The following is a 72,089-nucleotide window of genomic DNA, read 5'->3' on the forward strand; positions in this document are numbered from 1 at the left end:
GAAACCTCCGCTGGACCCACAAAGTTTCCAGAAGCAGAAGGAACAACTGGGTGCAACCCTTCTGTTGTATTTTCCCAAATGCGTGCAAAAAGAAAGATTTTAAAGAATTTTACTGGAATAAAGCTGTTTTTTTTTTCAGACTTTCCCACTCGATTTCCATTGCTTCAAATAAAGAACTGACAGGGTTTTAAAAACAAACAAATATATCGTTCCATATAAAGAACCAAACATAAAACCAGCCATTGAAAGACAAACTAATTCTGCAGTGGTACTTAACTCAGTGCATATATTGACTTTAATAGGCCAGAAAGAAACTTTTTACAGTCAGTAAGACAAAAAGTTAAGCAAGCTGCTAGCTGCTGCTGACATTTCCTTGAGTGCAGCTGACTGACTGCTGATCATTTCCTAATAGTCTGATTGATGTAATGCTCTTGTTGACTTAGCTGAGGTAGCTCATCGAGGTATGTACAGTATAAGGAACCCAATTTCTAGAAAGTGAGCAAACAAGAACAAAAAAGGTTTGCTGGCAGGGGAAATGCAACTTCAAAGGAATGCAACTTCTCCAAGTCACTGCCACCTGGAAATGGGCCGCTGGAAGGCTGTGGAAGCATCCCCCAGCCTCAAATCTGGGTGGCAACTTGGAAAAGGCCGTCGGCACATGGATCGGACCTCCAGAGGGACACAGAAGTGTCCCCTGGCCTCAGATCCAGGCGGCAGCAGCCTGAAAAAGGCCTCAGACATCCTGATCCAGCATCTGGAGGCATGCAAAAACATCCCCTGGTTCTGTTCTTTGTTGCAGAGGCCTAAAGTACCATGAGATCACACGAGATCAGCATCATGAGATCTCACCCCACTGATCTCCTATGATCTTGCGTTACTTTAGGCCTCCTTGATGACTCAGGGCACAGCACAGAGGCAATGCAGTCAGCTGGCAATTCAAACCGCCCTTTAATTGCTCCAAATTTCCCCCAAATGCTCCCATGTTTCTGGCAAGCCTCCAAACAAAGGAACACACACACACCTTCAGTCGCCTCTGGCTGCAAGTAGTTTCACATATAGTCTGATTAGGAGAGGAATTTACTCAAGGCCACGGAGATAACAAGGAATGATACATACATCATAAACCTAATGAGTCTGTGTGAATACACGCTTGCCTGAGCAGTTTCAAAAGGGAAGCCAAAATACAGTTCAAGATCTTTGAACATCCAAGCAATGTTGTCAGCTAGTCCAATGGTCAGAGTTTCTGGGTTTCCAAGCAGAAGTCACAGAACAAGAGATCAGCAATAACACATACAAAACTCCAAGGAATCAGTGTTTGTTCCCGACAAATGCCTCTCCCCACAGCATCTCCTTAAATCTCAGTCTCCAGGTGTGCCTTGTGGAGAGGGGCGGGATGCTTTACTTCTGAGTAGTTGAGCCTGCCTACGTTGTTCCCTCCTTCTCTCCACTCTCTGTGCTCTAGGATCAGGTGGAGGTGGACCTTGCTCATCGCCTGAACTCTGTCTCTCCTGTTCATCCACTCCCAATCCTGAAGGGCCCTGGCCTGCCTCGGCCTGCTCTTCCCCACATTCCTCTGAAACCACAGAAATCTCTCCCTCAACCTCCATAGGGTCCCATTTCAGCTCATTTTCCTCCGCAGATTCAGGCTCTAATGGAGGCATGACACCTCCATTCTCTGCAAATGCACCAAAGGCCTGGAGCAGCCGAGAAAGCGAAGGATCTCGAGCTTCACAGCGTGAGTATTTAAGGCCTAGTGCCTAGGGAGACCAGGGGCGGGGATAGGAAGGGAGGGAATAACCAGGGTGAATGTTGCAGAGCCTCTGCAGTCGCTCATAAGGGCAAACGACTGCCGTGGTGCTGCAATATTTTTAATTTTGGGACTTGCTCGTAAGCACTAGGAGGTGCTTATCGTGTAACTTCGAACAAGCGTTAAGTGAACGCTTGTAATTTGGGGATTAGTTGTACTGCTGGCTGGTGTTTTCTAGGTGTTTTGCAAGTGTCCCTTGGCTCTAGCCTGAGCTGCTGTGGAGACTTTTGGAATCTCCTAGTTTCAGCCTGAAGCAGAAGAAGTTTATTTGTTACAAGGTTGTTGCTGTTCCTTTAGAGGTTAGCATGGCTTCAGGGCTCTGCCTCTCTGCTCAGTTTGCAACTGCTTACACAAACAAGCCACTTCTACTCATTCTGTGCCTCCATTTGCCCATTATTTACAAGCTCTAGTTCCACCCATCCATTAAACTAGATTCTCCCTGGAAATCTTGTGTTTTGTTCTTATTTGCGACTTTTGCTTGTGGAATTCTCCTTTCTCATTTTTCTCCAACACACACACTTGCAGAGGGCAATTTTCATTATCTCAATATCCACTGAAAGTCTGAATCTGCCAAGTGAAATGTCCAACTCATTTTTGTCCTCTCTTGCTGATAATGTGTCAGAAAGTGGAAGAAAGAACAAGGGGGAGGCTGGTGTCTGCCATCCTGAATTAACCCCTCATCATCAAGGAGGAGTTGGTTGAAAAATACCTTTTCGGCATCTTGGGGATGGTGGGGGAAGTTTTGTCCTTGAATTCATGATATCAGTGGAGAAACTGAGGAGTGGCATACAGAAGAACAGCTTCTGACATATTCTAAAGCAGACATGTCAAACACAAGGCCCGGGGGCCGGATGCGGCCCGCAAAGTGGTTTCATGTGGCCCGTGAAGCCATCCTGGAAACAGTGAGGGAACGGCCCCCTCTGCCTTGGTCCTGGCCCAGGCCAGCCGGGAGCCAATGTACAATTTTGTGGTGGCCATCTATGCTGAAACGCATTCAGTCTTAGCTCCACAAGGCCATCTGGAAACAGCAAGGAACCAGCCCCTGCTGTGTCGGCCCAGCCCCCTAGGTGCATGCTGGGGAGGTGTCACCCTTTGTGAGGAATGAAGAAATGCACCATGCCTTGGCACTTGCCCCGGTCCCACCCCCTTCTGCCAGAGACCCTCAGATCTGTCCCACTTCTGCCCAGGCCCCCACAGGCACCATTGACGCGAACAATGTAGAGCTGGCCATGCCCACCCAGTAGGCCACACCCACTCCATCCACGCCCACCCAGTAGGCCGCACCCACCCTGGCGACACCCTGAGGGCAACCGCAATGCTGATGCGCCCCTCAATGAAATTGAGTTTGACACCCCTGTTCTAAAGGAAGATGGGTCAGATTCAGTGGTTTGGAAGAACACAACCAGGAAGAGTGGGAAACCCTATTAAAATGCTGAAGGTGTAATTTGCAAAGAATTTTCACAAGAAAGAAAAGGGGGAAGAAATTGAAAGAGGCCACAGGGGGTGCAGGCAAAACTTTCAAAAATGCCAAAGAGTAAAAAGGAGATTTACAGATTACAGGAATGAGAGGAGCATGATCGAGAATGTGTGGTGGTCTCCAAAAAACTACAGAAACTGTTAGACTAGCCCTGAAAAAAAGCTGAGGCTTACAAGAGATAAAACAGTGAAAAAAAAGTACTTCAGATATGTTGGAATAAAAAGGAAGGCCAAAGAGCAGCGGTTCTCAACCTATGGGTTGCAACCCCATTTGGGGTCAATCGACCATTTCATGGGGGTCGCCAAGCAAGGCTGTCCGCCATTTTTCCCCCCTTTTCCGGCGGGTGCCTTACCTCCCTTGAGCTGGGCCAGCTGGTGGTCGGCCTGCTCCGTCTCTGCCGCTTACCAGCTACGCCTCGGCCGGTGCAGGGGGCGGAACCACGCATGCGTGGCGCTCCCGGGCAGGGAAAGTCCTCGACTTACGACCGGTTGGGTAGTCCTCGACTTACTACCGGTTTAGTCCTCGACTTACTACCGGTTTAGTCCTCGACTTACGACCGGTTGGGGTCGCGGCATTAAAAAAGTTGAGAACCACTGCCAAAGAGGATATGGTGAGTTGATAATGAGTGGTGGGAAGGAACATTTATTAACACTGATTTTGAATGTTTTCTCTCAAAAGAGAAATGTAGCCCTAGTAGTCAGCATTATGCTATTAGGGGTGGGGAGAGGAATGGCTGCAGCTTAAATCAGGCAAGGAGAGAATTTTGCTATTTTAACTGAATTCATATCTCCAGTGATACATGGATTATAGTCTAAAGCAGCGGTCTGGGACTGCTTACCAAGTTTGCAGATGACACAGTGCAGAAAAGAGAGAGATAATATTCAAAAAGATACAGGTAGACTTAAGAAATGGATTGAAATGAATATGCTGTGTCTTAGCAATAGTCTATATAAAAGGGATCTGGAAGTTCTTGCAGACCACAAGTTAAACATAAGCCACAAGTATGATGCAGCGGTTGGAAAAATAAATGCGGCATTGGGTGCATTTACAGGACCAGAGTCAAGATCATGAGAAGTAATCGTTCCATTCTACTCTCCTCTGCTGCATCCAGTTCTGGGCACCAGAATTAAAAAAAATATAGTGATAAATTGGAGGAACTTCTGTAACAACTTAGAATAAATATGATAGCAGTCTTCAAACTTGCCAAATATCCCTCCATCATACTGTATATTGATAACACTACAAGAAACTTGGTTTGGATCAGGTGTCAGAAAGAAATTCTTGATTGTATTAGCTGTCAGCAAATTTATAAATTGCCACATTAGCTGGAGTTTTCTTTTATAAGAGATCTTGAACAGAAGTTGGATGGGCATCTGTCAGAGACTCAAATGAATTCTGTGGTATTAACCGTGGCTGTTTCGTCGTGTGTAATGAAAAAAATACCCACACATTATTAAAATGATTTCTTTTAATTAAAGTTAGTTGAATTACAGTACATACAGTAAAATAGTGTTAATTCTTTTTTGTAATATTAGGTCTCATTCAGAACAATTACAATTTTAGCACAAGTGCTTCGAAGAGTTCCGTTGTAGGAGTAGTATATAATATTAGATTTCTATGAGTATTTTCCTTTAACAATCAGAAAATGCCACAGATTTCTGACTCACAGCCTGAAGTTATTGCACATGTTCCATTTTGCCATGTAGTATTTGATCCATTAAGTAAACAAGTGTCTGGAAAAGACAGAAGAAATGCCACATGCAGGGTGACGGGGAGACATTGTGTGTATGAAGTTGCATTCACACACTGCACTCCCATAAGGACATTTCCCTCAGAGTGGTCACGTGCAAGGAACCCCATGTGTGAGCAAGGGCCACATATTAAAGACCTGCAAAATACTTCTAGATAAATAGACTAGCAATCAAGGGAACAATATTTAATGCTTTAAGTGAGCACATGAATATGTAATTGATGCAAAACACTGTTTAAAGCAAATTTCAGTTCATTTTCACATGCTGAATTTAGGATAAACAGAGCTCTGCCTTTATCAGATTATCTTATTGTGGTAAACTTAATAGGTATCAAATACAGTATTAAAATGTGTGTGTCCATAAAGCTATCGTTGACCTTTATTAAAATGTGTTGTAGTTTCAATCTCCTTTGGGATTAATACAGAACCCTTAAATCAGAATTGCTCTACTAAAAATCCCTAAATCTGTATAAAGTGCATTTGGAATACAAATTTATGGGGTAAGGAAGTTCAAAAATTGTCTAAAGTAAATCCAATATAAAATGGACCATTGTTTTTATTAAAACCCTAAAGATGGTGAAGAGGAATCATTTTGTTCAAACCGAAAAGTACTCAGTGGTGTTATTGATAGCATGATATTTTTTTCTACAGAACATGATTGTGTTATATCATTTATACAGGAAGGACTTCAGCTTTACACAAATAAAACTCAGGAGACTGGAACATTACTTGAATCCTGAACATTGTACAGCAGATATAGCAAAACCACAGGAGATAAAACTCAAAAGACAGCAACCTTTTTAAAAAAGAAAACAAAGCCAAATATATGAACTGGATAAGAGAGAACACCACAACATCAATAACATTAGGCTTTCTTTGTTTCTAAGCATAAGATTTTGAGCTAAACGTGATCCCCAAATCTTGAATGTCTAACCAACACTGTTTCAGTGTTTACTCAGAACTAAGTCTTTCTGTTTTCAGTGGGATTTTGTCTCTAGCATATGTGTGGCAAAACACATCTATGGGCATGTCTGTTGACTGCAACATGCTGTATAATGTATAAGGCAGGAGTCCAAAACCCAAACCTTAAAATATATTTCTAAAGTTGTCAAACTGTTATTACCTTACATTATTTGGACCAAATTAATTTAAACCAAAGAATCTGCTTCTTTTCTATGAACAAAGCATACCCTCAGTTTCAATAAAAGCAGTGCTCTTGTTAATGAACAAGAAGTGCTTTTATAATGGTAGTTCACCGTACCATAATAGGAGTTGTGACTCATAACTAGGAAAGTGTGACTTGGTCCAGCGTGGAATAGCCAGTTGCAGGTGGATCAGTTTGGGGGAAGGAGACAGGAAAGATCCCAGGCTATTGACCATAGGTAAAGGGGGGTAAGGAAAGTGCTGGGAAGATCAGCAGTGGTCCAGCATATAGGCAATGCAGAAGACAAAGAGAGGGAGGGAGGGAGGAAGAGAGGGAGGAAGGTGGGGTTCACTAGTTTTGCCCGATTCGCCTCATAAGTACCCTCCAGATTGTTTTTGACTAAAACCTGGAACAATCAAAATGTTCTGAGTTTTGGTTCTCCCAAAATACATTTTACCAAGAACCATTTGGCAAATCTCCCAAAATACTAAAGAATTGAAAACAAAGCTCTCTCTCTCTGTGTGTGTGTGTGTGTGTGTGTGTGTGTGTGTTTTGTGATGCACACATCTACCTATTACATACTGAACACTATTATTATTAAATGTCAAAATGCATATATAGTAGTTGAAACTTGAGTATTCCCAGTGCTTTTTTTCTAAAAAAAAAAAAAGGTGCCGGAACTCATACACGTCATACAACCCGCCTTGCCTACTCTACAAGGTTCCATCCAAAAAAGGTGCCGGAACTCCGTTCTGGGCATTCTATGAGAAAAAAAGCCCGGAGTATTCCTATACTAAAAGAAAATCATTATGTCCTTGAAGCGTCATGCTCCTCCTTGGGGATTTTCTGATTTTTGAACCCTGCCAAAGTCTCAGTGTCCACTAAGAGGTATATGAGATGCTGACAGTAAAAAATGTACCCACCCGAGCACAGAAATACTTCTTGATTTTAAAAAATGGGAAATTGTGTTTTGGACATTGCATTTAAACCAAGGGGTCGGACAAGCTCATGTTTTTGGCGCAGTTATTTTGAATGCAGAGATCTCTACTGTAACCAGTTGCATTTTCCCCCAATTATTTATTTATAATTTATTTATTTATTTATAATTTGATTTGTATCCCGCCCTTCTCCTCACCGGACTCAGGGCGGCTTAACTCTCACCTCTGTTTAAACCTCTCTTCTTTAACAACAAAGTGGTTGTTGCAAATAAACAAAACAAAACTTACTTAAATACAAAATGTAAACATACTGAATTCTCAATATCAAAGACAAAATAAATCAAAGCAGCATTTAATGAGAATAAAGGCTTTGCACTCTTTCCATCCCTATGCCCAGACTTAGACATGTCATTCAGATACAACATGCAGAAGCTTAGGTGCAATCACCATCAAGAAAACCAGTTTCTGCCTGCTGCAGCAGCAGCACCACCACCATTACAATCACAAGCTGGTCTGATCTTAAGTGATGCGTGAACTAGGCAGAAGAAACCTGCCTCCAGAAATAAGGGAAAACAGCTATGATTTTTAAAAGCTTAAAAGTCAACATTTGAAGCCTGAGTTTGAATCACAAAACTGAGCCAGCAAATATTGAAAATGAAATTGCATCATTTTGGGGGGTGAATGTGTAGGAATGTGGGTGTGTGTAACAGAAAGAGAGGGAGATGTAATGTTTTATTACAAAATAACTTCTAATATTCCTTCATTCAAGGAACCTTGTATTGTGCTGCCATTTTAGATGCTTGCTGTTGCTAGAGATTGCTGCATGCCAACACTGAAAGGCAGCCAAGAAGTGACAGGGTATGAAGCATTCATAAAGAGTTCCTTGGTTTTACCAAGAAAAAAATATATCTGCAAGCTGCTTCGTGGTATACATGCTTGGCAAGCGCCCCAGCCACATGTATATCATCTAAAAGGATCATTATCAAAGCAGAATTTGTACCAATTCCCCACCTCCATGCCATATGCTTGAAAAACATTTCCTAAGCCAGATCGAAAGACAGTAATACAATTTAATTATACTTTTGACATTAACAAGACAAAATTCAATCTGTACGTTTTTTAAAAATTTGCACATTTCAAAAAGGCAGCATTACTTATATTTAAGGAAAATCTTAGAAACAACTGCCACCCCCGGGGTTCCAATACTGTTGTACTTTAATCCATGTATCCTGCGAGCTTGCAGACAGAGGGCTAACCCATCACAGTTGGCATACAACAGTCAGCGCTGGTAAGATGGGGAAAACAAATAATACACAAAAGCTTTATTTGCAATTATTTTTTGTTTCTGTGCATCCCACAGGTGGGAGGAACAACGAAAGATATGCAAGTATTCTCAGCACAGGCCCACAAAGTCTTTGTTGGTGCGTGCTGCTACTCGCTGAATTCCAGTAATTGACAATGCCCTGGACAGTTGGGAGTCACGTTTTCTAAAAGCCAAATTAGAATTCTTTTAACAGAAGATGGTGCCAAAAGCAGAATTTTCTGGAGTGGAGGAAAAATAGAGCTTAACAGTACGTTCCTATTACCTGGGAGCCTATTTACTAATTCTACTAGATTGTGGGTTTCTGGACTGATGAGCTACATTTGCGTTGCACAATTAACCCAGCCTAATGCTATCCTCTCTGAATGTCTATAAGCCAGCAGCAGACTACCAGTCAGGCAGTCTCACCTCAATAAGTGACCATCACTTCCTGCTTTTTAAAGTCAGGTTCTTTATGTCCATTTTATCCTACATGGCTGCAATCTGAGCATTAGAGGCAGAGAAAGTAGAAACAAGAAAAATAATCAGGAAGTACCTAGAATGTGCCCTGACAGTGCAGCCAGCATGGAGACATGTTTAACCCTCTTTTTCACAGCCACGGTACAGGGCTGACTTGGAATACCTGGTTTAAGACACAACCACCATGGGATAGGTGGGTTAGGATGCATTATTTGTGTATTATTTATCTCTCCACCAGCACCAGTATTACTACCCCTTCCCCTCTTACTTCACAGCTAGTTCTCGATTTATGTTCAGAATTGGGATCAGAATTCCCATTGTTAAGCAAGATGGGTTTTTATGTGAGTCATGCCTGACTTTACAATCCATTTTTTTTTTGCCATGAATGCTAAGTGAATCATGGGGACATTAAGCAAACACAGCTTTCCCCATTGCCTTTGCTTGTTGGAAGCTGGCTGGGAAGGTTGCAAATGGAGTTCACCTGATCCCAGGACGCTGAACCACTGCAAATGCAAACTAATTGCTAAGCACCTAAATTTTTATTACATGACCAAGGGAATGCTGTAACAGTTGTTAAGTACGAGGAGCACTTGTAAATCGCTTTATGTGGTGCTTTTTTAGCTTCAAATGATTTCTAAACGAATGGTTGTAAGTTGAGAACTGCCTGTAGTTTAGCATGTCATGCAAACAGTCCTTGAGCTTGTGGGACAAAAGCACTAACACATACACACAAGCTCTTTCCTGTTCTTAACCCAAACTAATATCACAAATAAGCCCAATCATGTAGATTGCCATTTTATTAAATGTCTCCTCTTTTCATCTACAAGGTTTTTTGATTTGGGGAAGGATAATTAAACTGTATATATTAAGAGTGTTATAATTATGACTTTGATGGAGAGGTATGTTGACTCACTAGGAGGCCCTGTGACTTTGAAAAAGAATCTTCCTAGCTCTGGCAAGGTCTTTTGAGTCCTTTGCATTAATAGACTTCAACTTTTAGACATGTAACTCCTTCCCTGGGAATACTTCCTGGGTCAGAGGTGAAGAGAGGGAGAAGCAAGCAAGAGAACAGTGAGATGCCTTGTGCAAATATCAACATGCTGAGAAGGATTTCCTGCAGTACACTCCCAACAGTGAAATTATTGGTAGGAATTTTCAGGAAGGCTGGCAGAAAAATAAGATGAACGCTCCTATCTATAAAGGGCTTTTGTAAATCCGTTCTGAAATTATAGGAAGGTCATATTTAAAATAGTGTTTTTCTGTCCTAGAAAAGCTGGATACACATTTTTTTTTTTGGTCTTTGCAACATTTAAATTTTCCTGTTTTATACGAAAGCCTTTATCCACAGGAATGAAACCCCTCAAGGGGAATGATTCCCTCCTATCAGTGATTGCTCCAGATACTGAAGTAAACATGGACGAAATGCTTACCTTCATTCTCAGAGGTGTGCAACTCCATGCAAAGAATGACAACAAAAAGGGAGGGGGATGAAGTGAGATAATAAATAATGGAAAGCAGAAAGCATGCAAGCAGAATATATTTTACCCCATTTTATATTCACAGGAACTTTGCTGATGTGTCATCACGATAAATGAGTATTCCCTTCCCAAGATTTCATTTGGAATATTGTACCTGAGCAAGGTGTTATTATTTTAAAACATTTAAATACTGTATACCATATTCTCGTTAACAGCTCTGAATCCTATTTTTCCAACACTTCATTCAGTGCATTGTGTTAAAAGGAGATATCAAGAGAAATGGCAATAACAAACTGTAAGCGTATGTCAGGAGGCTGGTATGCAAATGGTAGCAATTTGCTACTTTGCTGTATTTTCTCATTAATAACCTAGGGAAATTAATTACGAGTTCTAATAGTCAAGCTTGAAAAGGAGCTGAATTAATATAGTTTGCCCGGTGTGATTCAAGGCTGTGCTTGACTTTAGCTCAAATCTCTGAGGTCCACTTTCTGTGTTAAATAAGAATACGTCTAAATTCCAATTTTTAAGCAGTGGTAGGCACTCTAAATATTAGCATAGTTATCTGCTGAAGAGACACTAACTTTGGCTCCTTGGAAGTCTATCTTGCATCCTTATTTTGAAAACAAAACCTTAAGAGTTAATTAAAAGAGTTTAAATAAAATACACAATAAAAATAAATGTTAGATTTTTATGCATAGGAAACAGATTTAAAGGAAGTTTTTTTTCTTGGACTTAAGCAATATGCAGTTTGTAAGCTTAATACACAGCTGGGAGAAGTACAAACCGTGAACAAATTAAAGAAGCCACAGCCCCACAGAGGCTAAGCTGATGTAGCCAGCACTGGATCCAATATCAAAGACCTCTTCTCGTTCCTTAACAATTTTCTACAAGTGAAAAACCATTTTGTCACAAGCAGTAGAAGATTTCACTCTTTATTTCTTACAGATGAGCTTGCCAGGTTTTTATCCTTACATATATTGTCTTGCATATCTGATGACATATTTGTTGAATTGTTTTTAGTCTCACATGAATCTTTTTCTGTATCTTCCAAATGTTTGCAGTCTTGGCTAACGTTTTCCTTGTTTTTGCCTTTATGTTTTTTTAAGTGAGAAATAGTCTCCTTCTGATTCAAAGGCTCGACAATGTCCATTTTAGAGTTCTGACACTCAGCACTACTATTTTTTACCACACTGCCCTGCTTAACAACTTCGGGGGAGCTGGTTTTCTTACTCTGATCACTATCTGTACCATTTTTAATATGCTCTGTCTTTTTCTCGTCATTGGTTTTATTCCTCGAGTTACAAATTTCAGACACGTTCTTAAGATCTTTTGTCTTTTTATGTTTACAAGTAGAGCTGTTACGAAGGGACACGGGTGAAGCCAGCTTTTTACTTGGTTTGCTTCCTTCCGGCTTCTGTTTCCTCGGTGGCCCCCATATGAAATGGTCAGAAGGCGTGTAGTGCTGTTGGGCAAACCGTAGGAGCTTTCTCCTCTCTCTTCGATCTCTAATGGTGTACACAAAATATTCCAGAGCACTCTGTTTAATATTGGGGATGGTTTCTTCCACCAGAGCCTCGTGAAGAATCAATTTCACAAGAGGAGGCTTGAAACTCTCATAACCAAGTTCACCGAGGCTCTTCAGAATCCGGGTGATTCTCAGGTAATTATGTTGGGATCTGCAAAGAAAGATAAACCGGATTCAAAATGACAGTTGGAAAAAAAAAATCTCAGGAGGAAAAAATATAGCTGAAAAATCATCACTGCTGGTACCCTTGACAAAAGAAGGACTAAATATCAAGTATCAAAAGAAAAGTCTCACCTTGATAGATAAATTTCAATCATCTGCTTATACATGTTATGGAATATAAAAGCTGACAAAAGCAGCATTCCTATCTTGAACCCCCCTCTTTTCTTGATTGACCGATGTCAGAGACCGATAAACAACGAAAAGAGAACTTAGAACTATATGATAAACTGGATTTGAAACAATTGGTACTAAAAAGGGGGTATCAGGTGAATTTCTGCAAGCTAGAGTTGTTAAAAACTTGGCAACCTTTTTAGCGGTTGCCATATTGCTTTTGCAGAGGGAAATCAGAAACCTATTAGTCAAATGACTAAGATTTCCGACAACCGGGTTTTTGCCAAATGTTATGAGTGAGTGAATAGCAATTTAACAGAATATAACTCAGTGACTCATCCTCCGTGTTTGAACATACACAAATATGGTTATCATACGGAAGACTAATGTATCTGCCTATTGCCATCCTAATAGGCAATACGTCATTTTAGGCCAATGTAAAAAAAGAACCCTCCTGTGAGGAACATGCAAAATGTTATAAAAATGTCTAAGGATTGTCCAAGAGGGATCAGCAATTGCGTGATAATGAAAATGAGTAAATTCAGCTCTTGTCATGTTGAAGACCTAAATGCCAAATCCTCCATAATCAAAGCTTTGGTGGTCCACAATATAGCAAATCAGGGTCAGTTTGCCTGCCTACAGATGCTCTCCAGAACATTATTTTCAATGAGAAACTGACATGGCATATTCTTAGGCAGGCCTCAAGTGAGATACAGCCATACATACCATGTAAGGGCTTTGAAGGTTGAGAGAGGAATCTGAAGAACAGTTTTTAGAAGTATAGACTGAATAGCTTCCAAGAGAGGGGGGTAAACCTATACCTGGGCACCATATATCAGCAAGCCCACAATCTTGGCTTTATATAATTTAATGGCTGCAGGAATGCAATTATTGATTTGATGGTTTGTATATTTAAGTATCCCACTGGGGGGCTCTTATACAACATTCATATAATTGATTATTCCAACAGCGGAAAGTTAGAAATGAATGATTAAATAGTAAAATATCAAGTCCTTAATTTGGACAAATGCTCTATTATTAATTTTCTACCTAGTTGAGACCAAAACCTATTTTTGAATAGTTAATTTCAAGAGATTTCCTAAAGCAGAAGATCACCAGTGCTGCTAAGCATCTATAGAGCCGGTATGTGTCATAAATGGGACGGCTGCATAATCTGTATGATTGATTCTTGTAAGTAAGAATGGAAATTGATCAATGGGCAAGAGATGGAGGACAAAAATCTAGCTCAGCAAAGGCCATGACTATGGCATGAATATAGAAGTTAAAACAACAAAGTGAATAGTTAGAAGCAGTTGAACCAGATGCTTCTGGAGAACATCCTGGTCCCTGAACAGATAGTATTCAGATCAGGTTAGGTCTGTAACATTTAGCTGAGAAATAGTTTAGTCTTTCTAACTTTTATGCTGCTGCCGAGTCAAGGACAACACTTGAATTTATTCTTCCTAAAAGACTTTGGAGAAAATTAGCACCATTGCTAACTGCATTCTGTCTGAGAGGTATAACCTCTTGAACCTGCCTTCCAACATTTGCTTATCCTAGGCACAGCCAATGATGCATAGACAAGCAAAGGTTATGGTTACAATATCACTGTTCAAGCCAAATATCATGATCAACAAATGAGGGACAAGTATTCAGGGTCTCCATTATGGAAACAGTCCCATGTTTCCCAGAAGTGCCTTTCTAATCTCATACAGATATAGAATATGTATTCATTGTATTCTACATCTTAATAAAACTGATATTACAGCTGCATCTCTTTCTATTTTTTTTAATGTGGGAGAGAATGTTACTATATGAAAAGAAGAGAATTGCATTCAGAAAAAAAGGTGAGGAAACAAGATAAATCTTGCCTACTTCCTCTGCCTTTGATATCATTGAGTAGCTTCATACATGTACTCCTTGACTTATGACCACTTACAGTTCTAACGGATCTAACTTGGGGCTACTTACGACCTGGATTTGAAGTCTGAACGGTTGTGTTCCTCCCATGGTCATGTGACCAAACTTTAGGCACTTGGCAACATGTCCACATTTATGTCCGTTTGTAGCGTTCCACAGTCACATAATTACATTTTTGCCAAAAAATTGGCACTTACTGTACATCTGTTTTTAGCAAAACTGTGCCCATAGTGAACCACTGGTTTGCTTAATGACCACCCTATTTTACAACCATCACAACTTACGACCAAGAGGGGAAGAAAAGTGTAATAACTGCTTAGAAAAACAAATCTGGAGAGAATCAAGCATCTTCTGAAGACCTTACTTACTCATTCAAGTGCTGGAATCTTTCTTGCCAGTTAGCAGCTCGTGCCACATTCCCAGTTTTATCGATTAATTTTATCCCAAAAAACTCCAGCATCAACTTGTAAGCTAACAGGAATCTTCGGATCGCTTCTTTCGTTTTTTTGAACTCCTGTAACAGATTTTTTTGCAAGAACACACAAACACCAAGAGCATTAAATATACAAAGTTATTCTAGTTCAAATGATTAAATATTAGCATTACACTATGAATTAGATGCTTTACCTCAATTTCACAGGTTGTTAATTCTTTTGCATAGAAATTCAGTCCTTGCTCTCTGAGTGGAAACAGCCTACATTTAAAACAGATTTACAAGTTTTTCTGAAACTGAAATGACTTTAACCAATTTATTAAAAAGAAATTAAAAAGTAAAAGATACCAACCATTGTATGTAAGTGTGATTGTGTTCCAACTTTTCATAATCTCCTTTCCATTTATTCAGGACCTCTTCGATATAAACCCCTATAAATATACCAAGCAACATAACCTTCTAAATACCATTCAGGAATTCAGTGTAAATGTAAGTACAAGTAAAAATCTAAAAAAAGCAATTTTTAGATTAGTTTTAGTACTTATTGTTTAGTATTTAATTGTTTTAGTACTTATTGTTAAAATGAACACATTAATATTCTTTCAATGGTTGAAGGACAAGGAAATATATGGGATTAACTATTGCCAAAGATCAAACAATGTCCTTTACCCTTCTTTACCTGTTGAAGACCACCAAGGTCCCTTCCATCTCTATGATTCTATGATACTAAGTACACAGACTCTCAGTGATGCAAAGCTAACTTTAGAATCATGGTGTCTCAAAGACCTTCAAAAGGGCATGAGATTTCCTAAAACTTCTAGAAACCTAAGGTGAATCACAGCTGAATCACTTCTTTCCTCCATCATGTAGGACAGCAAATCCTCATTGCAGTCACACACATTGATGTTCTGAGTCTTAAACTCATGGTAATGCCTCAAAGACATATTTTGGCGATAAAGTCATGATGAGAATCCTTGCAAACAAGGTGAAGGAGAAATAAACTCAACTTAACATGTCTTATTTCCATCTCAATATGCACAAATACAGATCTATAAAATCAAATGCAAAATAGAACTAGTTTGGGCCATCTGATTTATATACATCTGAAATTGAACTAGGTATAAATGATACATTGATCATGGTACCAGTTACTTACCATCAGGTTTAAAGGGAATTTTGTTCTTGTAAAAGCGGAGGTTGCACAAATCATTCTGGTATCTCAATTCTTTAAAGTTCTGCTGAGCAGAAAGGAAGACAAATGCAAAAATACTCCATAAGAAATAGTCTATAACCAAAATTATTACAGGTATGTTTTTACGTAATACAAAGTACAATTTTGCTAGACTAGACTAGAAACAAGATAGATGGATAAAATGTAACAAGATAGACAGATTAAACTTTTTAGGCAATTTGATATCACATAGATATCATAGATAAGCCAAAAATATATAATAATTGTAAATGTATAATTTGAGTTACTAATAGAAGAGAATATTTGTAGCTCAGGGATGAACTGTGGGTTCCTTGGTGCTCTCTGAGCTTGGTTGTTTTCTTGCAGACATTTAATTACCCAACTATGTAACATCATCAGTGCTAGAAGGGCTTGCTTTCTATTTTTATACTCATAGCATCTCCTGTTGGTGGGTATGCTCTTGATGGTTCTTTAATCAGGGTATTCTTTACTGCTTCATTGTTGGTCTAGTATTAATCTTGGTATATAGTATGAATTATTAGGCTACCATCCTATACTCCCTTATTTAGAAGTGAGTCTCACTAAGTTGAGCAAGACTGATTTTTGAATAGTTACTTACAGTGTAGAATTGCCCTATTTAGCTTTAAGTAAAATCTCTTAAACAATCTCAGAAACATAAGAGTATATCTAAGTGGTTGCCAGGAGTTGAACTTGATGACACATAATCAATCAATGAATCTAAAACATGTTCACAAAATAAAGAAAACCACTGAAGTTAAAAAAAAAATCTTGCTTTCAAGTAAACATATATCTAAAATAGCTGATACATAAAATCAGTGGTAAAGTGATTACAAGCTCTTTTCATTTCAGTTTCTTTTTTAGTTTGTCATTTTTTTTTATTTCCATGTGATATGTAACAGAGGCAAATTAGTAATTGCACTGTAAGAGTTGTGTTATATAATTCATTTGCTGTTGAGTTCTCTATACAGGTGTCATTAAGAAAAACAATTAACCAATAAACATTTGAAATAAAATATAGTTATATTTTAATAACCCCCATCAAAATGGCAATTATGGGGGCTGGTAGAGTTCACCAATATCTCCCATTATCCATCTTTCAAGGCCACTATAATTTTTTTCTAAAAAATTAAGGGTCTCCACTGGAACTGCAAAAGCCTTTATTTTAATAAAAGCTCCCAGAATACAAAATGTTCTTACTGGATATTGATGACGATATTTATATAAGTCTCTTGCAGCATAAAAACTTCTCTTTGGTTTAGCCGTTGCATCAACTGAATCATCCCCCTGAAAGAGAAAAAAAATCTCAGTGAGAAGCGGCAGAATGAGCATAACCATTTAAGGTAAATCCTCATACCGGTAATCCTCGATTTACGACCACAATTGGGACTGGAATTTCCATTGCTAAGAAGATGGTTGTTAAATGAGTCGAGGGGAATATACTATAGCAGTGGTGGCGAACCTATGGCACGGGTGCCAGAGGCGGCACTCAGAGCCCTCTGTGGGCACACATGCCGTTGCCCCAGCCTTGCCTCCCCCGCGACCCCCTCCTCTCCAGCAGCCCCCCTGAAGGAGAGTCGCCCTTGTGTGTGGCCCACATGGAGCAGCGCAGCCAAGGACATGGCAGCCAGGCAGCATAGACAAGACTCTGCCCTCACATCCCATCATGCAGTTGATGCTGCAGGGCACGGGCAGAGGGTGTGGCCGCCATAGCGCTGCTGGGCTGCCTGGCCGATCTGTGGCAGGCCCTGGAGGCGGTGAGTGATCCTGTGGGCAGGCTGGGGGATGGGGGGGCAGAACGGGTCCTGTGGGCAGGCAGGGGGATGGGGGGACAGAGCAGGAGGTGGGGCAGGGGGTGGGGCCAGGTTTTGGGCACTCGGGTCTCTAAAAGGTTCGCCATCACTGTATTATAGCAAGCCTAAGAGCGAGAATCGGTCATAAATTACTTTTTTTCAGTGCCACTGTAATTTCACACAATCACTAAATAAATGGTTGCAAGTTGAGGACTACCTGTATATGGAACATTTGGCAGCACAAACGTAATATTATTTCTACATCACCACTTGAATTATTTATACATCTCCACCCTTCCATTTTCCCACCCTGGTTCTTTTTCTTTTGTTTCTGAGTTCCTCTCCAACCATGATTCTTATATCCTCCACCCCAGATCTCCTGCAGTTTGGAGGATCTTCCAAAAGAACTCTACTTGATGTCTACCAATTCCAGGTATGACTGCTCCAACAAAATGTTAATGAACACCACCAGTAGGCAACCTGGAAGTTTTACAACCATGTGTATCAGTAAGCTTTTTCAAGGAATCTTATTTGTCTTCAAGACGAAGATTTGATGTTTCCCATTCTATTCAGTCTGGTTACTTCTCTAAAAAAAAGTTACTTGAGCAAACTAGCTTGGGTTAAGATTATACACTGTGCTAAGTCGCATACAATGCTTATAATCTAGACCAGGGGTAGGCAACCTTGACTCTTTTATGACTCATGGACTTCAACTCCCAGAATTTCTGAGCCAGCATGGCTGGCTCAGGAATTCTGGGAGTTGAAGTCCACGAGTCATAAAAGAGCCAAGGTTGCCTACTCCTGATCTAGACTGTAACATACTAAGCTAAACAGTGTAAGAGAGTGGTTGAAGAAATTGAATAAATAGTTATTCGAGAGCAACTGTCCCAATTCCAGCAGGGAATTAGTCTGGACTCATTATGTAAACACAAGAGGGCAAGATCTGACCCCCATCTCCAATGCATTTGAACCTTATCTAGTCTTTCCCAGGTGAAAGCTGTCAGTCTGGAGAGATTCCTATGAATTAGGCATAGAACAATAAAATAGCTAGACGGTCACACATGAGGGTCTGGTTGTATGTACCTGACATGAACCCAGTTTTTATATAAACCAAGATGTAAATATTATAGATTTTATTGTGGTATTCCTACTTTTTGAAACCACTGTCATTATGGGAATCAGAAGACCTGTATGTATCTAATTAATGTAGGAACTATCACATATTCATTGTCATATAATTTTCATATAACTGTGTCTTTGCAGGCAGTCCTGCAAAATCCTGGGAAGATTAAGTCAGTACAACTAAGCACCAATGTTTGAGTAATCACTGAGCAGTTATGTTAAAAGAATGAAACTGTTCTTTATTACAAATTAACATGACATATTTCTTTATTAACAAATTTAAAAAACATGTAAGAATTATGTTGCATTATTATGATCTTAGTTCTAGATACAGCTTTTAAAATATTTGATAAATTTCTTTTTTTCTCAACTCTTCTTCTAGAATATTAAGATACTTAGAATGCTTGTCTATAATCTGCTGGTTACTAATATTTTTTCTTCAATTGGGATGGGGGGAATATTAATGAGGTTATCCGGGGGGAATATTAATGGGGTTATCCGTGGGAACGCCTTTTCCAAGAGTCTCTATTTATCCAAATCAATCTACCCGAATGAGCATGCTGCATATCCATCAGCCAAAGAGTGTCGACTGATGGGGACAAGATGAGCTTTTCCTACAGTGGCCTCTGTTGTTTGAAACGTCCTTCCTTTACAGCAGGGGTCCCCAACCTATGGGAATGGCTGGCTGGTGCATGCACATGTGTGCGCGCACTCCCCACCACTCATGCTAGCGTCCATGGCCCCATTTGCCCATGCACATGGGCACGAATGGGGCTAGCGCTGGGGGAGTGTATGCAGCCCATTTGCGAATGCGTGAATGGGGCTGCTAGTGGTCTCCTTCCCTCTGGGCCGCGAGCCCAGAAAGGTTGGAGACCTCTGCTTTAGAGATTAGAATGGCCCCAACCTTGCCAGCCTTTCGTTAAGGCCCTAATAACCTGCCTATGCTCCTGAGCCTGAGGTGCTGAATGCCCCCCCCCCCAGCTTTTCCTAACTTTATTGCTAACTGGCCAAGTATCTCAGCTACATGTGTATTTATTTTGGATGTTTTTGTTTTTTAAATTTTTTATTGTTTTAAAATGTTTTTAGTATTTTTATCGTAATATTTTTTGAACTGTAAGTCACCCAGAGCCATTGACTGAGATGAGCAGCTATAGAAATTGACCGACCGACCGACCGACCGAATGAATGAATGAATGAATGAATGAAGTGACAATTTCTGGTCCTGAAGCAGCATAATAAAGCTAACTAAAGTAATTGTTCATGGATAGCCAAATGCTACAACTTACATCAATTTAAAGGAGCTTTGTGATCTGTGTGAGTCCAAATGGTGTCATTCAATACCTTCCAATAACTAAGCTATTTTAGACACTCTAAGTATCTCATAACATGGAAATATGACAGAACTGATGCCATCAAATGGAATACAGGTAGTCCTCGACTTATAACAGTTCATTCAATGACCGTTCAAAGTTACAACAGCATTGAAAAAAAGTGATTTATGAAGGTTTTTCACACCGTTCCAGAATCCTCATGGTCATGTGATCAAAATCCAGATGCTTGGCAACTGACTCGTATTTATGACAGTTGTAATGTTCTGGGTTCATGTGATCACCTTTTGTGACTTTCTGACAAGCAAAGTCAATGAGGAAGCCAGATTCATTTAACAACCGTGTTGCTAACCTAACAACTGCAGTGATTCACTTAACAATTGTGGCAAGAAAGATCGTAAAATGCAGCAAATCTCACTTAACAACTGTCTCACTTAGCAACAGAAATTTTGGGCTCAATTGTGGTCATAAGTTAAGGACTATCTGAACCAACTGAAAATAATTATCATCCATGGAAAAAATCATACACTAATAGCTTATAAAATGTGATATCTATCTTATCTTATCTTATCTTATCTTATCTTATCTTATCTTATCTTATCTTATCTTATCTTATCTTATCTTATCTTATCTATCCATCCAGTATGCTGTCCATCTCACCAGAGGTGAAGGATTCAGTGAATTTTTGTGCTGTTGATGTTGGTTTGTGTCGATAGAACAAGCTACACTTTCTCTGTTCTGGAGGTTTGGAGATGCTTCAGAACAAATCTCAGAAAGTATGAGGTGAGTTACAAAGAGATCAGGAGCAGAAATCATATTGTACAGTTACATCGTATTGGAAAAAACTTAACTAAAAAGCTAAGTTTGCAAAATTGTATCTCAGTTTAAAAAACAGATAACATTAAGATCAATATGAAAGCTGTAGGAGGTAAGAGTCTTTTGTGCCAGGCAATGGCTAGAGTACAGTTAGACTTTTGTAAAACAATATTCAAATATACAGAATTGGCTGTGAAATCTCAGAGCAATCTTTGGAATGTCACTGTTTGCCATTACTGTTTGTCAGTAATCATGCCTCATAGTCTGAGAAATATTTTTAAAACGTTGGAACTGTTCACATGCAGAGAACTACTATGAAAACAACTCCTAAATCTTTTTCTGCATACTAAAGGAGACAGGCTTCCACTGGAGAAAGCTTCACAAAATTCAACACAATAAACTTTAAAATAGCAGTGTAAAGTTGAATATTGCCAAGTCGAAGCTGGAAACACACACTCGTTATCTGGAAAAAGGTGAATCAAATTTTAGAGAGGAATCTAATGCATGAACCTTAAAAACACAGAACTGCAATATACCTTGGTGCACCTGTTCCCCTACTCAAAGCTAACTTGAATAAACAGCATAAAACAACAGATACAAACAAGCCTGTTCACAAAGGATTATTTCATTTCCTTATTATACTGTGGACCTCATTTTAATATGTGCAGTAAGTTGTGGGTGTAGGACTGAGACACTGGATCAAAACATTAACTACGGCAATTCCAAACCAACTGAATTGTTCAACATTTTTGCACCATTCATTTCCTACTCCATTTACACACACAGACCTAATCAATTAAGTGTAGGGGCACATGAAGTTTTGTAATTATGTGCTTGTAATCACCAAATATTTTCCTGACAATATCTATAGAAGATAAATACTTTAAAAATAGGTGTCTTTCTTGTATTCTTGAGAACCTATTTGATGCCACTGCCATTTTCTGCCCTCGGCTGATTTAGGCAAAAAAATGGTCACGAAGAAATAGCAAGGTTGTAGACTAGATCAGAAGTCCCCAACCTTTTGGGCACCAGGGACCGGTTACATGACGAGAGGTTTTTCTACGGACTGGAGGGGGTGTGGTTTTGTGTGTTGCCTGCATCTCGCGGACAGGGCTTTTCTTGTTTGTGTGGCCCGGTTGCTGGCATGCTGTGGACCGGTACCGGTCCACGGACCGGCGGTTGAGCACCCCTGGGCTAGATTGCAAAAATTAAAAATCTATCCCAGAAGAAACCAATGGGAACCAAGTTATCTACAGTTGCCAAGAAAATTATATTAATGTGTCTATGAACTCACCAGTGAAATTTGGTTCAAAGTAACTTTTCCTTTTAACATGATGTTGCATGTATTTTATCCAACAAGAGGAAAATCTCCCTAAACAAAATAACATACCATAAACGCTCTAGTGATTGAACCCATATTCTTGTTTATCTTTCATACAGAGAAAGTGGGACTGATGATGACACAAACAAATTAGGTTTTCTAAACTACAGGTTGTCCTTGACTTACAACCATTCATTTAGTGACAGTATGAAATTACAACGGCACTGAAAAAAGTGACTTAAGACCATTTTTCCCACTTAAGACCGTTGCAGCATATCCGTGGTTGCATGGTCAAAATTCAGAGGCTTGGCAAATAGTTCATATTAAGACAGTTGCAGTATTGCAGGGTCACCTTTTGCAACCTCCTGACAAGCAAAGTCAATGGGGGAAGCCAGATTCACTTAACAACTGTGTTACTAACTCAACTGCAGTGATTCACTTAACAGCTGTGTCAAGAAAGGTCGTAAAATGAGGCAAAACTCTTTCAACAACCATCACGCTTAGCAACAGAAATTTTGGGCTCAAGTGTAGTCATAAGTCAAGGACTACCTTATTAGTTATTCTGATGGGCATCAAGACATTAAATAAGATGTGCATGTGTATTGCCTGGTGCCCTAAACTGACACTAGTGCAGGGGTAGGCAACCTTGGCTCTTTTATGACTCGTGGACTTCAACTCCCAGAATTCCTGAGCTTGGCTGGCTCAGGAATTCTGGGAGTTGAAGTCCACGAGTCATAAAAGAGCCAAGGTTGCCTACCCCTGCACTAGTGCAATAAACACTTTGATTGAAATATCTGTAAATATTAAAAACGCTTGAATGAAGACTTTAAACTATTTATGGAGGGTTTAAGAAAGAATATGGAACTGCATATCCAGAATCAGGGTTGATGTTTTCTGATGTTAGCAGCATTCACACAGACTTCAGCTGGGGTTTGGTTCAGAGCTGCAGATTAGGAAATAATAAGCATCCTTACAGTGCAATGCTGCCATACAGTATATCTATTCAGAAATCAGACACATTGTTTTCAAGAAGGCTTACTCCCACGTAAGTGCACACAGGCTGGCATCCATTCTGTTTTAGTGGCTCTTCTTTTCATTAGTCATACTTCTATTCTTAACCACATTGTATTAGATAAAGCACGTTAATCATTATCCATCATTTTTACAGACTGGAGCCTCCCAGAGATCCAGAATAAATCTGAGAGAGAGATTTGCATCTCTGCATCTCAACAATATTGAGCTAGTCAGGAACTTTACCAACTACATAAGAAGATGCCCAGGCTGCATTATTACTGTATTGTGTATTGTACTGCATTATAATCTTATTATTTCTGTAACAGTTTTATTAGTTTCTTTTACAATTAAAGTAACACTAATTATTTTTCTCATTATCTAGAGTAGCTGGGAATTGGGCAATGTTGAATTAAAATATCTACCTATTGCAGACAACTTGGAATGAAGACTGTTTTATGCATGTGTTTCTTGGGGATGCATCTTTTAAGAAATATATAGCTATTACCAAAGACATAGTTAATACCAATCTTTAGCTATAAATTGTGTTTTGTTCTCTCAGTATTTCTGGGCAGTGGTTACTTTCAGTGGCCAGGTTTCGACTAGCATCCAGCCCCTTACAAACTAGTATGTGGTAAATGAAAGAAATGAGTGAGGATTACAAAATGATTCTAGTACCATTAACATTATGCAAGTGGATTTAAAATGATTACTGAAATAGAAGTGCATGCCAGAAGAAAGGTAGCAAGTTTATAATGCCAGTCTTTTGCCTGAATAATCCCAACGTCCTTAAGCCTAATGCAAACACAGTTCCACAGATTATTTGGTACAGTCAACTCAAGTGAAATCCAAGTTGAATTCAAATCTTGAATACTTTGTGGACTCATCTATGAAGTTTTCTCAATAGCAACTGTGTATATATCCTGCCTTTCTACCCATGATCAAAAGGTGAACTATTTAAAGCATCTATAATGTTTTTTTTTAAAAAGGATGCAGTAATTTAAATGCACTGATGTTGTGAAGTAGAGTGAAGAGTAGTAGTTGCACAGGAACTCGTAATTCAGTGTAGAAGTTATATTTTCAAAATTAAGTTTTCTTACACCTAAAATTCAAATTTAGAAACTACATCATAGTTTGAAAACTGCAATACTGTTATAATTTTTCAAGTTTAATAAAACAAAAACCAAAGGAGATGTGTACAGAAGACAGAACTGCTGGAAAATAATTATTAAATATAAATAGTGAAAAGTGTACAGTACAGCCTTTTTATAGAATGTTTTCTTTCCATATTTTAAGAAAAAAATGCTAATCTCTGAATTCTATCAACACACAAAATGATACAGATTTCTTATTATATATTTTTGTCCTTTGTTAAATTCCAGAAATGTTTTAATTAAAAATGTATCTCTATCCAAAAGACATCATTTATGTGTATGTCCATTAAATTTAGTGGGACTTCCTGTTGAGACCTATACAGGATTGCACTGCAAAGCACTTATTGGAATGATCCAGACAGATGTTTCCAATGTGCAACCAGAACACACACACAGACACACACACATCCCTATATATCCCTGTGTATGTATGTGCCTAGGAGAAACTTGAATGTAAAGTTCTCTGAAATTTGGCTGTTTCCTATACTCCTATACTTTACAGCAGTCATTCTAACATTCTGTATTCAAATAGTCATGTGATTACTTTTTCTTTTAACATGCTGTTAAGATTGTGAATTGAAAACACTATTGAAAACTAACCTCCTGCCAGAAGAGTATAAAAATAAAAATATATCCATTTTGAGGGGTTTTTTTTAAAAAAGAAAAGAAACCATCAGAGAATTTGATAAAAGCAGGAGAGAACCCCAATATATTATCTCTCTTGAAGGCTCTTTTATTAGTTATTTTAGTTTATCTAGACAGTGAAACTCGTATCCCATAGGTAAAAGCATAGAGATGGTGCGCTCAACCGTCAGACCCTCAAGCAAATCCCAGTTCTGAAACTGCATTTTGTCTTCACACACACGATTCTCTGAAGTAGAGGTTGCAGAGGGAAAGCAACTAGGATTAGGCATGTCTTGCGATTCTTAACCGTTAAAATCGTCAGGACCTTTTCAACAGAGGACACCAGGCCGGTTTGTTCAGTCTGCCAAGGAGGAATGCAACAAACCCCAACCTCCCTCTACAACAGCTCCCCTTTTCCACACCCCGGCACGGGCGCAACAGGAAGGGAAAACCAAACCTAAACGGAATTACCAGGCTGGGGCAAGAGATTGCAAACTCACCCCACGCTCCGGGCATTTCCCTCAACCTCGCCTACCCGTCGAGCCCATTTTCTAACACCGGGGTGGTGGTGGTGGTGGTGGGGATGCTATAGGCACGCCTAGCTTCCAAGTCACAAAGCATGCAAATATTTCCAGGGGTGGGGAGGGAGGCAGCGAAGGAGAAAAGCAAGGGTGCGGGAGAAAAGGAGTCCGAAATCCCACGGGGAGCCTTGTAACCTTGGCTTCCGCGCCCCGCCATCCGTGGCAAGCCCGCACAGGGAAGCGGCGGCCAACCTTGGAGAGACCCCGGCGCTTTCCAAGGTGAGCGCCAACGGCCCCGCGTCCAGCGCGCCCCTCCGCCCGCCAACCCCCGGCAGAAGTTTGCAGGGGTCCTGGGTTACCTGTTCGGGCCCGGGGGCTTCGGTCTCTCCCTGCTCCCTGCCCTCGGCTTCGTCTTCTTCGGCCACCCCGTCTCCTCCTGCCTTCTCCTCCTCCTCCTTCTCCACCTCCTCCTTCTCCTCTTCCACGGCAGCCCCTTCGCGGTTCTCGGCGGCTTCCGGCCGGTCGCCTGTCGCAGGGAGCGGTTCCTCTGGCGGCGGCGGCTGCTGCTGCTGCTGTTGCTGTCGCCGCCGCTGCTGCCGGTCATCCGCTGGGTCGTCGTCGCCCTCGCCGCCGCCGCCGCCCTCCTGCTCCAGCGGTGGCCCTTCTTCCCCGCCGGGGTCCTGCAGCTCCGGCTCCGAATCCGTCTCCCAGGTCGAGTCACAGTCCTCCACCGTGGTGGGCTCCTTGAAGCTGACTCCGCTCAGCAAACTGCCCATCGGAGAAGCACTGCGGGAGCTCGGCGACCCCCCCTCCCCGCTGCCCACTCTTTCCTCCCCTCCGGAGACGCAAAGGGGGGCGCGCGCGCGCGCGGGGTGGGGTGGGGGGAGATCGGCCGGTCCAGAAGCGGGCTCGGAAGAACGCTGCTCCTGGAAGCCGGAGGGGGGGGGGGTGGCCGCGCCGGGACGCCAAAGCCGAGCGGCCGAAAGCCACAAGGCGGTCGGGCAGGGGGAGGGGGGCGGCGGTCAGACGCAGAAGGGAGAAGCGACAACAGCCAACAGCTCTGCTCCTTCCTCCCTTCCTTCCTCAGTCCCCAACCCGCAAACACGCGCGGGGGTGGGGAGGAATCGAGAGGAGGAGCTGAATGCTCCGGGATTTCCACAGGAAACACTGAAGCCGGCCCTCCCTTGGCCGCTGCAGCAGCGGCGGCGGCGGCGGCGGTAGCAGGTGCTTGCCTGAAGGAGGAAGCCGAACGGAGCGTTTCGCCGCCGAGCAAGTCGCGGAGGTGCGCGGCGAGTTTGGCGACGCACGTGCCCGCCTCTAGAACTTCTCTCCCCCGCTCGCCGCCCCTCGTCGCGGCTGCCTTGAGGTTGGGGCCGTAGGCCTCTGACGAGCCTTGGAGAGCCCGAAGAGAGGAGGGGAGGGAGGACGGGAAGGAGGCGGTGTTGCAACACCCGGCAGACCCTCAACTCGCTGCCTTCTCCCCCCCCCCCCCCGCCGGCTTGAATCTCATTGACTTCTAGGGAAAGCCCCGCTGATCCCGCGCAGAGGGGAGCAAGGGCGCCGAGTGGGACACTTGGTCCCTCAGGCAGTGGAGGTGTTTTTTTGGGGGGGGGGCGGCTGCTGCTGGGTGGAGATACTGGGAACTGAAATGCAGATGGCTCAACTTTGGTGGCCAAAAGACGGCAGGAGCGCTTTTATTGGCAGGGCTCTTCGCGCGTTTACCTCTAACTCGGTGGGTGGGAAATCAACAGGTGCCTCTTCATTCTTGGAAAACGGAGTTTGTCGTTAACCCGCAGCTGTTAAAATGTGGGGAGGGACAGCTTGAGCTCTGCGTGGCTTCCAAATATTGCCTTTTAATTAATGGCCTGCTGTAACTTGCCCACTATATTCCTTCAGTAGCAATAACAATTCGTTACAGAAACTGGTGGGTTTTTTTTTTGTTGTTGTTTTGAGTCTGTTCCAATATGCAGATTTTTCTTCCCAAGCATAGTCATCCGTAGAACAAGGGAAATGGCACTCTAGGAAGAATGCAGAAATTCAGCATCTTTATGATGCTGTTCGGTTCAAAATAGCCGACAAGTCAAAATGGTATTTTAAGAAATTGAGCAAGATAGGACTATATTGATATTTGAATGGGAGACTATCAACAAATCCCAAGACCCTCCCCTGCTTTCATGGGCACGCCCATGAAGTCACCAGATGTCAAACTATTTAGTAAGCAGGTGCTGAAATGCCTGTGAAAACACAGAAAGCAGATAACATTTACCTGGCATGATGATGGTGGCAGACTCCGCACTAAGAAATCCTCAAATCAGCTACGAATACCAGCTTCACTACTGCGCGTGTTGCCTAGAGTCTATATAGGCAATCTAGACAGTAGGGAAGATGACCTTGATGGAAATCTGCAAGAATTTTACCTAGAGACAAACAGGGCTGAAATATTTTGTAAGTGCAGAGCAATGAGATCATAGTCAGAGCTTAATCTCTATTCTCTTTGTACAATTCAGTAAATATCTATCCTTGCTTTGGCTTCTCTATCTTCTGTTCTCCTGTGTAGATGAAACCTTAGACAAAGGAACAATTCAGGACTAAGGATGCAGTGCTGTGTTCTCTGGGAGGACATACCAAGAAAAATAGGATAACCTGGATATCTTTTTTCTATAGGTAGAAAGAACTATCTAGGTGCCAACCTTGCAAGTCTCTTCCGGGAGACTTGAATCTGGAAGGGAGGGAGGGAGGAAGGGAGGAAGACTCTCCATGCAGATAATATTTGCCTTGCTGGAGGCAAAAAAAAAATTAAAATATTACAATACAGTTACAATCCTTTCACTTGATCTGTTCAGTTACTAGATATCGTTTGTATAAATTACCAGTTCTTTAAGTGCTAAAGAATAAAATTAAATCTGAGAAGGAATATCTGGTTTCTGATGCTTAGGAACAATTTGAGAAGTTATTAAGAAGCTTTTGTAAAGTCAGACTGACTATGAATCAAATAAGACCTTTAAGTTACATTTGGTTACTTACTGTTGGTCTTGTGGAATTTGTTAAAAGAAAGAGATGTCCCAGAAGGTTTTGGAAAATAAATGGCCATTATTTTAGTGATGCTTGCGTTTTTATTGGCCTTTATGTTGCAAACCACCAATACCAGGAGTCATTTTTGTTGAATCCATTGCTATAGAAACACAAGTAAATAAAGAAATAAGCAAGGGTGCACACACAGTGGTAAGAAATGGATGATTGTATGATAAAAATTATATCCATATGAAGGCATAGGGAGGCAATAATACATTGTTAAGTACTGTATGTCGTTTTCTAAAAAAGATGGGCTCCTTCGAGTCAGGGTTGTTGTTTTTTTACTCTGAATGACTGCAGTGACTAGTCTCTGCAGTTTTCTTGGCAAGGTTTTTCAGAAGTGGTTTACCATTGCCACTTTCCTAGGGCTGAGAGAGAATGAGTGGCTCAAGATCACTCAATTGGCTTTGTGTTTAAGGCAGGATTAGAATTCATGATCTCCTGGTTTCTAGCTTTACAGTTTGCCTTAAACACCACACAAAGCTGGCTTTCTAATATGTGTTATAACCCAGTACACAATTGCAAGAGATACTAAATACAGCATCAAGGAAGGATGCTGTATTATAATAGTTAATTAAAGGCAAACATCGGAATAATAGGAGAATTTGTAGTCACATAAACATTTGCATAGAGCCAATGCAACAATGCAGGCAGTAAGGACAACATTAGAATCAAAATGGATATATAAAAGAAACAAATGGAGAGATTCAGTTCATTCGGCCAAGACACCTCCGGGGCAGATTGTGGAATAGACCGGAACTTACTAATGTCAAATACTTGGGTTAAATTAAGAGAGGTATGGGAACATATATGTAGTCAGTGTGCAGAGCCCTACTGATATATTAAACCAAAATGTGGAATACCACTCACAAAAAATGATAAACTACTATAAGAATGGGTTTTTTAAAAAAATAAGTGGTTCAAAACAAAGAAGGATGTACCGTATGTTGTTTCCACATTGGATGACCTTATACGGTAAACATAATCACAAGTTTAGAAGAGGTGACAACTTGGATCAAAATTAGAGATCAAAAATCTAATTATTGGCAATATACAGATGACATCACCTTGTTGAAAATAAAGAAGAATTAGAAGAGCTCATTGTGAAAACAATGAAAAGTGAAACGCTGAGATATTAAAAATTAAGGTGAAAATGTAATGTCAGTCAGCAAGCTTAGCCAATTCACAGTTGACAGTGAGGAAATGAAGATGTTAGACAAATTTTATTTTTGTTGAGTCAAGAATATTAAAAAAAATGGACTGTGCTAGAAAAGTAAAGAGAAATAATTCCTTGAAGAGGAATGCAAGCACAGGCAAGATAATAGAGGATACAAATGTTTAATTGGTGACACACAATGTTTAAAGCACTGATCTTTCCAATGGTACCATCTGGTTGTAAAAGATGGACATTGAAAAAAAATGAAAGAAAGAAGATAGTAGATGTCTTTGGATTATGAATTTGAGACTACCATGGATTGCAAGAAGAATCAGTCAGCCCTGGACCAAATAAAACTGGCTGACTGCTCCCTTGAGATAATGATCAGCAAGTAGAAACTCATATACACTGGGCATGTGCTGCAAACAAATAAGTTGGACAGAGTAGCTGTATTTGGAAAAATGGAAAGTAGAAAAAAAAAACGATGGCTAAGGTGACTCCATGGAATGTCCTTGTAAGGAATGTGGCTTATTGTTGGGGGCAGGAATATTAACTAAGTATTCAGGTTTTGCAGTATTTGCAACCATTTGCACCCTGTACTAATTCCTAAATTTTCAACAGTTGTGTTCTTGTCCTTTTTTTTTTTGTTCGGTTCTAAGGTAAAATTACCCATTTTTCCCCCAAATAATTTTTTGAAGAAAAAAAATCCACTTCATTTTTCCTTTTGGGTAAATACGGTATACTGAGGTTGTCTGGTTCCAGTCTTTGTTTTTAAGAAATAGAAAACAAAATAAATTTAATCTTGATCTTGACATATCCTTTTTGATGGCTGGGCTCAGGCTGTTGGAATCCCATTCATGTTTGTCTTCAGGTTCCCCCAGTTGCCACCCAAACCATTGCATGAATTCAATGTTTTAATATGATGTTGTCATATTAAATTGTCATTTTCTCATCTCTAGCCCACAACTGAGTCAGATTAAAGTTTTCAGCTGTACCACTTATAAAATACAGTTTTTATAATTGTCTTATGCAATTTTTGTTGTCGACACAATCTAGCATGCTTCATCTATAATACAAATTGGAATTGGGATCTGCCTAGTTATATTTGTCAGCCCTTGAGGCAGGCCAGGTCAGGGAACAGACAATGCATGGACTACCGAAATTCTCTATGGAGCACGATGGCTCAGCGGTTAAAGATGCTGAGATTGTCAGCCACAAAGCTGACCCTCTGGGTTTGAGACTTGAGTGCTGAGTGAAGGGATGAACTCCTATTATTTGCCCCAGCTCTTGCCAACCTAAAACTTCGAAAGCATGCAAATGTGAGTAGATAAATAAGTACCACTTTGATGGGAAGGTGACAGCATTTTGTGTGCCTTTGCATATCGTCATGCTAGCCCCGTGACATCTTTGGACAATACTGGCTCCCTCAGCTAACAAACACAGATGAGCATCGCCCTGTAGAGTCAGACACGACTGGACAGGAGAAACCTTTACCTTCACCGGAACTCTATTGTTATAAAGTATAGTAACCAAATCTCAAAAGCCTGCCAGTTTCTCCTGCTCCTCTTAATACCAAACAGAATCAAGGTGGTAATTCTGAGTTTCTTTCTCACTTTTGTTCTTTCTCAGGATGGAGCTGTCATTTGCAGTATGTTCCCTTGACTTGAATTCTTTTGACTAGATCAGGAGTGTCAAACCGCCGGCCCACAGGCCGGACACGTCACAAGGAAACCACACCTACCCCATTGCCGGCAATGGGAAAAAAGCTCCGGTACGTCGCGTGACATCACACGGCGTCGCAAGTTTGACATGTCTGAATTAGATTATCTCTGCACTCCTCTACAGCTACAGAGGTACCCTCCTTTTCCCCCTGGTTCACAGGTCACTTTCCTCTATGGCCATTGAGCTTGAGGACCAGGAGAGACCAGAAACCTGATTTCTGCAGAGGCATTTGCCTGTGTAACTTTAAGGAGTACTTGTCAAGTTGTATGTGGCATCTTATCTATGTGGGTTTCACACTATTTTGAAATAGCACTAAGCCTTCTTTATTAGCCATAGGTCTAGCACTTTTCAATGCCACACCTTTGCAGCACAGATGGATTTAAAGAAGGAAAGAGCAGGCTTCTGCCGGTGGCTGGTTCTTGATTCTGTCACAGAATTACAGAAAGTATTCTACGAGCAAGGGGTTTTCGGTGGATATTCTTTAAAAAGGTTTTACCACTTGGGAGAACAATATCATTTTATCTTAAAATTCATGGCAGGGCCAGCCAGATGTTCAGATTGGATTTGGCATTTTTATCCACCTATCGAGTCCTTCCCATAGGCAGATGTTATTTCATGGTGTTAAAGGTATTGTGGCAGGATGTAAGCTGTTCCAAATAAAGCTGCCTTTTGCACTTGACTGATAGCGAATTTGTCAATGTCAAGGCGCACATCCTTATCATTGTCATCATAATAATCATCAATACATTATTGCTTCTATGCCATATTGCCTGCTGCATGGAGTATATACATATTATAAGGTATGGTTCATCTTTATACTGCAACTTGGTTTTTTTCCCACTTTGACAGCTAAACCATCTATACCCATCTCTGCCTTACTAGATTAAGCAGAGCAACTGGTTGCTTTTCTTATTAGTAAGTGGGAGAGAAAGGAAGTTGGGAATTCACCAATTGTTTTTCTTACTTGTCCCTCATTAAATAGTAAGAATGGAACTGCCCAGTAGTCTCATTACTGAGATAAAAGAGGCATTGGCAAAGAGGGCGCACAATTGGCACAAAAGTGGCACAATTTTCTGCCAGTGCACAGGCCAAATGACACCATTTTAACAGAAGCCATATGGTTGCACCCTTAGATGATCTAAAGAATTAAATTGAATCCTTTATTTGTTCTGAAGTATATAATGAGTGTGGGTTTTTTTTTACCTTGCATTATTTTCAGGTTTTTATTCTTGCTTATATGCATTTGTATACATTACGTGCACATGTTTGTACTGTAAATGAAGTTGCATTGTTTTGTGTTAGCAGTTAGATTTACTTGTCACTATTGCTAATTAATATACAAAGATTAATATATTTAAATTAACCAAACCATTAGTTAAAAATACAACTTAAAACAAGAATGAATGTAATTGTAGAAATAATATAGTCAGTGGCATTCTCTTTGTGTGTATCTGTGTCTCTGTGTGTGACAATTCTCACAATTGTTTAAAATTGCCCTAGGTTCCTCACAACGATTATAAAAGCATGTGAATTCTTGAACAATTGCTAAGCTACAAATAGTCCTAGGGTTATGACAGCAATTGAGGACAGAATTTCCATCTCTAAACAAAGCAGTCATAAATTACAATGTCACATGATCACATTGCTTAGCGATGGTGATCCCGCCAGTCCTAGTGGCTGTTTTTATCTTACAACCATGCAAGTCATTAAGTGGAAAGTCGTGGGAGTACTAGGCAAGCAGGCTGACAGGTGTGCAGGCAAGTGCTGCAGAGCACAGGCAGGTGTGTGAGTATTGTGGGGAGTTTTGTGGGAAAGCATTACCGAACATGGGTGGCCAAAAAAGGAGCAACAGTGGTTTTTGACTTCCTGCAGTCTTCCCCATTGACTTTACAGGCAATCCTTGACTGTTCAAAGTTACAATAGTGCTGTAAAAAGTGACTTACATCCTGTCCTCACACTTACGACCATCACGACATCCCCACAGTCACATGATCGAATTTGGGCACTTGGTAACTGGCCTGTATATTTGACAGTTGCAGTATCCCAGGGTCACAAGATCTCCATTTGTGTCCTTCCCAGGTGGCTTCCAACAAGCAAAGTTAATGGGGGATGCCAGATTCACTTAACGACCATGTGATTCATTTAACAATTGGTATGATTCACTTAACAACTGTGACAAAAAAAGCTCATAAAATTGGATGCACCTCACTTAATAGCCGCTTGTCTAGCAATGGAAGTTCCAGTCTCAGTTGTGATTGTAAGTCAAGAACTACCTGTACTTGTGGGAAGCGGGCAGAGAACATTGGAAATTGTGATTACCTGATGACCACAGTTTGCAGCAACACAATAATTGCAAGCCAAGCACTGAGTGTCATGTAACTGCAGCGATGCTGTGATGGCTGAAACTGCGAGGGCTGGTTGTAAATCCCCTTTGTTCGGCATTGATGTAATTTTAAACAGTTGCTGAATGAGTGGGCATAACCCAAGGACTACTAGTGATATATTCAATTATAATACATCTTAAGAGAAACATACTGATTTAAACTACATGGTTTGCTTATTTCAGCATTAATAAACTATCAGTTCACAAGTATCTATAGAAATAAGGATAACTGCCAAAATAATTTTCTGCATGATTAATTATACAAGGCTCAGTTAATACTTTGTTCTTTGATAAGATGGTATAGCATAAAGGTTTGTAATGCATTTAATATTGAATATAGCAGTTCTCCTGGGAAAGCTAATAATATTCATATTTGATGGAGCTGCTGTCAAATTGATACAAAATGGGATTAAAATTAAACAGTATAATTACGTATTGTTCACTGACTAGTTGAGAAATGTCAAATGGGCTTCTGAAAAGAATATCAAGGATCACTGATTCATTAACAACATGGAGGGTGAAGAGAAGAATTACATGGATCCAAAAATAAAGTGATAAAAAGCTAGCAATGATGAGAGATCCCATGAAGGGTAGGAGCGGAACACAATGCATTTGGAACAAATTGGAGAAATTCAATATATCAAGTCTTGACAGAGTGAAATTTAATCAAGATCATGTAAATTACTTCTCCTAAGATACTAAAACGCCAAGCCAAGGCGTGTTTGATAAACCATGAAGAGTTACAAAAAGAAAAAAAAATGCATAAGGGCTATAGTAACTCAATTTAGCTTAGAAGCAGGAATCTGAATGATTATCATTATTTTCCTTCTCATCATCACCATCCTGTCTCCTTTCTGCTCATAGCACAGTTCACGCACTTTGACAATCCCACAGAACTATCAAAAACGTGCAATCTTTCAGCAGAAATTCACTGTAATTTCTTTATGTTTATAATTTGTCCCATTTCTGTAGTACTCAGAGGTCATCTTCTGTTTTCTGTTTAAAAATTTGAAATGTTTTAAGCACTTTATCTGAACCCTAGGAATAAAATATTCATGTCAAAAATGAATGAATATTTATATCCTAGTCTTGTTGAGTCTACATCTGTCTCTGGCACAATTATTACATTGTAGGAGTGGTTGCGTTTCTTTCTTTCTTTTTTAAAGGTTATGACCATTTTTTTTTTACTATTTTAAAACTGACAGGAAGTTTTAGCCAAATAGCAATGCTTAATTTAACTTTTATTTACAAAGATTTTCACTGCTAATCGGATTTGCAAATGTTTAATCCTAGTAAGACTATAGCAGTAAAGGAATAGAGCACAACAGGTGCACTTTTGAATCTCCATTCTGAATGTAGCATTTTATTACTTAACTGTGGGCTTCCCTTCCAAAAAGTCCCCCTCTGTTCCTCTGCTCTGCAGGAATGAAAAACATGTGAAGCAATGAACTTCATCACAAATATTGAATGATCATTCAATAATTGCCAAACAGTATTTTACCCTAAAATATTATAAAGGGTAAGTCGAATCTCTCCGATTGCTTTGGCTGAGGATTCTGTTCCTTTGAATTCCATATGATACAAATACAGATCGACCTCAACCATTGTTTTAATGATGGTTCAAAGTTATAACTGTGCTGAAAAGGTGACATACAATGTGTCTTAGAAGTTATAACCATTGGACCACCCTTGTAGTTGTGCAACCATCCCAGCTGGCCTTTGACAAACAAAATCCATGGGGGAAGCTGGATTCAGTTAACAACCACAGTAAAAATAGTCATAAAATCAGGTCTGGTCATATGATGAGTCACTTAACATTACTTCAGTCACATTACATAGTGACTGAAATTCCAGTCTCAATTGTGCTTGTAAGTCAAGGACTATCTGTAAAGTAAAGGACAATGAATGATTAAAATAATAATAATAACAATAACAACAACAACAACAACAACAACAACAATAATAATAATAATAATAATAATAATAATAATAATAATAATAATAATAATAATAAAAGTTGGAAGGGACCTTGGAGGTCATCAAGTCCAACCCCCTGCTCAGGCAGGTAACCCTATACCATTTTGGACAAATGGCTGTCCAGTTTCTTCTTAAAAACTTCCAGTGTTGGAGCATTCACCGCTTCTGGAGGCAGGTTGTTCCACTGGCTAATTGTTCTAACTGTCAGGAAGTTTCTCCTTAGTTCTAGGTTGCTTCTCTCTTTGGTTAGTTTCCATCCATTGCTTCTTGTCCTGCCTTCAGGCGCTTTGGAGAATAGCTTCACTCCCTCTTCTTTGTGGCAGCCCCTGAGATATTGGAACGCTGCTATCATGTCCCCCCTCGTCCTTCTCTTCATTAAACTAAAATAATCCAGAATACTTTGAATGTGGTAATTGTTCTTTTGGGATAAGAATTCTCAGGTGCAATATAGTCTAGAATTATTTTTCTATGTTCCTGTTCTTATATTCTGAAACATTTTCCTCATGTCACGACATCATTTAAAATATTTCTCCATCAGAGGCAGCTAATAGAGTGGAATATAGTATGAAGCAGTTAGCATTCATATTTTGAATGAACTGGAAACAATGCTGATAAATCTTATAACAAGGAAAATTTATCACTGAAATGCCATTTTGGCATCATCCCTTTGCAGTAAAAGTGACGAACCCACTTTCTATTCTTCCCTTCTAAGGAATTGAACAATTTGGCAATATCACATCTTCTATGCTTCTGAAACATGGATTTATCAAATCTTGCATAGCAACTATAATTGGGCAGAATATTCAGACAAAAAATATGATTGAGCAGAAAATTTAAACAAAAAATAAATAGCAGACAGATGGCTTCCCAATTACTGTTACTAATTTCATAAATATTATTTTTCTATTGAATTGTTTTCTAATGTATAAAAAGAAATGAATATTATGACATGTAGCCAAAATATGATTGGCAGTAGTGTTTAGGAATCTTATTTTCCCTTCTGTATTAATGACACTTTTCTGTTCCTTAATTTCCTGAAACTAATTATTAATAACTAGACAACCAATGCCCTGTTGGATCATTATTTCAGAGATACTGTATTTTCTTACCAGATTCCTCTATGGGTTCTATAATGGCAGAGTTTCTGAGGTACTGCCTTTTCCAAGGAAAAGTACTTAAAAATTTAGGGAGATGTTCAGAGATGTATCTGACTTGAAAATAGCCCATGCTGAACTGTATAGCACATATAGTATTGAGTGATATAGAGGTGTTTTAGTTGTGATGACCACATTTGGTAGTCCTTGTTTCTTGGTTCCAAATAAGGAGGTCCAAAGGAGGTGTCAATTATAGATATAACAACAATGGGCACTAATTGTGACTTAGGTACTCTGCCATAATCTTAATAGAATGTAATAGGTGGCATCTAGATTTCACGGTTTTCAGGTGGTTTCCAGGTTTCCTAAGCTTAATGATACTACAATATATCCAGTTTAAAACACTCAGATGTCCCTCTTAACCTGAGATACTGGACAGTCATGGACCAGCAGGACAGACAATACTGGGTTAACTGGACAATACATAAATCAGTTTCTTTTGTTCTCCCTGATGGCAAGAGATTTTATTTTCAATTTTTCCCCTGTCAGTTTTATAAATATGACTTGTTTTTCTCCTCCTGAAGTTTTCCTCCTAAAAAAATCTCCTATCTTGGACAAACAGCAGAATTCAACTCCCAGAATTCTGTGACGAGCATAGGAAGTCTGCAAGGGAAGAAATGGCTGCACTGAAGTTTATCTGGTACAGCATATTGTGTGGGGATGAGAGGTAATTTATCAATAAAGACCATTATCGGTGGAGATATGCTGACCAGACGCTTTGTTGATAAATGTGTTAGCTTTTCTTGACTTTGTTAAAGTAATATTGTATTGCAGCTAGCATTCAAACCGTGCTTTGAAGTATAAATGATTGGTATAGGCCCGTATATCCCTAAATATAACACCAACTTGATATATAATCATGGTGAGCTCAGTTCTGTGAGTATAGAGCCAATACAGCAATTCAGATGGGATGATGGAGAGAAACAGGGTTATAAAGAGCAGCTGGGAATCTATATCAGAGTTGCACAGCTTGGCTCAGATTGAGGGTTACTCTTGGCTGTTTGGCTAGCATGCAGGGAACTGCCCTCCAAAACTTAAAACAAGGCCAGGACAGAAAATGCAATTTACATGTAAATTAAACTAATACAGCTAATATGATTACTCTCTATGTACTTTTCATCACAATAACAATTACTGCTTGATAGTAACATTTGAAGGACTCTGAAGGCTACAGCCAACGCTATTTCTGGTCTATGTAGTGGGAAGAGACCTCTCTAATCAGCTGGTGATCGTCCTCAAAGAGCACAAACTATGCTTCAATAGCACCAGCTGCCTGCTCTTCCACAGTAGCACAAACTCCACAAACTGGATTTGAGAAGAAAGGGGTCAGATTGGCTTGTTCTCGGCACCCATATTTTTTTTGCCATTTTTTTTGATCACCTGTTTTTTACTGCTCAAAATAGTGCCTTGCACAGGGATAGATAAAGAAATAACTTGCAGCATCCCTGTGGTCATGTGATCAAATTCAGACGCTTAGCAACTGACATTTATGACTGTTGCTGTGTCCTGGGGTCATGTGAGCAACTTTTGTGACCTTCTGACCAGCAAAGTCAATGAGACAGCCAGGTTCACTTAACAACTGTGTTATTAGTTTAACTGCAGTGATTCACCTAACAACTATGCAAGAAAAGTCATAAAATGGGCAAAACTCACTTAACCCCAATCAAGGAATTACCAACACAGACAAACAAGCTAGCAATAAACCACAGCCCAATTAAGGAACCACTAAGACCACCCCCATGAACATGGCAACCCACTAGTATATAAAATGAGATGAAGCTCCCCACACTCTATTAGCACTGATGATGTTACCTAGTTTGGTAATGAAATGTCTGCAAGATATAACCATGCTCAGAGAGTATCAAGGACCCCACAATTGTGACTTATTCAACAGGTCCAAACACCCAAACTGTTGCTCTCTGTTTCTCATATAAACTTTCAGGCAGGACTAATTTGATGTCTCCTGCTCCTCATGGATAACATCAGGAGAGATGCAATGAGGACCATTTGTGGCACTTGATAAACTCACTCGTTCACTTTGTATTGGACTCAATACGAAGATTATATAGAGCTGACCAAGATACATTTTTTTAAATAATATTTTATTAATTTTCTAATTTTACATTTAGGTATTTAAAAAGCAATGTGGTGGCTGGGTTAATCAATAGTTCAATAACATACAAAAATCTTTAGTACAAATCTCAAGTTACAGCATCAAATATTTCCTCTCTTTTTCCCTTAATATCTACTATCTCGTATTTAAGCTAATACAGTTCTTACTAGATCAACTAAGTAAAAACATCATTATTACATTCAATCTTTATAGACAATCAATGTCCTGTTATTGATTTTTCCCCAATTTTTAGTTTCCCATCAATATTCAAATTTAACATTTGATAGTTATAATTTCCAGGCTTTAGGTAACCAAAGTTTCCCTTATCTCAATTCATAACAGAATCTAATATTCAAAATACACATCTATTTGAGTATAGTCTTGTTCTATTTCCTAAAAGTTATCTATTTCCCACCATATTAAATCATCTAATTAATAATACAGTATCCCCTTTAATAAATCAAAACCATTATATATATTGTCTGGGTTAATCAATAAATCAAACATATTCATATTTTTTTCTTTTGGGTCTAATTTTTAAATATTAAACAAATAGAATCCTTATTTTCAACTAATTTCCAAATATTTTAAATTTAATGACCAAAATTCCCCTTATCTCAACTTCCTCCTTTAACCTTTTAATTAGTAATAGGAAATCCCCTCTAATAAATCAAAACCCCAATTTTCTTCAGCCTTATTCTGGCTTTCTTCTTTTGCCAACTAACTTTCCATATCAGTACTTTTAAATCATCAAATAGATCTCCCTCTATTATTATACATATTATTTGAAATAAGAGAGACCATTTCATTGCCATTTTTTGGAAGGACTAGCCCGTTTGTATTCGTTAGATTGTTTCCCTATTATTCCAATTCCCCATGATTGTCCTGATACGTTTATCTTCCATTCAATCTGTTCTTCTTCTTTCTCCTCAAATTTCTTTTGATTTATATAGAAAGTCTTTTCCATTTTCAGTGTTGTCACTCGCTTTTCTGGAAGTCAGTAAAGGTTTACATTCATAGTTCAAGCAGGCCAGTTATGCTGCCTAGAAGTTCTCTTTACAGCTGAGTTTCTCACAGGTGCTATCTATCAAGTTTTATCTGAAAGTCTGGGCTTCAAGCCAAGTCTCTTTAGGCAATAACAAGTTGTAATAACAAACTTCGCCACAACATATCACTGATGCTGTTTAAAGTTTTTTAAGTCCAAAATTTTTATAATCCTTTTTCCAGTTTTATTTCTTTTTTGTAGATAAAAACAAAAGTCTGCAGTAAAAATAAGAAAATGTTTGGTTCCCAAGTTTCAGAAACATATAAATCCAATTAGATTAAAATTGTTCTTTTAGTGCTTTAACTCCCCTGGGTAGTCAGTCGCTGCTATTCTTAGAGGATGGGGCAGAAATTCCCTTCCCTCTCTCCTCACAGGAGGAAATATACTTTGGGCAGCTTTTGCAGGAAAAGCAAATACTTAGGATCTTAAAGAGAAGATCAGATCTCACCCAGTTTCATCCGCGTTGCTTTAGAAATGCTTGATGGTAAGTTTGACTTCGGCTGTCTGCAGCTTAGTGATGAGCCATATTGCTATGGCCGGTCTTTCCTCCACTGGTTTCCTCCGCCCCAGATCAAATGGAAGGGATGCTGTCCTCTCATGATCAAGCGGAGGTCCCTTCCTTGCTCGTTGCTCTTACAGGGTGACTTTTGACCCTTTCCAGGGTCCCCAGCGGAACGAAATCGAACGCGGAAGATGGAGCTCGCCTTCCAGCGGCCGCAGCAGCCGCGATGGTAAACTGAAAGTCTCCTGACTAAGATACATTTTTGATTATGTGAGAGGGGGTCAACCCTTTAATCCTGAGGAAGTGGACAGAGTCCATGGAGCTGTAACCATCTGCATTTTTGATCCATGGCCCTCCTCATTTCTCAGGGTCCCCAGGGAGAAGGAATGTGGGTAAGGACATCCTCAGAGAAGGGAAGGTTTTGCCAGCTTTGAGAAATGGTGGTTTCCTCCCCAAGAAGTCATTACTGGATCCACCACAATTTTCATCCTATCCGTTACCTTCACATTTTAGGGAATGTGGTTGAGAAGATGAATGGCTTGCAACTCCGAAGGGTCCTATAGGAAGTGGATCACCTGCCCCTTTCAGTTTGGATTCAGGCTGAACTATAGTACCACAGTATCACATGACGTTGCGAGTTTGACACACCTGCTTTATAGTATAGCCACAGCAACCAATCATAGTGTAGATTGCCTAATGCAAGAGCCAGCACTTTCTAACCAATCAACTACAACTGTGTGTTCTGGCCCATTGTACATTTTACTATCCCAGCTACTCAATTAAATATCCTAACGGTGCATCTTGGTATGCCTATGTGGCACCATTACTTTGAAAGCTGCACTGGCTACTGATAGGCAGTTCAAGGTACTAGTTACATGGCCCAGGATCGAATTATCAGCAGGACTACCTTTATCTGCTTGTTCTTCATGCTTCTAATAGGATGGGCATGTTACATGAAAGACCTAAGTGGGGTGCCTGTTCCACTGTAGAATTCTGCCTTCAGGAATTATCTTCCTCCCCATAGTCCCTAATGTTTCTGGCCTTTAGAAGTGCATTAAAAACTTGATTCTGAATGATGATAGAAGTTCCTGCTTTGAATAGAGTAATGCATATTGTGAGTTTCTGATTATTTATTAACTGCAGTTATTGTGATTTTAACTAGAATTGTATTTTTGTTTCTTTCAGAGTCACATTTAAACAAACTGGGCAGCCATATAAATATCTTAAATAAATTAAATTAGCAAATGCTTGGAGAGTCAAACCCTTGTAAGCTACCTCATTACACAGCTGACTTTGTAAGCAAAAGATAACTGGTTTTCTCTGACATGTACCATTAAATAAAATGAACATTATATGTTGCAGTGTGGCATATATATGTATATTATCAGACTTAAAGGATGGGTCTTTAATTAAGTTAATTAAACAATTATTGTTTAAGCAACTGAATTAGGCATTATAGCATTCCTTTGAGAAATATATGCTACAGATTGTTTAGTGTACGTCTGAAAACAATTGCAGCATAGTTATTATTCAAAGAATTCAACCCCCTCAAATGAATACATAAATTTGTGTACATATTTTTAATATGGAGCATACAGGCCCTTTCGTATATAAAGCCTAATAAATAACATTACAAAAATTGATTGCTTTAAGTAATGTGGGTGCAATGATCTAAGGACAGAAAATAACAATGTAACTTCCATTCTATTTTTAACTGAGTAGAATAAGGTCTTTTGATGTGCATGATAAGTGACAAACCAACTTCTTTTTTGATTAAATCAAAGATGTACTTTGAATTATCAGCAACTGCATATATATAAAAATGACAATATTTACATAATGGAAGGAAAGAGAAGTTGCATTCACATATCAGGCAAATACCAACTAGAACCTAAATGTATAAGATTAATCTTAAAAAGATGCACTTCTGTGTAATTGCATCTAATAATTCTATTCAAAGACTCTTGGAGATGTAAACTAGTGCAAACCAAGCATGGTATCTATGGTAACAAACAAACCATAGCTGGGCCAAAAGGTTTTAAATGCCATTAAAAGGGCTGCATCATAGACTTGGTTGACTGCATTGAAATAACCAATAATTGTCTCACCACTTAATAACAAGCTGGGCCACGCTTCATAAACAGTACAAATAGGAAGAAAGAGAATGAGGAAAATGACTAGAAAGTCAAGCAACATCTGAGGCGGGATCTCCTGAGTTAGAGCCAATCCATATTAGCTAGATTAGAGATATCCTGGGCATCCCATAATGCTTTTTAAAAATTGCAGCCAAAAGAATTTTTGTAGATGTCTGAAACCTTTAAAGTAGGGTATCCAACCTTGGCAACTTTACACCTGTGGACTTCAACTTCCAGAATTCCCTAAGCAGCCATGCTGGCTGAGGAATTCTGGGAGTTGAAGTCCACAAGTCTTTTTTAAAAAAATATTTTATTAGATTTTATAAGGGTGGGGAAGGGATAAGATCGGTAAGGGTGTTGGATGGGGTTGGGGAGTGAGGGTGGGATAAGAGTAGGGAAAGATACAATAGTGGGGTTACCACAAGTCTTAAAGTTGCCAAGGTTGGACACCCTTGATTTAAATCATTACCTGTTTCCAGAACTGGGAAAAAGAGAAGGAGTGATTCCAACTACTACAGCTTCCCCAGTGGTCTTGTTACTGCACTTCAAAACAAAGGAAGTCACGTTGCCAAAAGTTGCTATGATGGAGGTGTGGAAGTAATGGGAGGTGCAGGGAAAAGGAGTGAAAAGATCTTCACCCAGTTTTTCCTCTTCAGCAAAAGCAGAAACTTATTAAAGATGAGACAAATAAAAAAGCAGGAGTTGCTGGTAGGAATAGCAACCCTGTGGATTACTTCCACAAGATCCTATTCTTACTAAGATGAGCAAAAAGAAAGCCCTAGTTGGCAGGGAGATTTTGTTCTCCCTAGCAGCCCAAGCAGAAATGGCCATGGAGGTAGAGAGCGCCACAGCCAAATGGGAGACGGTGGTCTCACAGCAAAGTATCTGGAGCCATGCAGGCCGCCATATTCCTCAGGTTGTACCTCCAGGTGAATCAGAATATTCCCATAAATAGTTGCTGTATGTTTTCCAATGAAAAACATTGCTTTCCTGCAGCATCATTGTGGCAGAATCTATCTTCTATAATTCTATGACTTATCTTCCACAAGTGGTTAGCAGGCTGCCTCAGTGCCAGTAGATGAGGATGTAGAACATTGGACTGAAATTGCTGGTAGGCTAATGTTTCAACAGAGGCATATTTCCGAGATTTTGTTTAAAGCAGAGGAAATTTTCTGGGAATTGCTTATTAATAGGGTCAGGCGGGCATGTTGGAGAAGAAGTGGACATTTTATTTCAGAACAAAATTACCTTGAAAGGTTTCCTGACACAAAATATAATGTTTAATTATTATTATTATTTTTTAAAAAGAATCCCTCTCAAATTTGGCTTCCTCCATACTTAAAGCTCCAGAGACTTTGCTAACTAGCTGTGGTTATTTGGGAATAAATTCTGTCAGAGGGGTGGTGGGGAGCCACATCCCCTTGGAAGCCATCTTCTTCTTGACCCCAGACATGATTTCAATGCAGTAATATAGGGAATTTGTCCTTACAGAAGTTCATACCAGTGCAAGACGGTCTTCTTGTATTTCCATAGGCTCAGGCCTTGGAATTAGAATGCCAGAGGGGGCTGCATGGGGAAGGAAACCCAAGCACTGATGATAAAATAGTAGAAGCAAAAGCAAGTTAGGGATGAAGTTTATGCTGGAAGCTGGCATCTGCCTGGCAGCATATCTCCCTCCCACATACAAGAGAAAGACCAAATGGGAGACTCTCTCTCTCTCTCTCTCTCTCTCTCTCTCTCTCTCTCTCTCTCTCTCTCTCTCTNTGACAGCGTGGGAGAGTGAATGAGAGAAAGAGATAGGGAGAGATTGTCTGGCAGTGTTGGGTGTGTGTAAGGCAAAGCTGCTATGACTGATCCAAGGGTTCAAAGAGGCAGAAACCCCCACCCACTCTGTGGATCAGGTCCATACAAACACCCACAGACGTATACAAACAATAGGAACTGCATTATAACTTTGTATTAATGTCATAGCTCTTCTTTATTTTTACACTAGCCATTTATTGTAAATAATTGTATGTGAAGTTACTTGTTGAATACTGATACAGTCCCACCTTCATAGCTACATTGAAAAATAGCTAGCAGTCATTGATGCCTTAATATATGGTAGTGTATCTTTGCTCTTCTCATAGATGCGTGCATCCCGGTGTAGAGAAAGTTCTGTATTCATGAAAGAATATTTGCAGTATTTTATTTCACTGCATGTTTGGGAATCATGGAATCATAGAATAAATGAAAGAGAAACCCTCCGAATGTGATTATTGTGTAAGCAGCTGACAAATAACTTGACTCTCTGAGTTTATTGTTGAAAATATTTTCTTTAGATTAAAGCTCTGTTATAGAATATTTTTGACAATTTCATACATTTCAAGTTTCCATGGAAACAAGAAAAGGCATTTATTCTTTAAAGAGTGTTTTTTTATATTAGAAGAAGATATCCATTTTCTGTAAATTAGTCTTATAATTGGAACTATCACTTCTTACGATTTCATCAATCTGAAGGCTGACATTTTATTCTGGAGTCAAAAAACTATGCTGTTTTTGTTTTTCGTTTTTCCCTTTTTGTCAGATTAAAGTAAGGAAAATACTTAGCCCATAATTCTGTACTGATCAGTGTTTTAACTATAAGCTCTTTTTGTGACCATTAATATAAATAGTTTTGTGTCTGCTTCATATCAAAAAGCCACAAACAAGTTTGGAAACCTAGTGAAATATCACACCCATATTTGTTTTCTATTAAGAGGATGAAATAAAATACAGAAACAGTAAATGTTTGTCGTGTGTGTGTGTGCGTGTATGTACATTTGGTTTTTCTTGCCTAAATGTAGAACCTTCAATGGTGAAAAAAGTAAGGTTCTACATTTAGGCAAGAAAAACCAAATATACAGGTATAGTATAGGGGCTACCTTGCTCAATAGTAGTAACTGTGAGAGGGATCTCGGAGTTCTAGTGGACAATCACTTAAATATGAGCCAGCAGTGTGCTGCAGCTGCCAAAAAGGCCAACACAGTGCTGGGCTGCATTAACAGAGGGATAGAATCAAGATCACGTGAAGTATTAATACCACTTTACAATACCTTGGTAAGGCCACACTTGGAATACTGCATCCAGTTTTGGTCACCACGATGTAAAAAAGATGTTGAGACTCTAGAAAGAGTACAGAGAAGAGCAACAAAGATGATTAGGGGACTGGAGGCTAAAGCATACAAGGAAAGGCTGCTGGAATTGGGTATATCTAGTTTAATGAAGAGAAGGACGAGGGGGGACATGATAGCAGTGTTCTAATATCTCAGGGGCTGCCACAAAGAAGAGGGAGTCAAGCTATTCTCCAAGGCGCCTGAAGGCAGGACAAGAAGCAACGGGTGGAAACAAATCAAGGAGAGAAGCAACCTAGAACTAAGGAGAAACTTCCTGACAGTTAGAACAATTAACCAGTGGAACAACCTGCCTCCAGAAGTAGTGAATGCTCCAACACTGGAAGTTTTTAAGAAGAGACTGGACAGCCATTTGTCTGAAATGGTATAGAGTTTCCTGCCTGAGCAGGGGGTTGGTCTAGATGACCTCCAAGGTCCCTTCCAACTTTATTATTATTATTATTATTATTATTATTATTATCATTATCATTATCATTATCATTATCATCATCATCATCATCATCATCATCATCATTATTATTATTATTATGTGCGCACACATGCACAGGTGTGTGTAGTACCATATTGCTAGATGATTTTAATGAAAGATTATAGAACACTACAAGATTTTAATCAATTTCAATTATAGAACAGATCTGGATTACAAAAAGGAAACTTTTCCTGAAGGTAAGTTGCTTCAATTCGCCAGCTGGCCAAGTTCTGGGTACTTGATAATGCCTTACTTTTTCATCCTGGTCACTCTGATCATAATCCTGAGGGCTTCATTCTGTGAATGTGTGAATCTGTTGGACAGGTAGAATTCATTAAATAAGAAATAGCACCCATGAATTAAATGATTTGAAAGCATTTCAACCAATTCCAGTCTAAAGTCTCTAATTATTTTAACATTAATATTCTAATCATTTTTATACCACATGAGAATTGTCCTCTAGAAAAATGTAATTCATTTTAGTTGTTTTGGAATGGCTGTGAGGTGGATCCTTCCTAAGTCAATGAGTAATTTTAGAGGTTACAAGTGAATTCCTATACTATGGGGTCTTTCTCTTTCAGTCTGGGTTGTGTAGCTTCAACAAGTATAATAAGAAGGAATTATAGGACAGAAGAAGAAGGAGGAGGAGGAGGAGGAGGAGGAGGAGGAGGAGTTAAGATGCCAACCTAACTTGTACTAAATTAGTTTTCGTTACAATGCTTGCCTAACATCATCTGATTCCTTAAACTATCAATTCAGTCTTTCTGTTGGATTCATTTTGACTGGAAGAAGACAAACAACTGATAAATATCAGGCTCCAGCACAGAAAATGTATTAACCTATCGGTTATACCATAAACATAAGTGGGTGTCTAGAAATGCAATTTGTTTTTTGATTGCAGTTCAAGATTTATTGTTCTTGTGAGGGTGACATTGTAGATAAGGCTTTGTTTTAGCAGGGACCACTCATCCTGTGTGATGGTCTGACATGGTACAAAAGCACGCTTACACATACTTGCTGTCTACAAGTGTACCTGCCAACACCAGCCTTATTACTATGGGACATTAGACATATTATTGAGGAACAAGTCAGTGATAATATGGGATACTTTCGTCATGATGAAAATAATGTAGCAAACACAGTAAACTGTAATGGAGGAAAATTAGATAATGCTTCCTATAGATTCTTCTTTTCCACAATATTCAGGGACTGTGGCCAATTTATTATGGAGAATACTTGGTAAAACAATATTTAATTTACAAGATGACAACTTACATTTTTTTTACTAATATTGAGATGAATCTATTTTCCAACATATGCTCTTTCAGTTAGAATTTTTCCCCATTATTTGGTATCTAATTTGGTTTTGGAAGGATACCAGTTCTATCTATTCAGTATTCACTTGTACATTAAAATAGGATGACTAACAATGCTCCAACTAGAAAGTCACCCTTAGCTTTATTATAATCATAGAACAGGTTCTTCAGAGAGTTTTAAATATACATTCTACAGAACTTGATTTGTATGTAACAATCAAATAATATCCCTTCTCCCACTACCTCCTCCAATATTCTTCCATTGATAACTTGAATTGAAAATGGAGATACACTGGCTAGATTTAAACAATGTGCTAAAGAAAAAAATATTTTAATGTTGGCTTGTTGAATAAACAAGGACGGGCTGGTTTACAGGTAATGCTAAAACATCGTTCAATGGATTGATTTTAGACTTGCATCATTTGTATTGCTTAACAGCATGTATGAGCCAAATATGGCTTATTTGGGAAATCAAGACTAAAATTTTAGCCACTGCAATGAATGAAATTAAGTGTAGCCTAGCACTGCTGGATACTCACTTTAGAAAACCTATCACCTGAATTTCACAGGTGGCATGTGTTGGCCAAATGCCAGACCCCAATTATGATACCGAGACAAGGAAAATCAATTGATTTATATTCCAATTAAAAAAGGATTCTCTTATTGATTTCACAGGAGGGAGAACAAAGGGGGAAATCACACCTTCCTTTTTATAGTTTGCATAATTCTACAAAAAAGTACAAATGAACATTTTGATTGGGTAAGGAAAAATCATCTATCCAGTTACACGTAAAAACTAAAACATCCAATAACATGTGAGCATTTAGGGTTGAAAAGAGCATTGCATTCTCAATAAAAGTAAAAGAAACATTTGCAAGAGAAAAATGTCAAAATGGCAATGGGTAAGATACATCCTCAGCACTTCCCAATGCTGGGCTTGAATACTGGCTTTGTTCAAGGAGGCTGCCACAAAGAAGAGGGAGTCAAGCTATTTTCCAAAGCGCCTGAAGGCAGGACAAGAAGCAACGGGTGGAAACAAACCAAAGAGAGAAGCAACCTAGAACTAAGGAGAAACTTCCTGACAGAACAATTAACCAGTGGAACAACCTGCCTCCAGAAGCGGTGAACGCGCCAACACTGGAAGTTTTTAAGAAGAAACTGGACAGCCATTTGTCCAAAATGGTATAGGGTTTCCTTCCTGAGCAGGGGGTTGGACTAGATGACCTCCAAGGTCCCTTCCAACTTTATCATCATTACTATTACTATTATTATTATTATTATTATTATTATTATTACTATTACTATTACTATTACTATTACTATTACTATTACTATTACTATTACTATTATTATTATTATTATTATTATTATTATTATTATTATTATTATTATAGCTGAAAATGGAACTATTTTACCTACAATGTCTCGAATGCTTTCCTGCCAATCCTGGTTTCTAAAAGAAAGGCTTTCTTACATTCTTGGAGATTAAGTAAGGCTTGATACATTTGAAAAAGGCAATTTTAAAATGCAAGAAAACCCATGTTAGTCAATCAGTGCAGCAATGCTACAAAGCCTATTTTTCAAGTATTACACATCCATCCTACATGGCCCTCACTTACTGTGCCATTTTTGGGGATATGCCAGGCCTCTGGACCCTCTGGATGTTGAGCCAAAAGGTCTTGTTCTCATTCATCCTCTCAGGCATCTGAAAACTGTGTGAATGTTCTTGCATGATTTGCTGAGGCTCCATAGGTGCCATGAAAGCAGGACCTTCTCACATGACTTCCAGAAGGTCTAGGAAGAGAGTTCAAAAGAAAGAAGAGTCTGGAGAGGCCGTGTGTGTGTGTGTGTGTGTGTGTGTGTTTGCATGTTTGTGTGAAATGCCACCAAGCTTAAGGTATGAATTTTCTAAATTTTTGACACACCGAGCCCAAAAGATTCACCATTGATTGGTTTAGAATCTTCTCATTGGACTCCTTAAATTTGCAGTTCTTGGCAACTAGATGTCCCGAAGGTTTTAAACTAGCAATGTGATAACCACTATTAATACTCTGAAAGATCTTCAGTTCTTTCTCAGTTGAGCACCATTCATCCTGATGGGTCCATCTGGCACTGTATTGTCAATCATTTACAGTGTATCGTTTATCCATGTGGCTTTCTTGGTAAAATACAGGAGTGGTTTATCATTTGTCTTCTCCCTTGCATGATTAAATAATGCTTTTGTTATTGTCACTTAAATGATCTTCTGCCAATAGTATCTTCCTATATCTCTGCTGTCTGATACAGGCGACAGATAGCTTTAACTGAACAGCTGGGATAATCTTCACAATTTGGGTGACCCTGCTGGCATTACATACTCAGCCTATTCTTCCAGCATTTCCTAGTAACACCCTCTTGGCATAAACCCTCTTGGCATAAATGAAGAATACCCCCTTCCCCACAATGAGGCAGAACAGCAGGAATTGGGGGGGAAGGGAGGGTAGCTATAGGTTATTCAATAAACCATTATTGAACTAGCCATGTGTTAACATGATATGCTAAGTAGATTACAACACATTATCCCATGTAGAGCAATATGTGCACTATTGTAGAAACACCAGCTCAACAAATATATCTCTTCCCAAGTCTTCCAGTCTACTGACTCACAGTCCATTTCACTTGAGATTTGTAAGCCACACCAAGTATACAGTAGCTTACAGGTCTCAGATCATATCCTAAGCAAGCTAGAATTCTTATACCAATAAATAATTTTTGACATTATTCAGATCTTTATATATGCACAATTTTCTTTACGTCTGGCAGCTACGATTCCAAATTAACACGCAAGCAGCATCCTTTAAACTTTAAACGTTGCTAACATTGGATGTTCCCACTCTGACAACTGATGAAAATGCAACCATTTTCTCTTCTCCTTTAACATGCTTTTGTTGCTTTTAGAATTCAGGTGCAGCAGGGGGGAGGTCGGAATGTAAGCTCAGCTAGCCATAATAATGCTGCTGTGGGAACCCAAGGACAAGCTGATAACATTTTGGCAGGCTGAGGAGCTGAGGAGAAAGCCCGTGCTTGAAGCTAATTGGGGAATGTGTTATAAAACACAGTTTATTGGGGATGGGAATTGTACTTTGTATCCGGGGGAAGGGAATTTAGTGTTTGGGTTCAACTATGTAGTGTCGATACTTTGTTTCCCGAATAAATCAAATCAAATCAACCTTTATTGTTAAAGTACAATATGTGTACAATGAGATTGGCTAAGCCTCCCTTCGTGCACCCCCCGACACAACTCACAGTGACAACAAACACACAATCTTATTACACCACGTGAACTTATTGCACAACGCGCCAGCCCCACAAGTCTATCATACATGTAGTTATTTCCCATTCAGGAGTCTGACAGCCCATGGGTAGAAACTGTTCTTCAGCCTGTTGGTGCGGCTGGTTATGCTTCTATATCTCCTGCCCAATGGTAGGAGAGTAAAGAAGTGCTGACCAGGGTGTGAGTCATCCCTGAGGATTTTCCTCACTCTTCTAAGGCAGCGGGCCCTAGCGATGTCATCTAGTGGTGTCAGGGGACAGCCCATGATGTTTTGTGCTGTGCTCACCACCCTCTGTAATGTTTTTCTATCTGCGGCTGTCAAGCCAGCATACCACACCATAATGCAATGTGAGAGGACACTTTCTATAGTGGACCTGTAAAAGAAGGTCATCAGTCGTTGTTCCACTTTGTTCTTTCGCAAAACCCTAAGGAAGTGGAGTCTCTGTTGGGCGTTTCTGGCCACCTGGGTTGTATTGATTTTCCAGGTGAGATCTTCACTGAGGTAGACTCCCAGAAATTTAAAGGAGGAAACTCTCTCCACACAGCCCCCCCGGATGTAAAGTGGGGCGGGTTCCTCTCTTTTCTTCCAGAAGTCTAACGCCATCTCCTTTGTCTTGCTGATGTTCAGGTACAAATTGTTTTCTAGACACCATGAGGATAGTTTTTTACCTCCCCCCTGTACGCTGTTTCGTCTCCACCTGTAATAAGACCCAATACGGTGTTATCATCTGCGAACTTAATGATCACAGTGGATGGGTCAGACAATACACAATCATGTGTACAGTGAATACAGGTTCTTTAAGGAAGAATTTTGCCTCAAAGTTCTTTTGATGGGTTTCATCTATCAGAACCATGACATTACTACTGTTTTATTTAACTGAATTGCACTGCAGCACACAACTAGTGCCACCTAATTTTTCTGTGTGTAACAGTTATAGGACTGAAGGTGCAGAACAGAAACCAGATAGAAAACGTATAAAGTTGGCAATCATTGATGATACCACCTGGGACTCTGGGACTTTATATTCACTGGCACCAGAATCTGAGTGGTATACTTGAAAAAAGTTGGCTGAAAATAATAACCCCAAAATGAAAAGCCTTTAAGGAACATTGGCAGAGGTTTGGCATAAATGCTACCATGCCAGCTATCCAAACACAATGATCAATGGAAGCTTGACTGTTCTGGTCAATCCCATGGAGCAGCTGCCACCTCTTTGGTCAAGAAACCTAAAGCTTGTTATGGCAACTAAAACATGTTATTTGGCAAGAAAGATTGATAAGATCTGTGTCACTATGGTTGAGAACATTAGTATTTTTCATGGTTGTCTCTCTAAAACTGCAATTCATCTATAAAGAGTTGAACTCAAACCAGGCTGATTTTCTATTTGCATTGAGAAACAGATGAGTGGCAAGCTTAGTGAAGTGTGGGATCTTTCTATGAAAATTAGATGGCAGATTGCATTCATTGGTTTTGAACTAACCTGCTTGTATATTTGTAAATAAAACAAATGCTGTGATGACAGCCTATATTTCAAGTGCTCTTATTCTAAGGAGCTGTTGCAGAATTCAGGAACTATCAGCAAAAAGATTTTAAAATCCTAAAATGCAAGATGCTATGATTTCATATATTTCTTTGCATAGTAGCACTTTTTTTTTAAACCTAACACATTCTATAAAAAGGCATAAGCTTTCATGAGTTGCAGCTCTCTTCAGATTGCTTTTCTGGAATTACTGATGGTGTCTTAGCAGCTAACATAGCACAAAATATAGCTTACAGCAAGAGGCTACATTAATTATCATTTATTTGAATGTGATATGTTTATCTATATACCATTATAGATAATGATGCCCTTGACGTGATGGCCCGGTGCCTGGAGGCCGTACGGGTCTGGATGGGGAGAAACAGACTCAGGCTCAACCCTTCCAAGACCGAGTGGCTGTGGTTGCCGGCGCCCCGGCATAGTCAGCTGACTCCATCGCTGACTATAGGGGGCGAAACTTTGGCCCCCTCGGAGAGGGTGCGCAGTCTGGGTGTCCTCCTGGATCCACGGCTGACACTAGAAGATCAGTTGACGGCCGTGGCCAGGGGGGCGTTCTACCGGGTACGCCTGGTTTACCAGTTGCGGCCTTTTCTGGACCGGGACGCCTTGCGCACAGTCACCCACGCCCTTGTCACCTCCCGCCTGGACTACTGTAATGCTCTCTACATGGGGCTCCCCTTGAGGAGCACACGGAGGCTCCAGCTAGTCCAGAATGCAGCCGCGCGGGCGGTGATGCTCCCATATAACGCCGCTGCTGCGCGAGCTGCACTGGCTGCCGGTGGCTTTCCGGGTGCGCTTCAAGGTGTTGATTATCATCTTCAAAGCGCTCCATGGCATCGGACCTGGTTATCTCCGAGACCGCCTTCTGCCTCCAATTACCTCTCATCGGCCGATACGCTCCCACAGAGAGGGTCTCCTCAGGGTGCCGTCAGCCAGACAGTGCCGGCTGGCGACCCCCAGGGGGAGGGCCTTCTCTGTTGGAGCTCCCACCCTATGGAACGAGCTACCCCCAGAGATCCGGGTGATTCCGGATCTCCCCTCCTTCCGCCGCGCCCTCAAGACATGGTTATTTAAGTTAGCAGGACTGGCCTAAGGGTTATTTTAAATTGGTTTTTATTCGGCCTTAGAATAATATTTCATTTTAATTAACATTTTAAATTTTGTATTTTTGTATTCAAGTATTTGTTTTTAAATGGCTGTAAGCCGCCCTGAGTCCGTAGGGAGAAGGGCGGGGTAGAAATACAAATAAATAAAATAAATAAATAAATAAATAAATTAACACCCTCGTCGACAAGACCCTTAACTGGGTAAAACAAAACATCATAGAGCAACATTTTTGAACCAAGGTACCTCAGGTGGGCTAACTTATAGAATGTGTCCAAAATGTGGGACCCATGACTCCCAAGGGGATGAAAGTTGGGGAAGCTGTGGCTTCTTCAGTGCTACTGGCTATTGCTACACTGTTAGGATGTTGCTGCAATTATGTGGTCTTCATCTCCAACATTCTGTGACAGTTTCCCAGCCAATCTCACAATCTCACTCCTTCCCCCACCCTGCAGCAAGAAATTGACTCATTATAGAAGCAAGAACTATAAGGTGCACGAAGAAAGCCCAGGATATTTTTATTGCTTCCCCCCCACCTTCTCTGGCACACAAACATGCACATGTATCTTTATCCCATCTTTGTTCAGGAACTCAAAGCACATATGTAGCACTTCATCTTTCTATATTTCTTCACAAACAACCCTGTGAGGTAAATTGAGCTGAAAGTCACCAAGTGAGCTGCTGTCGCTGCAGATGGAGTAGAAAAGGATATCTCTGATGTCAGTCAAATACATTAACCAATAAATCTTAGTCTTTTCCCATTCTGTTTCATTTTTCAATTGCTTCCTACTCTGAAACTAAGTAGACTGGTCTCCCCTTTGGCCACTGAAGATCAGGTAGACTGGTCCCACTTTACATCTCAGGTGATCAAGTGATCCTATTTTTAAAATGTCTCTGACAGTTTCTTACAACTCAGTGGAGAAACCAGCAAGGGTTCTAAATTGTTCTAAAGTGAGAATAGAAACATACAACATTGTGGTAAAATTAAATTAAAAATTAAATTAAATTAAAAATTAAATTAAATTAAATTAAATTAAATTAAATTAAATTAAATTAAATTAAATTAAATTAAATTAAATTAAATTAAATTAAATTAAATTAAATTAAATTAAATAATTAAATTAAATTAAATTAAATTAAATTAAATTAAATTAAATTAAATTAAATTAAATTAAATTAAATTATGATTAGCATAATTATGCCATGTGGAAAAAGAGAGGGGATGTCACAGTCAAGAAATGATACCAAACATTGGGATCAGGCAAGGAGGTGGAGAGATGTAGAAACAGAGGATGAAATGGCTGTACATCTCCAGAATCTCAAGGAAAGGTACAGAATGAGGAGACAAGAAAAGATGGAGAAGGAAAGGGATCACCTTAAGAATATGGGGCAAACACTAATTACTGTGATAGTTCCTCAATACAACAATACTCCCCTTCAACAACAAGACCTCAATAGAGAAATAGCAAGCCAAAATGCATGACTTGCACAGTGTTATATTTTTGCTGAAGTTGGTGCCATGGCCAAAGTCTGCTCTCACTGTTATGCATTCATATTCCCTGGAGAAACCAGTTTCTGCTATATGAAGGAAAAGGTCAAAATAGACAATTTGCTACCTGTACCTAATAAACCTAATGGTGAACCTAATTGCAAACAAGTTCAAGAAGAGCGTCAGATAAATAAACTACCTCTTCCAAATGGTGTCCTTCAATTCTTCCAACAAGGAATGGATGGAATCCTTCTGTAACTATTCAAAAGCAAATCCATCATTAAAATGGTGGTGTTCAAAAATAACACTGTCATGATTTCTAGAATGATGCTCAATTTATCAGAATATGAAGATACCCCTCTTCAGTGGTCACAGTTCCTAATACAGTCATGCTTTGGTCTTACTATACAGAAAGCAGAAGGAGAAACCATGGAGAATGGGCTGATTTATCTGGCAAAACTGGTATTCCAGCATGGTCAGCTGCATGTCACTTTAAGCCAAGAAAAAGAAGTGAAAATGTTACAGTATTCTTAAAGAATGGAAGATCAACCATAAATGTTGTCATCAAAAACACCCTTGGTTAAAAGAAAAACATTAATATTTGTCTCGCTACGAATCCTTGTTCTTTAATAAAATTTTGATTTCATGCTTAATTTTAAATCCCAGACAATAAAAAACCACTTGTTAGTCTGGTTTTTTTGTCTTGGTAAGGAAATATCTTTGAAAGATGACCCGTTGGGTCATGGGTTGCCTAGTATACAATAAAACCCTGAGGCCTATATCCTCTGTTTTGAAAGGTCAATAGTGCTTCAGAAAGTCACAGCTGAGAAATGAGGAATATGGCCCAGGCTGATTAATCCTTCTCCCCACCTCCTGACAATTTCTTCGTCAGATGTATTAACAAAAATAACCCTCAGCCACTGAAGTGTCAGGATGACACTATCCTCAACAAATACTTGGAAAAAATTTTCAACTACATTTGGTGACTGATTCTTTTGGAAGTTCATGACACTCTTGTTTCTGGCAACAGAACTTTGATTTCCACTCATCCTTGATACCTTCCAGTCTTTGACAGGCTCTCTCATCTTTCAGCCCTCACATATTTTGATCTGTCTGGCAATGTTGCGGTCAGTGGAGAGCCAGTCTGCTGAATTAAAGATGGAACTAATTATGTCTAGTCAACTTGGCAATCTGTTCTCTTGAAAGCATTGCAATTATAAAGCCTCTGAACTGTGGAAATGTATCATATGAATGTGGTAATGGTTTAGAAGGCAAAGGCCCTGTCATACGGAGAGAGAACAGGTGTATGGCCTCCGCCACCTGTTACAATCTCTTACAGCCGGCAAATCAGGCACACTACTCCCAATGGGAGCAATTTGGCCCTGGAACTTTTGGAAGCATCTTTTAGCCTGTCCGTGAAAGAAAGCTCACAGGGAAACCTGCCTTTAAAAAGGGAGGTTTGAGCAATTGGTGTTTGAAGGTGAGAGGAACAGACTCCAGGTACAGAAGTAAACAAAGCAATCTTTGGAAGGATAGCAATTACCCATTGCACAGAAAATGTGAGCTGGTTCAAGAATATAAGTGACTTATTTAAAAAAGTCATATATTCAAAACAAAGAGCTAGGAGGATGCCATACCTTAAAATTCAGTTCTCAGGTCAAGTGTGTGTGTGTGTTTCACAATCCAGTACAATTGTAATAGAGAGGTAAAGCGAGGTTCACATTTATAGATTTGAACCAGCAGGAAGTAACCCATTCAATACACATGTTTTCCAAACTAAGGATGCCAACCAAGGAGGATTCATAGACTGCCAAATCATAGTTGTGATTTTTTTCATTCTCTCTATCTGTCTGTCTTATCTATCCACCTACCTACCTACCTACCTGCCTACCTACCTACCTACCTACCCACCCACCCACCCACCCACCTACCTACCTACCTACCTACCTACCTACCTACTTATCTATCTATCTATCTATCTATCTATTTTTCACTCTCAAAACAACCTCCCCAAAGTACCAGTCTCACCATACTGCTTTAGCTCTAAAGTTGCAAAGTATTTCACCTCTAGAAAATAGATGAGTTAAAATTGTTTTCATCTTTTGTTGCTTATTATTCTTTCCGCTTTTGACCTTGATTCCAGCCAAGGTCTGTTGCTAATCATATTTTTCTTGTACTTTGTGTTTCTATTTTTCTGTTCCTTTTGTTCATTTCTATACAGCATAGCCATGCCAATTCTGCTGTACTGGATATTACATAATATTACAATGCAGTATTACAATGCAATACAGTACTAGAATAGTACATAAAATAAGGCAATGAAAAATAATGTTATTAAAAGTAATCTTATCTTTGACCTTATCAAATCTAACAACTGAGGAATAACATGATTTACCTTTTTAAAAAATAAATAAATAAATCTGAAGTAAACAATTTAATCCACTGATTCTCACCTGAACATTCTTTCAGGTCTAATGCAGAAGTAATTGCATGATTTAATACAAGTGGGGAGAAGAATCTTTGATAAAATAAAATAGAGGAGGAAATATTGTTGGCAATATTAATTTTTGCTTTCAAAATTGTGGGTAAGTAAAGCATCTTTTTGACCTGTGGACTTCAACTCCCAGAATTCCTGAGCCAGCATGTCTGGCTCAGGAATTCTGGGAGTTGAAATCCATAGGTTATAAAGTTGCTGTAGTTGCCCACAAATAGAATATAGAATGTGAGGAGTTCATTTAGTAGATTTGTGAAGAACTAGCATGAGATTTAAATGGCAGAAAAATGGCAGAAAATCTCTTTGGGACATGACCTCATCAAAAGCTGAGTGGCTTTTATTTCTGAAGCTCACACATTTTCAACTGATTCTCACAGCTTGACTTGTCAATAACCAGCCTTGCAAAACCAACAATATATCTTTTCCATAAAGTACTACATTTGTCAGAATTATTAGGGGAGAGACATGCATGTTTACAGGTCAGAGAAAACAGAAAACAAGTATTTAAGGGATCTTTTTTTTGTTCTTGTTTCAGTTCTTATGCAATAGTTAGGCACACCTTTTCAAGAAAATATTTCAAGTTGATGTTATCTCCTCCCTGTACCATGTCTCTGATTTCATTTGAATGAATGACTCTGAATCCGTTTCCCAGAGTTCACTTTTCTATATTATTTAAACTTGCTTGATTAAGAGGGGACAATCCATCAGCTGAGAAAGGTGCAAATCCCACAGATCTGAACACAAAAAGTCCCTCTACATCAGGGGTCTTCAAACTTGGCCCTTTTATGACTTGTAGACTTCAACTCCCAGAATTCCTCAGCCAGGCACGCTGGCTGAGGAATTCTGGGAGTTGAAGTCCACAAGTCATAAAAGGGCCAAGTTTGAAGACCCCTGCTCTACATGGTCCACTTATTGCAAGATGGCTGCACTTCAGCAACCACATTGAGAGGGGCTTGAGAAGATGTTGTCACCCTCAGCTCATCCCTGTCCTAATAGGGAGACAGCCTCCAAACATGCCCTGGTTCAAAAGTGCTGTTTTCTGGCTTTAGATAGGCATGCAGTTTTTCATTTTTGCAACTAAAGAGAGCGCTATGCCAAATTACACCCTGAACCATGCTACGCTTTGTGAGGCAAGTCTCAGGAACTGGTTTTTTTTAAATCTCCAATAAGCCATGCTCTAAAACACAAATTTTCTGTTTCTTATCCTCACATATAAGTGCTGTAGGGCAAATCACAGCTGGTCAGAGAAGACCAATAAGTTATTGGATATCCCCCCTCCCAATTACTGGATAATCCTGGGTCAGGGGTGTCAAACTGCTGGCCCGCGGACTGGATGCATCACGCCAAAAATGTGCTCACCCCATTGCCGGCAATGGGAAAAAAGTCACGATATGTCGCAATACATCACGTGATGTTGCAAGCTTGACACCCGTGTTCTAGGTAATCTCCAACAGCCATGTTGTAAAAATTCCTTACCATATTTTGTCACATTTTAAAATGCTGGCTTCCTGGTGAAAGAAAAATTAACAAAGTGATGCACCTCTGCAAACAGAGGAAATGAAACTACGATGAAGACCAGTGGCTGGAAGTTAAGCCCAAGTCAACATCATCTCTTTGGACAAGGTGAGGCTGGGAGATGTGTGCTCTGAAAAATTGCTTCTTACATATAGACCCACAAGACCTGAGAAGAGTTTGTGGGTGTCATGAAGCTGAGAGCCAGGAGCTGTGAAAAAGTCAGCAAACTCACAGTTGCAGTGGAGTCTACATAAGGGTTTGTAAAGCATCCTGTTTGCTTAAAGATATTTGGAAGTCAGTTGTCTTAAAGAGATCTTTGGAGCAGCAGAGCAAGTAAGCCATCCGGTGAGTGTTCCTTCATCCCAGATTAAAGATAAGAGCTCAGAAACAATTTAAGAGATTTTAAAATAATTGAATGCAAAAAAGCATGGCAAAAGTTTAAGCTAAGGAAGTTTAAAATGAATTAAGGGGACAGTTATATTTGGAATCATTGACTTTAAAATATTTTTGAAACAAACAATTAATTAATATATATATATGGGTTCTCTTTGGATTAATTGAATACAGTGATTGGTTACTTTGTAAAACAAAATATAAAGGAAAGTTGCTAAAGATCATATGACTACAGAATTATGGAGTGTTCACTGGGACTAAAGACAATGATCCAAAGATGGAGGTGGGGAGAAGAAAAAAAAATGTAAAAGAAAAAGCTCTTTTACTTTTATTTCCCTTTCCTGATTTAAATGGCTGTTTCTACAAAAGTATTGAAATGTACAGAAAAAGGTACTGGGCTTGAAACCTTCCAAAGGATCTTTGAGGAACTGGGAAAGAATGTTACAGCTACAGTAACAGCACCAATAACTGCTTATGTGAATGTCTCCTTTAATAGGGATTCAAAAGAAGAGATAAAAGATAGATGAAAAATAACTGCAAAATCTGCAAGACAACTGAAACCAGAGGTGAAACAAATTACAGTCAAGGTGTAAATTTTGGAAATGATATAGATAATGAACTATTGCTAGATTTACAAGAGCAAGAATCTTGTTAGAGACCAAGAGTCCTTATAAAACAACTTAGTGAAAACAGTAAAGAGAATGCTTTTGATGCCTTAAAAAATTAGGATGTGAGGGAAAAGATATGAACAGAGACCGGATACTATGACATCTTAATGTCAAAACTGACTTGTTCGATCAGGGATAAGAAAATAAAATATTGGAAGCCCTTTATGGACTTTTTGCTGAAAATGAGTCGAACTAAGTTAATGAGTTTTGGATTTTCCAATTGAAAAATGTTGGATATGGGAAGTGATCTCTACGCAATATGATTTCAAAGGGGGAAGAGTGATACTAAATCTGTAACTGCTGCAAAGAAGATCCAAAGTCACATCTTTAAATATTTTTTTCCTCCTTTACTTTTTGGCACTTCCAATTTTTCCACTTTTTTAAAAAAAAAAACTTCATTTTGTATTATCTTTTATTATTGTTAAACATTTTCAATTAAAATTACTTTAAAAAATTCAAAGTGCCCTTATCAGTGAGGTACCCTAATCTAAGCCCTGCCTATACAATTTGTCTGGTTTTGCCTTAATATGTATAAATCTAACCATTGTGGCTTATAAATCCCTAGTTTATGACTTAGCTCAAAATAAGAATCCACACCATTTTCATTCATTTAAGAAAACATGGTATGATTCTGATCTGTGTTCTGGGAGTAATGAATGCAAACATAGCTGCCAATATTGTTTTAGAAGTACTCCTTTGCTGATCAGATTCAAGAGACAATTTCAGCCCATTGGCTGTCATCTTCAAAGCGCACCATGGCATTGGACCTGGTTACCTCCGAGACCGCCTTCTGCCACAGATTGCCTCCCACCGGCCGATACGCTCCCACAGAGAGGGCCTCCTCAGGGTGCCGTCAGCCAGACAGTGTCGGCTGGCGACCCCCAGGGGGAGAGCCTTCTCTGTCGGAGCACCCACCCTCTGGAACGAGCTGCCCCCNAGGACTGGCCTAGGGGTATTTTAAAGGGGTTTTAAATTAAATTTTTAGTAGAAGCGGCCAAATTTAAATAGTTATTTTTAATCTTTTTAAATTTTGTATTGTATTATATCATTGTTTTAAACTGGCTGTAAGCCGCCCTGAGTCCTCCGGGAGAAGGGCGGGGTATAAATTTAATAAAATCAAATCAAAATCAAATCAATGTGTGGGCTAGTCATTGTTATTTTCCAAGATTCCTCATTGCCTTCCCCCCACACACACACCTGGATGGAGTTAAACAAGGTTCTCCTAGTCAGGGGTCTCCAAACTTGTCAATTTTAAGACTTGTAGACTTCAACTCATGCTGGCTGGGGAATTCTGGGAGTTGAAGTACACAAGTCTTAAATTTGCCAAGTTGGAGATTCCTGTCCAAGACCGTATGTAATATCCCAGAACATTAACTCATAATTCATCATTCCACCATCGCATTAACTCCTTTTGAGCCCATACATACATTTGAATACATTTGAAAAACAATCCTCACATACAGATCAGCTGTTATGCAAGTCAGCCTTTAACAAATTGACAAGAAAACAAATGGCAACATTGTGTGTGCACACATGGTACACAATAGAGCAACTATGGCAGAGTTCCCAAGTATCATTTTGGGAAGTCGCAGCCCTTGACATCTTTTGTATTATCCTGTGTCTGTTTGACTCTTACCTTAAAATTGTTCCTGATTCAGGCATAGCTCCCGAATCAGCTATATAAAGACTACATGAGCAAGAAGAAGAACATATGAAGCATATTACCTCTAAATGGGCTGCTTCTTCCAATCCACTTGATATATTTTTCTCTCTGCAGTCTATGTGCCATGTTGTTTTGCTAATAATATTTCGCTGTCACCACAGGGAAAGGTTTTCTATCCTGATGATTTCTTGATGCATGACTTCTATTGGAAGTGAGCCTGTTCACTTTTAAGTACAAAGCCATGCTGAGTGTGATGGTATTTGTGTTCACTGTTTGAGAAAAGCAAATACTGACTTCTGTAGCAAACTCTAATAGCTGCACCATTAAGGACATCAATAAGCAAGTCCAATCAGGCACAAAAAGCTTTGCTAAGCAAATGAACATGATGTGGCCAATGAAAGGTGGAAGAAGGGAAGTAGAAATAACTACTGTCTCAGCTTGTATCTGTCCTTCATAAGCATTCATGGGCCAGCAAGGAGAGCAAGCACGGTGTCCACATGGAGTCGAAAAGATCAAAATGGCAGCCACAACCATGCAACCAAGCCTCCACTCCTCTTTATATCTGATACATATCTCAAACTGTGGTTTATATACCACAGTGGCTAGAATCACACAAATGCTGAAGTACCACTTTGACTTCTTTGACCCTTTCCTGCACCCTTGGGGCAAATGACAAAATGTGAATCATGTCATCATGTGGTAAACCCTGTGACTGGACAACTTACACCCCAAAGTTTGAGCGCGTGTACTAAAAAATGAGCTTTGTCTTGGGATACACATTTTGTCATCAGCACAATTTGTAATGAGTGCCTATGCTGTCCTTCCACAGCTTCAAAGGCATCAGAACTACATGTAGAAAAGAAGGTTCAAGACAAATTAAATTGCAAATTTAATTTGCAAATTGCAAATTGCAAACTATTTGGTGTAATTCCAAGGATATCCAGCAAAATACTTACTGGAAATTCCTGGAACTGCAAGCTAACACATTTGGAAGATGCCAGGTTCTAGAAGACCATTATAAAGGGAAGTGAAGAGCCTTGATGGAATGGGTAGGCGGGCAACTGGAATAAATGTTAGGAAGAACTAACATGAAAATTATGGTGTCCATCTATGAACAAATATGGAAAGTGAACTGTAATTGGATAAAGTTACAGTTTTCTTCCTGTTGTACGAAATCAATTCATGCTTGCGATAGTTCCTTCCTATTTTTTGCTCTAAATATGTTCACACATTACAATTAACTAGCAGTATTTATAATGAAACATGGTAAATTGGTTGTATTGTTAAACAATGTGAAAAGAAAACAGTCCCTACTGCATACGATTAAATTCCAGCATCGGCTAAAATAAAAGGGTGGAATACATAAAATCTTTTTTGTGGATAAATGGGAAAAATGGAGCTGTGCTTCTTGTGTTGTTTTCTATGGCTGAAGTGAGACTTTCTAAAGGGTGGAAAATAAATATCTGTGGCTAGAATGCTACTTACATACTATAATGCTGCATACGCCAACTTGGAGAGCTGTTCTTGGGGACCACTTATGTTCACGTAGCCTGAAATGGCTTCTCTGAATCTCTATCAATTTGAGTAACCATTGAATTCTTCCTCCAAGATGTCAGCAGGTTAAGATGAATGCAAATGAAGCAGCAATAATTCCTTTTTTCATTAGAACAAAGCCACACACAAAAAAAAGTTTTTCCATTTTGCTACTAAACGAATTCCATTTACTTTTAAATGGGTTTCAAAACTTTTATAAAATATGCCAAGGGGGTGTCTGCAAAGGGTGACTTGCCCTCAGCATGAAAGGCTGACAGAAAGTTGGCCCATTTCAGCCTTCCAGATTTTTTTTTTATTCTAATCCTCCTGTTTCTCCATGTGAAAAATCACAGGGTAAGTTGGAATTTCCGTCTAACAACAGGAAGCAAAGAAAACGACATAAAAGGATACAGTATAAGAAGCTGGATTCAAAGAGCAAGACTAGGTATATTATTCATGACCATGATAAGAAATGTTCCACAAGATCATGTGTCTTTCACTTGGTGTTTCTGTCAAACAGTGCAGCATCTGTGGCCCAAGTTCTCAGCTGAAGATATCAGATGGAACACCCCTTAATGGCTTCATGAAAAATATTTCTCATCAGAGAGAGAGAAGATTAAGGAGAAACTTAGACTTAGAGGATAGCAATAGCACTTAGACTTATATACCACTTCATAGTGCTTTAGAGCCCTCTCTAAGCGGTGTACAGAATCAGCATATTGATCCCAACAATCTGGGTCCTCATTTTACCGACCTTGGAAAGGTGGTAGATTGAGTCTACCTTGAGCTGGTCAGGATTGAACTCCTGGCAGTCGGCAGAGTTAGCCTGTAATACTGCATTCTAACCACTGCACCACTGCAAATATCTAACTTTTCATATGCCTGAGAAGAAATCAATCATACAAACTTCCCTACCGAGGCAGTTTGTGGTGACCCCATTCAAACACAATCTTACCAGTTGGGAAGACTCTTGGTTAAGATTTCAATCCACATTCCCATGAGGGAGAGATTCTTTCTGTTGTGTACACCAAGGCAGACATCCACAGATTCGGCTTTGGCCGGATGGGGGAGAAAGTGGTTATTTTAAAACTAGGAGCAGATTTGTAGAAAAAGCAGAGAACTAACGTCATTCGCTACAGCCATTGACTGAGATTTGGGCATTGCCAAGGAGCTGTAAGGGGGGGGGGAGGGAAAAATCTGTCTTCAGAATATTTTATTTTTGTAGGAATAAATCAAAATGTTCTAGCCCAGAATCTACATTTGGTTTAATTAAGTCATTACATAGATGGATACAGCTGCCCAATCAGCATGTAACTCTAGGTGCCCAACAATCAATAAAAAAAACCACAATAATCAATTAAAGCATATTAAGAGAGTATGGTAAACCGACAGCCACCAAGCTAAATGGACTCAGAACTCAGGCCCAAAGCTTGGGGAAGAGCCAGTTTTTTAATGCCTAATTGAAGGCCTCAAGGTCAGGACCATATGAATCTTGGAGAGGAAAGACTGTTTCGTGGGCAGGAGCCATGATAGAAAAGGCACTAAGCCTCCTGGGTCCTATTAGATGGCATTGCTTAATGGCAGACACCCAGAGCATGCTCGTACCATTAGATCTTGTGGGACAAGCAGACATACAATACAGGTCATCTTCAAGTTACAACTGCTATGGGGATTGGGATTGCCATTGCTAAGTGATATGATTATAAAGCACAATGTTGAGTGAGCAGATCACTTAGCAATGGCAATCCAGTAGTCCTAGCTGCCATGGTAATCAAAGATGTGTGGGACATTAAGCAAGAAGCAGAATGGGTGAGGATATGGTGGTTCTGCAGTGGGAGGGAGCGCCTGGGAAGCTCAGCATAGCCCATGCACAGGTTGGAGATGCTGCAAGTGTGGCACAAGTGGTACAAGCTCAGGTAGGCTGGGGAAGGAGGACACAGGGTGCAGGCAAGCACAAGGAGGCCTGGGAAGGAGGGTGCTGGTGGGTATGTGCCAAGGATGTGAGTACAGGTAGGCTGGAGAAAGAAAGCAAGGGGTGAGTGCAAGTTCAGGGAAGCCAGCAAAAGAGGGCCCAAGGCCCAGGAAGGAGGGGGCTAGTGACTGCATGCATATGTGTGTGTGTAGGGAAGCTGGGGAAGGAGGGCACAGGGTCCTTGCAAGCAAAGTGGGAAGGAGGATGTGGTTTGTATGAGCGAAGAAAGGCCGGTGAGGTGTGGGAGAGACTTAACCAAGCAACTTGTGAGCTTTCCTGCCAGCTTCCTTGTTGACTTTGCTTATGGGAAGCTGGCAGGGAAGCTTGCAAGTGGAGATCACATGACTGTGGGATGCTGCAACTTGTTATAAATTCAAGCTTGTTGCCGAGTGCCTGGATTTTGTTTATGTGACTGTGGGGGGTGCTGCAAGGGCTGGAACTTCAAGGCACTGGTCATAAGTCCCTTCATTCAGCCCCATTCTAACTTCAAATGGTCACATGAGGAGTACCTGTAATTTGATTTCTTCATGGTGCTAAATAAAGTCTCAAAGTCTAATTTTTATTTATTTGGTTTATAAGACACCCCCCCCCCAATGCAAGCAGATGCCTAAAAGAAATTATGCATGACAGCAAGCATAACCAGGAAGCAGACATTGTCTAATCAAGATGGACTTGCCAGTAGATGGGTGATGATATTAGCCCTTTGAGGTAGTCCAGAGAAGAAGCCCAGGCAAGAGTACTAACTCTATCTTTATTGTAAGGTTACATTAGCAGAATCTTGCAAGACTGAAAGTACATCTTCCCTCCTTTCCTTTTACTGTCTGGAAAACTAGAGAGGGCCCCTTCTGAAATCCTCCCCAGGTGAGAAATTCACCGGTTGTTCAATCTGCCATTCTTCCTCTTGTCTCCCAAGGCCATTCCCACACACCATTAAACATAGCGACCTATTCTGAAGTTTGAGAGGGGAAAAAACAGGCTTAACTGAGTATAATGAAAATACTGATGATAAGTAATCTATGTCAGTGGGTAATCTCACCTAGTGATTCCATTTAGATGTTAAACAGGAAGGACAAGACCATCAAACCTTGAGGCACCTCACAAACCTTGTAATTTCAGCCTTTATACTTTCTTCAGGTTGGGCACAAAGATATTAATTTTATTTATAATCTTCTTGGGATCTATAATAATTTAAATCCTGCCCCAATCTCTTTGCAGTGAGCTTTTGTTATTTGTAGCAGACTAGGGGCGTCTTATGATCAAACATTACATTTTCTTTCTTTTGGGGCTATTCTTATTTTCTTTTAATTAAGTTGCAGTGTTGTATTACCAAAGTCAGGGCTGAAGCATAGTTTTCCCCCCTCAGGGTACATTTGAACCAGAGACAAGGACACAATCACATTGAAGCATGAACTGATAGATTACAGTAACAGAGTCCAATGAACGAAAAGGAGTGAGGTTACAAGCCCTCTTTATAGAATTACACAAATCAATGCTCCTGTTTCATTCATTAAGTTATAATTACAGCCTATTAATAGCTATTTAATAGCTCATATTTTCTTTCTATTAAAAATAACGAAGGGTGGTTACAATGAAATCATCCTTCTCTATACAATAAAATCATCCTTTTCCCTCTTAAGCACACCCTGAGTATCCACAATCAAATTGTTACTTTGATTGTCATCTATTACCTTGGTTTTCTAGCACTAGATTTTAGCAGCTCCTACCTGTCTAATGCACTCCTAGTAGGCAGTTACCATTTTGGTGACTAACATTTTCACTTATGTTGTTAGCATTTTGTAACCTCAGGCAGGTCTACTGTAATGGTTTGGGAGAATAACTTCGGGAGACAGGATGAATAGCTGCAGCTTAGACAATGATCTGATAAGAGAAGTCAGAGTCTAAAGCAAGAATGGGGGTGCAGAAAGCATATTAGACAGGATTATCCCTAGTTCTCTGGAAAGTCAAGGCAGGGGATGGGGGAAAGTGCTTTTAAACTAGCAAGGCTGATGTCAACCTTTGAGGTAATCCAGATGGGAAACCAAAACCATGAGTGCTAATACTACCTTTATTGTAAGGTTGCCATGACAGATCTCCCAACTAGGGGACCAATACATCTGTTGATTCAAGGCTCTTGATTGCTTCTGCTGAGCTTTTTTTTAAAACTCGTGGCAGTTAAGTCCTTCAGATTAAATTCCAAGAATTTGTCCTATAGGACATCCTACAATGCATCTTCTAACATGGAATATATATGCATTTTAATATTTAAAGTTATAAATGAAAATTATCCCCCCCCCAAAAAAAAAGTCTGATGTTGTTTATCTCTTGTGAGATTAATATGACTTTCAGGCAGTAATGGGATTCAGCCAGTTCACACCAGTTCGGCAGAACTGGTAGCTAATTTTTTGTTGCCCAGGCCCAGAATGGACTTCCAGAAGCGGCAACCACACAGAGAACTGGTTGTTCACCTGCTTTCAGGTGTATGGGAAAGAATAGCTGACTCCTATATCCATACATATCTTAGACTTTATGGCCAAACGTTTGCATTATAGACTCCTTTTTATCTTTAAATTGTCAGAAAGACACATGAGTGGTAAGATCCCTTTCTCACAGAGAAAAGGTTGTTAGAGGTATCACCATATAAAGCATTTTATTGAGCCAGAAAATATTAAGCCAATACTCCAAAACTCTGCAAAGACTCAGCAGGATCTTTAGTCTTCCACTCCACAGGCTCAGCTGTTCACTGCATTATTTAACCTTTGTACTCAAAAATGAGCCTTTGCTAGGTAAAATTGAGAGCTAGGATCACAGATGTAATTGATCTTTGAACTAATTGGAAGCCCAAACGAGTCTTTGACTGTGCAGAAAGTGGCAAATGAGAGAAATAATAACAGAGACAGCTGGTGTTAGCGCCTAGGCCAGAGGTATTCAAACTTGGTCATTTTATGACTTGTGAACTTCAACTCCCAGAATTCATCAGCCAGGCACGCTGGCTGAGGAATTCTGGGAGTTGAAGTCCACAAGTCATAAAAGGACCAGGTTTGAAGACCCCTGGCCTAGGCTGACATATATAGGCCTATCTTCTTTAGGGCCAATGTTGGTCACTGCAGCCTTCCTTCATTTTCATTCATATGCTCACATTTAGTCCTATCTGTATCAATTTTTTATTGTATTAAGTAATAAAATAAGGAATATGAACAGACAGATAGTAATTTTTCCCCACTACTCTTAAGGAATCCCTTAGTGAATTGGATCAGTATTCCATCTTGCCCTGTACTGTGTGCTCTGGCCGAAAAAATCTCTTTTTAGTAAATGCCAACGGTTATAAATTCATGATGAAATAATAAAAAAGTTTGTTCTGTAGTGATTAAAAATTAAAACTTCATAATTATATATCCAAGGCTAGAGATTCAAAAACCGTTTTCAAATTACGCCTCACTCTTGCAACTGTTGGGTCAGCAATTAACCCCAAGGTCAAGATTTGCAAGCATTTCAAAGTTAGAATTCAGCATCTTGTAAAGCTTTTCTCATTCCCTTTGAATTAAAGTCAAGCATAGTTCTGGTTATTTTCACTAAAGTAGCTGATCTGAATGAGGAATGTTCTCAGTGAGAACAGAATGGCTTTTGAAAACTGTCAAAATTCTCAATAGTATCTTTTCCCAAATGAATCAATATTTCCACAAAATCTAACCTGATTTGATTCAATCTACCTCTGAATTTTAGCCCCTTCGAAATGAAGAAGCCCTTTGAGCTCTTTGCCCATCAACAGAAGTCCCAACTGTTGGAATATTACTGTGAGTAATCTCTGGTTTAGTTTGCACCTAGCATGCACCTAGCATCCTCCCAGACAGTTCCCCATATCCAGCAACCAAATCGCCTTGAAGATACACATAAGTTTATTAGTGCAAAGCACTGACAGCTTGCTGAGCAGCCCGGAGCAAATGCAGAACTGCAGCTTATTTAACTTTGGCCTATTACATTTCATAGACAAGACAAAGGAAAAGGCAGACATGGTGTAAATGACAACATGACATTAGAATGATTTTTGATAAACCCATCTGGGTGATCTTCTCATTATTTATCTGTTCTTATGAGGTCAGCATGTCAGCTATCCTGTCTCGGAGATATGGTCAGTGAATAAAAACAATTTTGTTTACTAGGCAGCAGGTTCCTGATTAAATCTTCCCTTGTCACCATTCAGAATCAATTCAGCTTGCTGTGAATGTTTTCTTCTTCTTCTTTTAGTAATACTAATAATAATTTATATGCTACCTGACTGCTAATGAGGTTTGGGTAGTTTACAAATTGTTAAAAACGTTTGAATAGACTAGAATAACAGAGTTGGAAGGGACCTTGGAGGTCTTCTAGTCCAACCCCCTGCTCAGGCAGGAAACCCTATACCGTGCTCAATAGTAGTAACTGTGAGAGGGATCTTGGAGTTCCTAGTGGACACTTAAATATGAGCCAGCAGGGTGCTTCAGCTGCCAAAAAAGCCAACACAGTGCTAGACTGCATTAACAGAGGGATAGAATCAAGATCATGTGAAGTGTTAATACCACTTTATAATGCCTTGGTAAGGCCACACTTGGAATACTGCATCCAGTTTGGTCACCACGATGTAAAAAGATGTTGAGACTCTAGAAAGAGTACAGAGAAGAGCAACAAAGATGATTAGGGAACTGGAAGCTAAAACATATAAGGAACGGTTGCTGGAATTGGGTATGTCTAGTTTAATGAAGAGAAGGATAAAGGGTGACATGATAGCAGTGTTCTAATATCTCAGGGGCTGCCACAAAGAAGAGGGAGTCAAGCTATTCTCCAAGGCAGGACAAGAAGCAACGGATAGAAACTGATCAAGGAGAGAAGCAACCTAGAACTAAGGAGAAACTTCCTGACAGTTAGAACAATTAACCAGTGGAACAACCTGCCTCCAGAAGCGGTGAATGCTCCAACACTGGAAGTTTTTAAGAAGAGACTGGGCAGCCATTTGTCCGAAATGGTGTAGGGTTTCCTGCCTGAGCAGGGGGTTGGACTCGATGACCTCCAAGGTCCCTTCCAACTTTATTATTATTATTATTATTATTATTATTATTATTATTATTATTATTATTATTATTATTATTATTATTATTATTATTATTATTATTATTATTNTTGTTATTGTTATTGTTATTGTTGTTGTTGTTGTTGTTGTTGTTGTTGTTGTTATTTCAGACAAATGGTTGTCCAGTCTCTTCTTAAATATTTCCAGTGTTGGAGCATTCACAACCTCTGGAGGCAGGTTGTTCCACTGGTTAATTGTTCTGTCAGGAAATGTCTTCTTAGTTCCAGTTGCTTCTCTCCTTTGATTGCTTCTTGTCCTGCCCTCAGGTGCTTTGGAGAATAGCTTGACTCCCTCTTCTTTGTGGCAGCCCCTAAGATATAGGAACACTGCTATTATGTCACCCCTCGTCCTTCTTTTCATTAAACTAGACATACCCAATTCCAGCAACCATTTTTTATGTGTTTTTGCCTCCAGTCTCCTAATCATCTTTGTTGCTTTTCTCTGCACTGTTTCCTTGAAAACAAGGAACATTTTTTAAAAGACGCAGGACAACAAAGGAAAAGAGATGGCAGAAAAAAAAAACTAAGCTGGATGGGAACAAGGAAAAAGAAGCCATCTTCTCCCATGAGTGACCCAATTCCATTCACTCATCTAACAAAGCCAAATATTACTTCTGAATGCCACACATTCCTTTATTAGTCATTCATTAGCTATTTCAATCTCATTCATTTTCTTCTAACAACCATCCAAGCCAGCATATGTCAGATCCTAGAGGAGTTTACCAGAAAGCGGGGGAGAAAGCAGAGAAAATGATGTTGCAAATTGGCTGCTCCAAACACATCTTAGCAAATTGTCAAACATATAGATAGCTTTTCTTTTTGAAACCTGTACTTCTGCATATGAGGGAAATCAACATTTACATATTAGTATACATTATTTCTCTCTGAATTTTGAGACATTGTCCAGATTTTTCTCTTGGGTTTCCGTAAAAAAAACCCAACAATGATCACCTCTATCAGTTGTAGCAAGCCTTTTCAGTATATATTTCTCTTGCTTTTCCTTTCTCTTGTGCTTAAAAGCAGTTCACAGCTTCTTTAGTGAGTGAGGTAAAAAGACTGATTTCTATGGCCGCATTCACATGCAAACTGAAGCATAATATGGCTTAAGAAAATCTGTGATCTGGTCTAGAAGCCACTTCAGTAGCCAGAGAGAATTGGGCAGTTTCTCATTTGCAACTAGAGGGACAGAAGGTACAACAGCCTCTATGTTGGATGTTTACATGCCAACGTCTTTCCTGAAGGCAGTTTCCAGCTAGGCATCATCTGACATACTTTCATAGTGAAGGGATGGTGACAGGAAGGGGAGGTTTTCTTTGTCGTTAGAGATTGGGGAGGGGACAGAATAGCTCTCAGAGTGGTGTTTATGTGGAAACGTGTATTTCAAAAATAACGCATTGTTCAAGGAATGGCGCACGAGAAGGGCTTGATAAGAAATTTAGTATCTCCTGGAGAGATTTTTCCTGAAAAAGCCAAAAATAATATTTTCATATTTAGCAGTTATCCAAAGGGCCAGCATTTCAATTAGTGCTTGAAATATTTTTCTGAATTCATTCCCAAACAATCTGGCAGAGAGAAACTCCAAATGTTATAAGGTGTTTATTAGGTGCAAAGAATTGGGATCAT

At 39.6% G+C, this 72,089-nt stretch overlaps 1 protein-coding gene across 1 annotated transcript; it reads right to left on the minus strand.

Moving 5' to 3' along the window:
• Window positions 1-11,299: 11,299 nt before the first annotated feature.
• On the minus strand, window positions 11,300-26,261 carry OGFRL1 (opioid growth factor receptor like 1). Its single transcript, XM_029284277.1, has 8 exons — window positions 25,971-26,261; window positions 25,845-25,940; window positions 16,996-17,082; window positions 15,742-15,823; window positions 14,938-15,016; window positions 14,780-14,846; window positions 14,521-14,666; window positions 11,300-12,050 (listed from the first exon to the last, which is right to left on the minus strand). Exons 1-8 carry the CDS (start codon window positions 26,259-26,261, stop codon window positions 11,300-11,302), a joined length of 1,599 nt encoding a protein of 532 aa, XP_029140110.1.
• Window positions 26,262-72,089: the final 45,828 nt, after the last annotated feature.

The sequence above is a fragment of the Protobothrops mucrosquamatus genome, unplaced genomic scaffold, assembly GCF_001527695.2.
Source record: "Protobothrops mucrosquamatus isolate PMUCROS unplaced genomic scaffold, P.Mucros_1.0 scaffold484, whole genome shotgun sequence".
NCBI classification, from domain to species: Eukaryota; Metazoa; Chordata; class Lepidosauria; order Squamata; family Viperidae; genus Protobothrops; species Protobothrops mucrosquamatus.

Bases quoted from the DNA above. Each gene is read 5' to 3' on its own strand.
- OGFRL1 (XM_029284277.1), bottom strand. From the start codon at position 26,261: ATGGGCAGTTTGCTGAGCGGAGTCAGCTTCAAGGAGCCCACCACGGTG. The intron at 14,847-14,937 runs GTTGGTATCTTT...TTTTAAATGTAG, and splicing joins AATCACACTTACATACAATG to GCTGTTTCCACTCAGAGAGC. The intron at 12,051-14,520 runs GTAAGTAAGGTC...CTTTCTTTGCAG, and splicing joins AGATTCCAGCACTTGAATGA to ATCCCAACATAATTACCTGA.